At 43.9% G+C, this 72,089-nt stretch overlaps 2 protein-coding genes and 1 long non-coding RNA gene across 5 annotated transcripts in view; all 3 read left to right on the top strand.

The window, feature by feature from the left end:
• LOC148111982 (uncharacterized) overlaps positions 1 to 3,815 on the top strand; it is a 7,224-nt gene extending 3,409 nt beyond the window's left edge. For all 3 annotated transcript variants that reach the window (XR_015730091.1, XR_015730090.1, XR_015730089.1), the window contains one exon: positions 1 to 3,815. This exon is cut by the window's left edge and continues 132 nt beyond it. This is a non-coding gene — a long non-coding RNA (uncharacterized LOC148111982).
• Positions 3,816 to 28,153: 24,338 nt separating this feature from the next.
• LOC148111981 (vomeronasal type-2 receptor 26-like) lies at positions 28,154 to 57,463 on the top strand. The gene is made up of 5 exons (XM_087879420.1): positions 28,154 to 28,380; positions 28,825 to 29,113; positions 38,019 to 38,813; positions 48,884 to 49,096; positions 57,284 to 57,463. The coding sequence occupies exons 1-5, from the start codon at positions 28,154 to 28,156 to the stop codon at positions 57,461 to 57,463; spliced, it is 1,704 nt and encodes a 567-aa protein (XP_087735546.1).
• Positions 57,464 to 58,081: 618 nt separating this feature from the next.
• On the top strand, positions 58,082 to 59,044 carry LOC148111980 (vomeronasal type-2 receptor 26-like). Its single transcript, XM_087879419.1, has one exon. The coding sequence runs from the start codon at positions 58,082 to 58,084 to the stop codon at positions 58,988 to 58,990; it is 909 nt and encodes a 302-aa protein (XP_087735545.1). The 3' UTR covers positions 58,991 to 59,044.
• The last annotated feature ends 13,045 nt before the right edge of the window (positions 59,045 to 72,089 follow it).

Here is a 72,089-nt window from a genome sequence, read left to right as displayed (position 1 = left end):
GAACAGCTGGCCTCCAGAAGTTGTGGATGTTTCAAGATTGGAGGTTTTTAAGAAGAGACTGGACAGTCACTTGTCTGAAATGGTATATGGTCTCCTGCTTGAACAGGGGGCTGGACTAGAAGACCTCCGAAGTTCCTTCTACTCTATTCTGATTGATTGGTTGATTGATTGATTGATTGATCTACATGACTGGCACTATTTGTGTAATGAGTTCCCACCATAATTATCCACAGCACCACGTTATGGACCAGTGACACCTTCTCAGTGATCCTCAAAGGAGGCCGATAAACAATGAATTTCAAAGTCTTTCAGAAGGTGGACCTGAAACAATTCATCAAGTTTCAAAGAACTCTGATGTTCCTAGAAAGGTAAACTTAGCAGCACATATCCAAACTAAAAAGCAGAAGAGATATTTGCTCTGCTGTTAGTAAAGCTTGCCCAGTCTGCCACCCCCTCCTCCCATCTCTTTCCCAGCCCCTCCTTCCAAGTCTTTTTGATTTACCTCCGTTTAGATAAGAAATTGTGCAGGTTAAAAATAAAAAACCCATGTGAGCTTCAATCTGTCTTTTAACTTCCACCTTCATGAAAAGGTTCTGCATGGATCCAGTTCCACAAAGCCTCCCATTTTCCTCAGTGTGACCCACCTTCCTGAGTGGAGAAGGTCCCCTCCGGACAAGGAAGGCAGTCATAGCAGCAAACTGGCTCTCCTTCTCGAGCCCTCTTGACAAATCCAGGATGACAACTTTCCACACATTTGGAGTGAGGCAGAGACTGAGCAGAAAAACAAGGAATGCCAAAGAAAATATGTTAGGATCTCCATCCATGGAAAATGGGGGGAGAAATAGACATTAGACAAGTAGATTCTGGTCTTCACTGAGGTAAATATGAAACCTCTGACTACTTCTAAACAGATGCAGGAGGTAAAACAACTGGCAGGTTCTTCATGTAGTTCCTCCCTTTTGAGTTTGCAATTTAACATTACAATAAAGTACTTTTTTATTTAATGTAGTCTAGAGGGATGGAATTGATTTTTTTTTAAGTATGATGATATAGTCTTATTAAAACTGATAACGTTTACTGTAAAAGATTCAGGAAATTTTATTCTATTAGGTTTTTTAATATGAAATTAAACTGTGATGAAGAAAGAAACCTCTGACCAGTAAGATCTTCAAAGATTTTCCTAAAACATGGCAAAGCCACTCCACTTAGGTCCCGTCTCTTGAAGAGCTTCCATGAGATGACACCACCTGGCATAGGAGGCCAACCACCCTGGAGACTCTAGGCTTTGCCCACTTGAAATGGGACCTCAAGCTTTGGAAAACAGAGAAAAGACACCAACATTTCTCCCACCTTATTGAGTAACTTTAGCTGTGAAAGAGCAACTTGGTTGATAGTAAGTCTCTGTCTTTTAAAATACGCCAGAGTCTCTCCCCTGGGATCCTCCTTGGGCAGAACCAAGAAGCCATGAATGCCCAGATCTGCTGTTATCTCTCCATTTTGGTCCAAGTACAGTTTCCTCTCAGAAATATTCCAAAATTCATTCTTCTTCAGAAAGGGATGAAACTAGAATGGGAACATCCAGGAATTTGAAAAACAGAGAATTTTGTTTTTTATCCCACATTGAATCTTTCTTCTACAATTGTCTAATCTCCAAATATGCTTAATTAGGATACAAATACTGTCATTATCTTCAGAAGTGAATGAAAAAGTTTGAGAAAGATTTGTCAATCATATACTGACAAAATATAGAGATAATTGACAAAATTTGTCAATTATAAGGAACATTCTAGAGCAGATGACAAATAAAATGATCAGAGAGAAAAGAAGTTGATTCATAAACTCTTTGAAAACAGGAGGTTGATTCCCAGAAAGCATGGGTTGATCAAGAAGAAAGTTGTCAGGCTAATCTTCTCCCTGGTCATCCTGATGGAAAACACCTCCAGATGTGCTAATTCTAATTAATTGTAATGCAACATTAACAAAATATTGAATATCTCAAAGGACAAATCTCCCACCAACTTTTTTCTCAGCTTGAAGAGTTAGCCAGGATCCTTTCTGAGTTTCTTTCTCTCCCTTTATGCAGCTGCAGGATTCTCCCCTCTTCTCTGATCCTTCCCTAGGCAGCCTCTCTTCCCCTCATCCCAAAAGTCATTCTCACACATCATTGCACTTCCTAAATAGATTATGGGAACTCTGGTGACATCACTGGATCTCAGGAAAGGACTCTGTAAGGTCCGGCCTCATCTCGTCATTCAGGAAAGTACAGACTCTTGAAACTTGGCCTTTCAAAAGGAAGCTTTTATTGGGAAGGAGTGGTGGAAGGACGGAATCAAAGGAGGCTCTGGGGGCCCTCAGGCAATACAGTTAGAATAAAGGAAAATAGAAACCCTCCCAACAGTCCAGTGGGGATTCAGCCAATCCGCAGGTGTGAAGATGTTATTGTACCTGCGGCTCTGAGAAAGTGATAAGGGAACTTTCCCAGGGTCATCTTCCAACACATGGCCCCCCCTCCCCTTACGCTCCCCAAAAGGTGAGAAAATGCCAGGCCGCTTAGGCACCAGGCTAAAGGTTATAAATCAATGGGCTGCAGGATACAAGAAACATGGGAGGAAAGGGGTAGAAGGTAAAGTATAAATGTAATCCGGGGTCCCCTCCTTCCCCCAAAGAAAGGCAGATTCACGCATCTGACAGACTCACAAACAATTGTGTGATGTGATTAGAAACCTGAGGGACGGATGGTATAACTAAATGGATAAAAACTGTCTTCAGAATGATACCCAAATACTTTAATTTTTAATCCTTTTTAATTTTTCCTATGAGACCTGAAGGTTATGAATATCAATTTACCATTAGTCATCAATTTTTTTTATGTTGTCATTATATGATAATTAATACGATCATAGAATAAGCTAATTTGATCTGATTTAAAGAATATCAAGCTTTTCAATTTATAAGCCTTATTTGAAACTTCATTTAAAAAGTTTGATAAAATAACAATGGTTATTTTATCAAATCAATTTAAAGACGATAATCAGAAGCAAGCAACAATTGTTGAATCGGATGGACTGGAACTGAATTTCCTGCTGGCATCCCTGAAGGAGGAGTCTGGTTTGAAGGCAGGCTGCTTGGAGATGGCTGGAGAGGCCATGGACCCTGAAGACTCAAAGTGGGCAGAACGGATGACTGAAGAAATGGATTCTTTCAAGAAGATTGAGGGAAATTGGGGAATGAATTTGTCATATTTAACTGGAAAACAAGTCTTAAGAGTCTTTGTGTCTCAATTTACAGGAGGTCCTGTGACTTTTGGGAATGGAAAGCAGTTGTTGGGAAAGATCCTAATTAAAATTTTAAGGAAATGCATTATTATTAAGAATCAAACAATGACGTTTAACCCTGGACAGATTCTGGATGGATCAGAGATAATAATTGTGGTGGTCTGGGGTAGATAAGAAGCTCCTGTAAATTTTCTGTGAGTTAATTATAATAGCAGATAATAGACCATTTTGAAGTTTTGAAATTTAACTTTATTGTTGGATTGCCTGTTAACTACGTTTTTTTTATATATAGCAGATAGATGACAAGTCAAGTTGTTGCAAATAGATGTGTAGTTTATAATCGTGGGCCTATTTTGCAAGGGGGAGAAACTATTATTGCTGTATTGTATTCAACTGGGGGGACAATATGCAAGTTTTTCTGTTTTTAATGCACAATTTTTGAAAAATGTTTTCTCTAGTTTTGTTTTGTCTTTGTAATAGTTTTATTTTCCTAAACTTGTATTTTACCTTTTTGAATAAAATAAAATTTAATAAGAGGAATATCAAGTTTCCAGAAACAATATTTATGATTAGGACACAGAGAAGGGTGTATGAGTAAAAAGCAATAGAAAAATATCTGAGTTTTAGCAACTAGGACTTGACTAACAACAGAGTCTCATATAAGAACATAAATGATGGACTGGAAGAAAGATGAGGGATATCAAACTTCATATGTATGTTTGTGAAAATGATCTCAAAATCATAGTTAACTGGAAACCGAATCTGAGTCAGCAGGGAGATGTTCATGGAAAGAAGGCAAATGCAGCCATAAGAATCTCAGGAAGTGAATATTGTGGTTTGGGGAGACCCCAACTCAAGGACCAGGTCCCCTTGCAGGCACCACGCTTGGAGGAGAATTTGTACAAAATCTACGTGTGAACTTCAGGGAAGGAGAAATAAGTCAAGGAAGAGATCAAAGGAGCTGCTCTTAGCCTTGAGGAAAGAGAACAAGGAGAAGAGCTGAAGATCAGGAGGAGTCTGGGAGCCCCTTTTCCAACTGACACAATCTCTCGGTTGGAGAAGGGAGGATGCAGCCCTCTTCCAATCACTGACACAGGTTACACACGAGCGTAAGATCTGCTCACTATTATTCCAGAGTGTCAGTCATGCAAATATGCATTCAGTTACAAGAGAGGAGATTTTAGCTGAATGAAAGAAAAAAATATGATAAAAGTTTGAGTTGTTTTAGAGCTGAGCCAGTGAAGCAGAGTTCAGTCTCCTCTTCATGGATTGTCTGAGTGCAAAGACGGAGCAATCATCAGTCAGAGAAGCTTTAACTGGGATTCCTGCAGAGAGGAGGGGTTGGGCTAGATGGTCTCAGGGTCTCCTCCAAATTTATAAAGGTTGTCATGCCACAACATGTATCTATTGTGCTGTTGTTGCTTTAGCCCCACCTAGTGGCCGGGGGCAGATAAGCCTAACTGTATGGTCTGAAGCCAGACTCCCTTTTCTCTCAGCCTTTGGAGGAGACGGAAGCAGCCGGTTTGACCGAGACACATGGTCATCCGGAGGCCTCCGTCCCTCACACGGAGCATCGCTGGAGAGGTTCCAGCTGCTTCTTTGTTGGCTGTTAGTTAATGCTGCCTATCTCCTATTTATATTTGATTCTCACTCTCTGCATTTCCTCAGTTTCTCCGTGCCCTTTTCTCCCAATGAAACACCCAGATCCACCCCAGGCTCCCTTTCACTGGAGGAGAAGAGGGGGGTTTAGCTGCCTCTTGAGCTGCACACAGACCCACCTGCAGTGGGGATGGAACAAAGGGGAAATTCCACCATGCTCATCACAAACCCACAAATACAGGAATTCATTTCAAAAAGAACACAGCATTTTCAAATGAGCAGAGTTTAATATCAAAATGCCATGGTATCTACTCTTTGGAACCATTATTCCCTGAGTAATTGAATTGGCCAGATCTGTTGAGTTGGTTCCCCTCCTTCTCCTCTGGATTCCTCTGTAGGAAGTTAGCACCCACCCCTTTCCTGGAAGAGTGAAATATTTTAGGAAATATGAAAAGGGCAGAATATTATATTTCCCTCGGATAAGCATGTTTTGAAGCAGCTCCCACCTTCCTGCCCCCACCCTTTGTCAATGGGCCATTAAGGCCTGGGCCAGTCTATTCTACATAACAAAGATCTGCCTCCTTCAGGCAGAGCCATAGTAGGAATTGCCAAAGATCCAACAAAGATAGGATTAGCCCTCTACACAATAGCAGCAGAAACTCACCACATGTGACCTGGGAAGCACATCTGACCATCAGCCAGCAAGGCCCCCGCCCCCTGGGAGTCTGACAACCAATCAGGATACTCTTTCTGGGCCCCAAGAAATGCAGAGCCAGAGAGAGCATAAAAACCCGAGGATCTACTGTATCTGCCCTTTTTCTGTTCAGGAGCTCAAGCCATGTGATCCTGTCCACCATTAAACCATCTTTCCAAGCAGTCTCCATGTCTCCAGTGTCTTTTTCCCCACTTGGAGCAGAACCTAGAAGGATGTTTCTTCCAACACCTCCTCCAAAGGATCTCAGATTAATGGATCCATATCGGGACCCCCATACCTGCCACGGCTGCAGCCTTGAAGACCCCAAACTCTTTTCTCCCTCCTTCCTTCTCCTCGATCTGGAGGAATAAGCGGCATTCAAGGCCTGGGCCAGAGTCTTCATGAAACTGTAATATTGATACTCATTTGGGGCCCTTTTCCTGTTCCTTTTCTTCTGGGTCTCCAGGGGGGCTTTCTGGGTGCATCTTCTGCGGCTTTTGACAGAAAAGACGTTCTTTGAAAGAGAACAGAGAAAATAATGATCTTGAAACTTTTCTTCCACAAAGAAATGGGGTTCAAAGGCAGAATCTTTTGGCCTTATTTTTGGCAGATATGCAAAGTTCAAAATACTATGGATGTATTTGAGAAGTCTGCGCTTCTTTAGTATATACCATAGAAAAGTTGTGAGGATCCAGACTTTCCCTTCAATGGGTCCTGGTAGACGCATAAATGTTAAATGAAAAGGAAGAATTCTCTCCCAAATGGACACATATTCTATGAAGTGAACAAAGACGTTGACTTGTCTCCACTTAGAGAGGGAATCCCTGAGGGATGCTGTATATCCAGTTGTTGAGAACAGTTGTGATATAACCACACAAATTCCACTCCTGACAAGCACAGGAGGGAAAGTCCTCATGAAATTCTCTCCCTTCTCTGTGTCTGAAGTAAAGAGGCCAATCAGGGTCCATCTGAAATGGAGGAGCAGGTGGACAATTGCTGGGTACTGGATTCCTTCTTTGGGATTCATCTGGTGGAAAAAGGGGAATTGACTTTTATCACTCAGAGCCTCTGAAGCAATTTCAAGATTCATCTAAAAAAGCAATGAAGAATGCTGTGTTACATTTGGGATCAGATCAAGTCCAAAATATTAGATTTTAATAAATCGAACCTGGTTCTCATGAATATCTTAGAATAGTTTGTTAATCAGACATTGTTTAAAATATTAAAGACAGAATATTAGCAAGATTGTATCATAATAATGGTGAATAATAAGCAAATTGAAAAACAATAAAAATGTAAATCATATTACTGTATCACCCCTACAATTGATCACAATTAGATTAACACGTGCAAATGCCAACTGGAGTATTCTATTCCAATAAAGGAACTATTATAATTTTCGAGGAGTGCTGCATGTTTTTTTGATTCTATATCCCAGATTTTTTCTGGAGGAAATTTGTTAACTTCTTTCTCCAGTTATACAAGAAACAGGCAGACCTCAAAGCCTAATAAGATTTGTCAGTTGCATAATCCAAGTTTGGTCTTTAATTGAAGTTTTGTCTCTTCCAACAGCCACAATTTTCAGAGTCTGTCAGTTTTCATAGACTAAATTTTATGCCAATGCCCATATTTTCTGATTTTAGACAAAGCAGAAAGGGTGTAAATTCCCAAATCAGCTCCGAGGGCAGCAGCTGGAGTCCTTTTGTCCACCGCAAGATCCTCCTCAGAGGCTGAGATTGGGTTGGTTCTGCTGGTGGTTTCTCTCTGAAGCCCCAAACATCAGATTGATGTAAGAACATGGGGGAAAACTGGGCCTCAGATACTTTAATAGTTTGGGGCTGAGGAAGCTGGAGAGCTAAAAGGTTTTCATTTAAGCACCACTTTCACTCCTGCCCTTTCTCTAACTGAGCTCCTTGGATGATGAGGGAGCCAAGATTCAGTCTCAGAGAAAACTAACCCAGGTAAGGAAATATGTTATTTGCTCTACTGGATTACCCTCAAATAGGCATTTATGGCTATGATGTTGTTTTCCAAAGACGGTCACTTTTGAACTTGATTTATTAATTATCAGATAATTATTATGACAAAACAATCCAAGTCTTCTTCACAGGGCATAAATCCAAAGTGTAAGTATGATACTATCACATTATCAGTGTAAATCAGTGTATTCCAATAGGAATTTAACATGCTAAACATGTGTACCTATAACAGAACTTATAACAAAATAAAAGGGTTGGAAGGGACCTTGGAGGTCTTCTAGTCCAACCCCCTCAAGCAGGAGATCCTATAGACATATAGACTGGGTGAAACCAGGCTTAATAGCAGTAACTGTGAGAGGGATCCTGGAGTCTTAGTGGACAACCAATTAAATATGAGTGAAGAGTGTGCAACGGCAGCCAAAAAAGCCAATGCAATCCTAAATTGCATTAAGAGAGGGATACAATCAAGTTCAAGAGAGGTACTAATACCACTCTATAATGGTAATTTGGTACCCTTTTTAATTGTTGGTACAGCCAAAATTAGGGAAATTATTTACTTCATTGCCACAATGTAAGAAAAGAGATGTTGGTTTATATATTAGAGATACAATTTCAGCGGAGCAAATATATACAGATGATGAGGGAAGAATTTTGATGGTGGAAATAATAGATAATAATATGAAAATACTTTTAATATTATTACTATTTAATAATATATGCTCCAAATGACAATCAAGAAGATTTTTATAGAAAATTACATATGAAAATAATTGAATTGGACTATGATAATATTTGCATGATGGGAGACTTCAATGGTATAGTAGATGAGAAATTAGATTATAATACACAGAAGGCAATAAAGCAAAGTAGAAAGACTCTTCCGAAATCTTTTTTCAAAATGACAGAGGAAATAATTTTAAAATTTAATTTAATTTAATTTAATTAATTAAATTTATATGCCGCCCCTCTCCAAAGAATCAGATGCATGGAGAGAAAGAAACACAAAAATTAGACAATATACTTTTTATTCCAATAGACATTCATCATGGTCTAGAATAGATATGATTTGGATGACAATGGAATTGACTTCTAATATAGAAGAAATTGAAATAGAAGCAAATACCTGGGCAGATCACAATCCAATGACAGTGAAATGGAAAGGACAAAGGAGAAGGTCTAGATGGACTCTAAATAACTCAGTACTAAAAGAAAAAGACTTTGTACAAAAAATGGAGAAAGAATTTTTTAAAGAGAATAGAAAATAGGATATATCAATGCAAAATCTTTGGGATACAATGAAAGCTTATGCTAGAGGTTTGATAATAGACTATACAAGGAAAAGGAATATTAAGAAAAGACAAGCTTATAAAACATTATAGGACAATTACAAGAAACTGGAAAAAGAATTACAGAAATCTCCACAAAAAAGGGATATTAAAATAAAAATGGATACAATTAAGCATAAAATGGGATTGATAGAAAAAGAAGATTTAGCACAAAAAATTAGAAGTACTAAACAGAATTATTTTGAAGATGCTAACAAACCAGGTAGATGGCTAGCATATAAACTGAAAAATAACACAGCTAGTGGATGACCAAGGACAAATTAGATTTGGGAATAAAGAGAAGAAAAAAATTATACAAGATTATTATAGAAAACTGTACGAACAAGAGGTTATAGATGAGGAAAATGTTAAAAGATATTTACAGAAGGCAAATCTACCCCAGATTTCCAAGGATACCGAAATGATGCTAGAAAGAAATATAACAATGATGGAATTAACTGAAGCACTTAAAAAACAAAAGAATGGGAAGGCACCAGGCCTGGATGGACTTCAAGCGGAATATTATAAGACATTACAGGAATCGTTGAATCTCCCATTGTTAGAAGTCATGAATGAAGTTATGTCAAAGATGAAAATTCCCAAGACATCGTCAGAAGCATATATTACACTTGTTCCAAAGGAGGATACCGACCCACAACAAATCAAGAATTATAGGCCTATATCCCTGCTAAATTCAGCCTATAATATCTTCGCTTCAATATTGGCAGAAAGACTGAAAAGATATTTAAATAATTTTATACACTCTGATCAAAATGGATTCCTGCCAAAAAGACAGATTAGAGACAATATGAAGATAATTCTGAACACTTTGAAATATTATGAGGCACACCCTGAAAAGCAAATGGCTTTGATATTTCTAGATGCACAGAGAGCCTTTGATAACGTGAATTGGTGATTTATGTTATTACAACTGGAACAGATGGGCTTTGGTAGAAAATTTATTTATTCAAGCTATAGAAGCCATGTACCATAAACAAACAGCAAGAGTAATGATAAATGGAGAATTGACAGAGCCTATTGAAATAAAAAAAGGAACGAGACAAGGTTGTCCACTGTCACCTCTGTTGTTTGTGCTAACATTAGAAGTGCTAAACAGGAATATTAGAGAAGGAAAAGATATAAAAGGAATAAAAATTCAACAGGAAGAATACAAATTGCAAGCATTTGCAGTGACCTGGTTTTTATTCTTGAAGATCCATTAGAATCAATAATTATATTGGTAGACAAGATAAGAGAATTTGGAAAAGTAGCAGGTTTGAAAATAAATAAAGACAAAACAAAGATTTTGACAAAAACATGTTAATAAAACAAAAAGAAGAGGGCTAAAAACATTGGGCACAACATAAATTTAAACGAATGGGGTACAATTTGGAACAGTAATCTTAAAATGACTAGGGCAGTAGCTTACAAGGAAAATCAATATAAGATGTTACATAGGTGGCACCTAGCCCCTGCCAGGATTGCCAAAATCTACCCTAATATGAGCCCCAAGTGCTGGAAATGTGACCACCATCAAGGCACCTTCTACCACTGTTGGTGGACATGCCCCAAAGCCAAAATTTTTTGGAGAACAATTTGGAAATGGATCTCGGAAACGATAGAAGAAAATATTAATATTATTATATATTATATATATTATATTATATATTATTATTAATATAAAAATATTAAAATATTAATTTTGAACCAGAAATTTTTCCTGAGAATCCTGAAAAAAGAATATGAGAAGAAAAAGAGGTATCTAATCATACACATAACAGCAGCGGCAAGAATAACCGAATGCATAGCATGAGGGGCACAAGGAATAATCAATAATGACTAAATAGAATTGAGCATTACCATTTGTACTATCTTTTAAATTATAACCAATGCAAAGATGCAATATTATGTAAATAATATGTAAATAATGCAAATATATGTGTTAACACCACGGAACCGAAAAACGTTGAATTGTACTATTATATATTACAATAAAAGACCAATTAAAAAAACAAAAACAAAAAGAACTGGCGGAAGTATCGAAGATGCAGGTCACCAATAAGGTTAAGTATTTGGGGATACACTTGACAGCAAGATGTAGTACTCTTAAGGAGAATAACTATAATAAACTTAAACAACAGATAGTGACAGATTTGGCAAAATGGGAAAATTTACAACTATCATTAATAGGGAGAATATCAACCATTAAGATGAATATACTGCCTAGAATTCTATCCTTGTTCCAGACAATTCCAATTAGGTTGGGAAAAGATTATTTTGAAGATTTGAACAAAATAGTTTTAAAATACATTTGGCAGGGTAAAAAGGCGAGGATAAAATTAAAATTGTTGCAAGACGCTAGAATAAGAGGAGGTTTTGGTTTGCCCAATTGGGAACTATATTATCAAGCGACAAATTTGATGTGGATTAAAGAATGGATAATGTTAAGAAATATTAAATTATTGACTTTAGAAGGACATGACTTGTTGTTGGGATGGCATGCTTTTTTATGGTATAAGGAACAAAAACACAGGGGTACTTTAGAAGACACTACATACGAGAGGCTCTGTTATTAAACTGGGAGAAGATTAAAAAACAACATTATTTAAAAATTCCAGTCTGGTTATCAACAATTGAAGCATTCTCATACTCAATAACATTTAGAAAGGAACAAATTGTTAGATATAGTGAATTATTGAATGAAAAGAGTGAACTTAAATCGAAGCAAGAATTAGAAGAACAAGGTATAAAGATGAACTGGTTTTCATATATGCAAATACGTTCTAGATATGATAAAGATTCTAAGACAGAAGGCTTTTATAATAATTTGACTAATTTGGATAAAATTTTAACAGGTACAGATGACAATGTAATTAAAAAATTGTACGGATATTTATTAGAGGTTAAATTGGAGGAAGAACAAGTCAAAGAAACAATGATAGCATGGGGGAAAAATTTTGGACATGGAATTGACTTAGGGAAATGGCAAAAACTGTGGTTGCAAAATTATCAAATGACAATGTCAACAGCATAAAAGAAAATTTGTATAAGATGTTTTACAGGTGGCATCTACCCCCTACGAGGATAGCCAGGATGTTCAAGGACAAATCTGAAAAATGTTGGAAATGTCATCAGATACCAGGTTCATATTACCATATGTGGTGGACTTGTGCGGAAGCTAAAAGATACTGGACTAAAATCCACACATGGTTGGAAAAAATGACAAAAAAACACATAGACTTTAAACCAGAGATCTTTTTATTGGGGATTGTACTTGAAATATACAATAGAGAATTGAAATATTTGATTGTGAATTGTGTTTGCTAAAAATTGAAAAAATGAGAAAATACCAATGCAAGAGGAAGTTATTAAGAAAATCATGGAAAGTGCTGAAATGAGCAAATTGACATTTGAAATTAGAGAACAAGAAGATAAACAATATTACAAGATATGGGATCTGTTTTATCAATGGCTAGATAAAAAAACATGGAAATGAAATATGATTGAGACATAATATAAGAATTGTAGAAATATATAATATACAATATAATGATGTATGATTATTGGACTCATCTAGGAAGAGGAAATGACTATTATAATATAAAATAACTTAAATTTGAAAATATTTTCTACGAAGAAATAGCCATTGTTAAATAAATGATTAATGAGGATAATAATACAAAGATACATATTAGATTGATAATATGAGAAATTAGATAATAAATAAGCTATGAAGATGGTGAAGATGCACAAAAGACTTGTTACCAACCGACACACTGATGATTGATGATGGATGTTTTATGTTTTGTTTAAAAATAAATAAAAAATAAAAAACCCCAAATGGATGCCTTTTATTTGTCTGAAGTTTATGATATGGAAAATTTGCTTTCTACATGTTTAATCCCTGTATGTAGTAATTCAAAACTTTATTAATTTGAGTGAGTATTTGTTCGAAGGGAACTTTGACTATAAGAATAAAGCTCGTTGGGGGGAAGCTGTATATTATTCACCCCCTAACGCAACTGATTTGTTTCAGGTCTTGAAAATGTAACTTTGTTGCTTTAACATTTTAGATGAGTGAAGAAACATTCAGCATCAACTTAAAATTTTGTATAATTTGGCCTATCATTTGTCCTATTTTAATTGGAGGATGCTGTTTTGTTCAGTGTATTTCTTTCTTTTGTAATATATGTATAACTTCAAGGATATTCCTCTCCTGATAATAACCCATTTTTCTGGCCCTCGTGAGAGGATGGCTTCACAAACAAGATAAAAAAGAGTGAGATGTAGGGATGGAAGAATTAATTTGGCCAGAATGCAGCAAACTGCTTCCGTTTCTGGTGTCATGTATCTTCTTCCTGGATGATCTCAAGGCTCTGGCTCTGGTCTGTGTTATCTGACCTTCCTTCTGAGTGGGGGAACAGGGAGGAGGATTTTCCAATTAGAACGCTGTTGCTGTCCTGCCTTTTATCTGCCTGTGTAAAACTGTATAAAAAAATAAAGCTCTCTGCAAGAGCAGGAGAGACATCTTTGATCAGAGCAAATGCTTGGCCTCTGATTTTCTATAGCCACATATTGCTGGCTCATATTTAAGTGATTGTCCACTAGGACTCCAAGATCCCTTTCACAGTTACTGCTATGGAGACAGGTTTCACCTAATCTGTAATGTATATTTGGGTTTTCTAGCCTAAGTGTAAAACATCACTTTTCTCTACAATGAAATTCACTTAATTAAATAGGCCCAGGATTCAAGTCTATCTCGATCTATCTGGATCTTGAGCCTATTTTGATGTTGGCTATTCCTGCCACTTTACTGTTGTCTTCAAATTTGATGATTTCCCCATTTCTCCCCTCATCCAAATCATTCATGAAGATGTTGAAGAGAACTGGGCCTAAAATGGAACCTTGGGGTCCCCCACTGCTTGTTTCCCTCCATGCAGACGTAGTTCCATTGAGGACCACAGGCTGACTCCATCTGCGGCTGATGCTGTCTATCCCACATATTTTCAGCTTTAAGAGAAATAGGTTGTGGTTTACTTTGTCAAAGCCTTTCTGAAATCCAAGTACTGTATACTACATGCACTGCATTTCACTGGTCCACTAATTTAGTCAGTTTTGTCAAAAAATGAAATAATATTTATTTATGATCTGGTTTTTTTCTCCTTCATTACTCCTAGTAAGTCATTCTTATCTAGACTGAAGAACAAGGGTTCAAATATGCATCTTTCCCTTCCCCCTTGTAAGCATGGATCCTTCTTCTCATGGTTCCATTGAGCCCAAACCTCCCTCTCAAACAAGGGCTTGGATCAGGGCCAACAGGCTGAGCTCCATTTTGAGGGCAAAACATTTTCTCCATCATATTTCCCTATTTGTTGAGTCAAATGCTGCACTAACATCTAGTTTTACTTGGCTGATATAGATGAGATATTTCAAGACAAATTTGTTGCCAATATTAGATTGTTAACTTGTGCAATATTCCTTATAAAATCTATATAGTATTTAATTCTACCTAAAACCTTCTGGTTCTTCGGCAAGGAATGCATTTTTCTCAAGTGTAACTAAGAGGATCATGGCATAAATTTTAGTCACAATATCTGTTAGTTTATTTGGCCTATAATTGCTAGAGTAATTTTTATTCTACATTTTAGATGGATAAAATGCTACTATTGGCAACTTCAATCCGACTGGATAGGGCAGGCATCATTTATCTGTGAAAATGAAGATGCTAATAGAGGCCCCAACAACCAGGGATATTTTTTGATCAGTTAAATAGTTGGTAGAATGTCTTCTCCGGGGAATGTATTGCTTGCATTTAAGGCCTTTTATGATCAATCACAACATGAACATAATGGGGTAAAATATTGACATTTTTGCTAATATGGAGAAAAGTAGCTCTTGAATTCCATGGAGAAGACATGATTGCATCTATTGCTCACCCACCACCACCCACCCCTCACTTTACCAGAGGGAGAAAAATACACACAAACCTGTGGGACTTTGCAGGTGCCTCCTAATGTTGACATCTGGATGGAGATGGCCCTTTCAGCTCCATCAAGAAGAGCCAGAAGGTTGTCCATCCTTCCACAGCCGTAGTTGGGGACATTGGCTTCTCCAGTGGAGAGCATGTCCATCAAGGCATCTGAAGTGTGGAAAGTGCTCAAATAGTTGTCGTGGATGTTGTAGCCCAGTGTGAGGTTGTGCAGGAGCTGGGAATTCTTGTTGAACGTTTGAATGTTGAAAATGAATCGTAAGCCATATGAAAAATCATAATAATTCCTATGGTAAAAACATGTTATTATAATCAAAAGCAACAATAAATACTGTTTTTAATACATAATCCTCCACAAGCCTACTGAGTCTTAAGTCAACATTGATCCAAAAGCAATGATCAGTTACACAAATATAGAAATGGGCTGAGGTATGGCAACTACAACTGATTCCACCACTACTTTAAATAAAACTCATTAGCCAAGTGATAATTTAAGGATTGAACTGAAGGAGGAAAATAATCTGCAGCCTTTTCAGCTTTTTTTCAGACCCCTTTTTGAGTCGCTTTCACAAAATCAGACCAAAGAGAGAAGCCATGGAAATCAAAATCATTCAGGAAATTAGACATATTCCCCAATATAGGAATAAATGAAAAATATAAAACAGAAAAGAAGGAGAGGGTTAAAATGGAGGGAGTGCAACTCCATCACCCTGAATGACTTACGGATCATGGAAAACAAACTGAAGAGAAGGAGCCACGTTGAAAAGCAACTTTATATGCACGATTTCATTTCCAGTGATGACTAAACCAATGAGATGATCTCCTGGGCTATAAAAACTCTGTGGTTGTTTTCCATCCTCCAGTTTGAAACTCAGCGGGCATTTCCTTCTCAGCTTCCCAGAGACTGGATGGGATAAAATCAGCATCAGAGGCAGAAGCAGGAGGTCCATAATTCATGGTGTGAATCAATGAATCCCTTTCCTGTTTCTAAAGAAGATTTAGAAGAATCAAAGGACTCTCACAAGGTGGAATATGATCCAGTTGCTTTCCTGATTCAAACACAGAAAAACACTCGGCTTCATCTGGAAAGGAGAGAGACGTACATTCAAGAGCACAGACCCTGCCTGTCCCAAAACTCCATATTTCTCTGTCCAAAGTCTCCCCTGGAGGATTCAACCAAAGAGCAGAGCTGAAACTTTTATCATAATTCTCCCTCTCAGGAGGGATCCCTGGATAATTCAGCTAGTTCTTGGATTCAAAGGTTGTTGGGAAATTCTCTGGAGGGAAATGAAAGGGAAATAATCCTCATGTGATTCATAATAACAGGGGTAGAGATGGAATTAAGTCGGTCATCTAGAATTCAGAGTTTTGGGAGCTCCATGCAGGCAATACATGGCACCTGTGGCTGAAATAACAAATAAATCTGATATTTGTTTGCATAGTGATGAAAGACAAAACTCCAGGGGCCAGTTAATACTGGAGCCTTCCACAGATCTGAAATAGCTGCCAGCTGAGTTGGAACCAAAATTTACTTTATTTTGAAAGCTAATGCTCAAGGGCATCGCACAAAAGGGCTGATGCAATAGTGCAGCCAGGCTCTAAGAACAAAACCAACTTTAGTGAAAAACTAGTTTTTCGAACTTTGCAGAGTTAAAAAAAATCAGAGAGAGAGAGAAAGAGAGAGAGAGAGAGGGGGGGGGGAGGGACGTTAGAAAAAAACCAAGTGAAAAGAAATGGAGAAATCAAGGCTGCCTCTCATCCCATGTGGGGAGGGGAGGGAGGGAAGGGGAGCTCAGGACCCTCATGTTGCAGAAGGAAAGCTGATCTTCAAAATCCAACCTCCATCTTCAGAGACCTGGGAATGCAGAAGCCCATGTCCCATGTTCCCCTGCCACCCTTTCCCATGCAGAGGCCAGGCAAGGGGGCTCTTGCAGGGATGCCAGACAGGCCTCTGCCCGGCTGAGTGGGGATCCCCTCTTGGGAGAAGGAAGATGGGGAGCCTCATGGTGGGGGAGGGAAGCAGATCTGCAAAATCTCCCTCCAGGTTCCACCTTCTGAGTCCTGGAAACGGGGGAGATCATATCCCATGTTGCTCAGCCACCTCTTTCAATGCATGGGGCACTCAGGGGAAAGCAAAGCCCAGACCCACAGAGAAAGCCCAGGATGGCCAGGAAGGAGGAGGGGATCTGGGGCATTCCTGGGAAGAGACTAACCTGGTTTATGGGTCCCAGGGTTGAATATTGGGGGGATGCAGCCCCTGGGGATTCTCCAACCTCTCTTGGGCTCCGTGTCTTTCCAGGAGAGGCTCCTGTGGGGAGAAGCCATGCAGGGCTGGGTCTTCCAAGGGGGATCCCACATTGCCCAGGAGGAAAAGGGTGTCGGCCTCACCCTGGAGGGGACCCTCCGTGACTCTGAGGAAGGTGAGGGTCCCCTGTGGCCCCTCCAGAGCCCCCATCTGAGGAGACCCTCTTCATTGCAGCCTTTTCTCGGGAAGGGGCTTAAGCCCCCCTCCCTCTGCAATTCTGGGAGCTTTTGCCTCTTTTTCATCCCCCCAAAGCTCTGAATTTTGCTCTTTATTTGACCCCCCCGCCCCTTTGGCTTGGCTTCTTCAGCCTCTTCTCCATCTGTAATTTTATTTATTTATTTTATTTCAAATTTATATATCGCCCTTCTCCCTGGGGACTCAGGGTGGTGTACAACCAAGTTAAAACACATAATACATACATTAAGAACAGTTAAAAGGAATATCTCAATTGGCCCAAAATTTAAAAAGACAAATGAATTTAAAATCATTTAAAAGGATTTGTTAGCCCAGCCCGGCTTGTTGGAAAAGGAAAGTTTTAAGGACACGGCGGAAGGCACGGAGGTCTTGGATTTTCCTTATCTCTGGGGGCAGCTGATTCCAGAGGGTGGGAGCCCCCACAGAGAAGGCCCTCCCCCTGGGGGTCGCCAGCCTGCATTGCTTGGCTGATGGCATCCTGAGGAGGCCTCTCTGTGGGAGCGCACGGGTCGATGGGAGGTCATCAGTGGCAGAAGGCGGTCTCGAAGATAACTAGGTCCTATGCCATGGAGCGCTTTAAAGGTGGTAACCAACACCTTGAAGTGCACCTGGAAGACCACTGGGAGCCAGCGCAGCTCGCACAGGAGCGGTGTTATGCGGGAGCACCATGCAGCTCCCATAATTACCTGCACGGCCACATTCTGGACCAGTTGGAGCCTCCGGGTGCTCCTCAAGGGGAGCCCCATGTAGAGAGCGTTGCAGTAGTCCAGGCGAGAGGTGACGAGGGCATGAGTGACTGTGCACTCGGAATCCCGATCAAGAAAGGGCCGCAACTGGCGAATCAGGCGAACCTGACAAAAGGTTCGCCTGATGATTGCCTCTCCTTCCAACTTAAGAAAGTAAAGACTCTTGAAACGTGATAGTTCAAAAGCATCCTTTTATTAAGCAGAAGTGATAGCAACCCAGGTAAGGAAATAGCTGAATACCCTTAGCCTCCCGGAGAGGAAAGCGGCCCCAGCCGCCCCTGCTCCCCTCCCCTGGGCCTCCATCTCTGGCTCCCTCCCCTCTGGGCCCCTCCAAGCTCCAGGGAGACATGGCAGAGACCCTCTGGGAAAAAAAGAAGCCCCTTCCCAGGCCTCTGCCTGGCCTTCCACCCAGAGCCCCCCAGGACCTCCTAGCCAGGCCCTGAGAGGAGAACCTGGGATGGGGACCCTCCTCTTCCTTCAGATCAGCCCCCTCCCCAATTTTCCCTTCTGGGCAAAGGGGGACGTCTCCCTCTTCCTCATCCAGAGAAGAGACACAATCTGTGAACAATGGATCCCAAGGAACCAGGGACTCAGATGTCCCAAGAGAAGCTTCAAAGCACTCGGAGGCTTTTTAGGGAAGGGGGCTTCACCCCACAGCCTCAGAGATGGGAATGTCAGAGGGGTCCCCCTTTTCAAAATCAGCTCCGATTTATGAAGTTCTGATATAAAAGAAAAGCCCAAAGAGGCCCCACTCTTCACCTTAGGCAGAATCCAAGGGGACTGATTGCTTCCTCGGCCTTAGAAGAAAGGCAGCACAAGAGTTAAGGGTCACCAACCTAGAGTGGCACCAAACTCCATACTTTGGGTGACCTTCTCCAGCAGACTCTGGGGACAAGAGACCCAGTTGAAGGACAGCAGAGATCAATTCCCTTGTTATTGGACTATCTTTCTCCAGCATCCCTTTCCTGACACGTCCTGACAGGAAGGACCACAACCACTACAGGAATTGACCCCAGGAGTGTAGTTGTGGCTTTTCACAAACAACTTTTGCTCCATCCTGTCCTCTGCACATGGAGCCCCGAAGAAGCTCAGGATCCCAAGAGGAGAAGTTGCTTCTCATTCTAATTATGACCATCTGGCCTTTTGAGTTCTCTATGGCTTTGATAGAGACATCAGATTGAAGCCATAAGCAAAGGATCTTGTATCAGAAAAGGATAAATTTGTTAGATCAAGCTCTGTGGGGACAAGTTTTGGGACAGGAAGGATCTGTGTTCTTGATTGTACCTTTTTCTCCTTTCCAGGTGAAGCTGAGCATTTCTCTGTTTATGTCTTATTATTATATTTAATAATTAGCAATTTTATGATGTTTGTGTGTCTATATTTTTCTTGACTGTACACCGCCTTGAGTCCTACGGGAGAAAGGCGGTATAGAAATATAAGAAATAAATAAAATAAATAAATGTCAGGAAAGTCGCTGGCATTTCCATCTTCTGAGAGTGCTTTGAATTCTCCCAACTGTTCCTGCTGTGGGTGTTAGAAACAGGAAGAGGATTAATAAAGCTCCATGAATTATGGACCTCCTGCTTCTGCTTCTGATGCTGCTTTTGTCCCATCCAGTCTCTGGAAAGCTTAGAAGGAAATGCCGGCTGAGTTTGGAGCACCAGGATGGAGAACAACCATGGAGCTTTTACAGGCCAGGAGACTATCTCGTTGGTATAGTCGTAACTGAAAAAATAATGTTGCTTCAAACATTGCCTTTTGACAGTCCTCCTTCTATACCTTCTCATTCGTAAGTTATTCAGAGTGATGAAATTGCATTCCCTCCATTTTCAGTTCTATCACTCTCCTTCTTCTTTGTCTTATTTCACTTACTTCTATATTATAGGACTTCTCCAATTTTTTGAAAGATTTTGATTTCCATAGCTTGCCTCTTTTTTCTTATTTTGTAGAAGACACTTAGACCCAAAGATGGGGTTTAAAAATCCAGATTATTTTCCTTTTCACTACTCAATTCATCACTTGAATTCATTTTGTTTAAAGGAGGGACTGAAACAGTTGTAGTTGCCTCTGCCCAGCCCATTCCCAGATTTCTATAACCGATTATTGGTTTTGGATCAATATTATCAGCTTAAGGCTCAGTAGGCTTGCGGAGACAAAAAGGAATAAATTCTTTTTTAAAAGTTTGTTATTACTGTTTATGAGAATAACATGAACATTTCTTTTCAGTACTTTTTTTTATGGCTTTTTAAACACCCTACCATTAATTTATGCTGTTCAACTGGTCAACAAGAATTCCCAGCTCCTTCACAACCTCACACTGGGCTGCAACATCCATGACAACTATTCAAACACTTTCCGCACTTCAGATGCCTTGCTGGACATGCTCTCCACTGGAGAAGCCAATGTCCCCAACTACGGCTGTGGAAGGAGAGAGAACCTTCTGGCTCTTTTTGATGGCGCTCAGAAGGACATCTCCAGCCAGATGTCAACATTAGCAGACACCTACAAAGTCTCACAGGTTTGTGTGTGTTTTTCTCTCTCTGGTAAGGTGAATGGTGGGTGAGCAACAGATGCAGCCGTATCTTCTCCACGGAATTCAAGAGTTGCTTTTCTCCATATTAGCAGACATGTCAATTATGGGTTTTTTTTTAATTATGCGCATGTTCACATTCCTCATAAAAGGCCTGAAAATGAATAAGGTCCCTGAAGAGGATCTTCTCCCAGCTATTCAACTATTCAAAAAAATATCCCTAGTTGTGGGTGAATTATTGGCATGTCCATTTTCACATAGAAATAACATGTGCCATATCCAGTTGGATTGTTAAGTTGGCAATAGTAGTGTGTATGTGTGTGTGTGTCTTTGTGTGTCTCTGTGTGTGTATATCTATATATAATGGAATAAAAAGGACTAGCAATTACAGTCCAGTTAGTCAAATAGATATTGTGGCTGAAATATATTGCTTGTTCCTCTTAAGTAAATTTGAGATTGGGTAGAACAAAAGTGCATTCTTTGCAGAAGAACAAAAAGGTTTTAAATAGAGGAAAATGTTTCATAAAGTTGTATAATAATTAATCAATAAATTAATAATCTAATATTGACAATAGATTTGTTTTGAAATATCTAATTACGTAATATGTCAGTCAGATAAACCAGGGTTTGCTGGGTGTGTAGATGTTAGTGCAGCATTTGACCCAGAGAGCAGAGAAATATGATGGAGGAAATTGATTGCCCTCAAAATGGAGCTCAGCCGGTTGGCCCTGATCCAAGCCCTTGTTTGAGAGGGAGGTTGGGGCTTTATGGAGCCATGAGAAGAAGGATCGATAGTTACCCAGGGGTAACACAGAAGGGGGCGTATTGCAAACCTTGTGATTCAGTCTGGATATTAATGCCTTACCAGGACTAAGAAAGGATTCTAATGCATCTAAATTATTTATTTATTTATTTATTTATTTATTTATTTATTTATTTATTTATTTATTTATTTATTTATTTATTTATTTATTTATTATATTTCTATACCGCCTTTCTCCCATAGGACTCAAGGCGGTGTACAGTCAAGAAAAATATAGACACACAAACATCATAAAATTGCTAATTAAAATTATTACTTAGTTTGGTCAATTAAATAAAACCCAGAATTAGATAACATTTAAAAAATCATTCACATGTTCGTATGTTTAGCCCCGCCTGTTGGAACATCAGGGTCTTGAGGGCACGGCGGAAAGCACGGAGATCAGGGATATTCCGTATCTCCGGGGGCAGTTCATTCCAAAGGGTTGGAGCCCCCACAGAGAAGGCCCTCCCCCTGGGAGTCACCAGTCGACATAATTTGACTGACGGTACCCTGAGTAGTCCCTCCCTGTGAGAACGAACTGGTCGGTGGGAGGCTATTGGTGGCAAAAGAAGGTCTCGTAGGTACCCAGGTCCTAAGCCATGGAGCGCTTTAAAGGTGATAACTAACACCTTGAATCGCACCTGGAAGACCACTGGGAGCCAGTGCAGCTCGCGTAGGAGAGGTGTTACATGGGCGTAATGAGCTGTGCCCATAATCACCCGCGCGGCTACGTTCTGGACCAGTTGGAGCCTCCGGGTGCTTTTCAAGGGGAGCCCCATGTAGAGAGCATTACAGTAGTCCATACGGGAGGTAACTAGGGCATGAGTGACCGTGCGCAAGGCGTTCCGATCCAGAAAGGGACGCAACTGGTGGATCAGGCGAACCTGATAAAAGGCACCCTGGCCACGGCCATCAAATGATCTTCTAAAGATAACCGTGAATCCAGGAGGACACCCAAGTTGCGGGCCCTCTCTGTGGGGAGCAAGATCTCATCCCCTATTGTCAGTGATGGTACCAGCTGACTATACCGGGACGCCGGAAGCCACAGCCACTCGGTCTTGGAGGGATTGAGTCTGAGCTTGTTTCTCCCCATCCAGATCCGCACGGCCTCCAGGCAACAGGACATCACAGCAAGGGCATCATTGGGGTGGTCTGGGGTGGAGATGTATAGCTGTGTGTCATCAGCATACTGATGAACACTGACCCCAAAACCACGGATGATCTCACCTAGCGGTTTTACATAAATGTTGAACAGAAGGGGTGAGAGGACTGACCCTTGCGGCACCCCACAAATAAGGTGCCTCGAGGTCGACCTCTGCCCCCCTGCCAACACAAACTGTGAACGGTCAGAGAGGAAGGAGGAGAATCACCGAAGCACGGTGCCCCCTATTCCTAACTCCTCCAGCCGGTGCAGTAAGATACCATGGTCGATGGTATCAAAAGCCGCTGAGAGATCTAATAGGACCAGGATAGAGGAGCAACCTCTGTCCCGAGCCCTCCAGAGATCATCCACCAATGCGACCAATGCCATTTCTGTGCTGTATCATGACCTGAAGCCCGACTGGAACAGATCCAGATAGACAACTTCATCCAGGTATCAGGGTAGTTGTCGCGCCACCACACTCTCAACAACCTTCGCAACAAAGCGAAGATTGGAGACTGGACGATAATTTGATAATGTAGCCGGGTCCAGGGAAGGCTTCTTGAGGAGGGGCTTCACAACCGCCTCTTTCAAGGTGGCGGGAAAGACACCCTCACTCAGAGAAGCATTTATAATCCCCTGGAGCCAGCCTCGTGTAACCTCCCGGGAGGCCGGTACCAACCAGGAGGGACACGGGTCCAATAAACATGTGGCAGCGTTAAGCTTGCCCAGAATCCTGTCCACGTCCTCAGGAGCCACAGAGTCAAACTCTTCTCAGATAACGCTCTCAAGACCTGCCCCCGTCTCCTCCCCTGGATCTACCCAATCGGAGTCCAGGCCTTCCCGAATCTGAGCGACTTTATCATGCAGGAATTGTACAAAATCCTCAGCTCGACCCTTTAAGGGATCTTCCCGTACCCCCACCTGAAGTAGGGAGCGGGTCACCCTAAACAGCGCAGTTGGGCAGTTCTCTGCAGATGCAATAAGAGCGGAGAAGTAGCTAGACTTCACCGCTCTCATCGCCACTACGTAGGTCTTAATATAAGATCTCACCTGTGTTCGGTCAGATTCAGATCGGCTTGTCCTCCAATCACTCTCCAGGCGTCTTTTCTGACGCTTCATCTCTCTCAGCTCCTCGGAAAACCAAGGAGCTAGACGAGATTGGTATCGGGTCAGAGGCCGCAAAGGCATGACGCGGTCCAAGGCCCCAGTAGCCGCCCTGTCCCAGGCGACCACCAGGTCCTCAGTCGAGTCGTGAGCCAGAGTCTCAGGAAATGGCCCAAGCTCCATCAGGAACCTTTTGGGGTCCATCAGGCGCCTGGGACGGAACCATTTGGTTGGTTCCGTCTCCCTGCGGTGGGTGGAAGTGACTTGAAAGTCCATGTGAAGGAGAGAATGATCAGACCATGACAAGGGCTTGATGTCTATATCCCCTATTCTTAGATCATTCAGCCACTGATCAGAGACAAAAATCAAATTTTTAAATTTTTTAATTCATGATTTTACAAATTGGGTGTTTTAATCTGTGTTTCGGCCGAAATATTTAATAATTTTAAGGGATTTTTTAATATTTGTATTATCTGTATTTTATCTTGGCTGTTCACCGCCCTGAGTCCTTCAGGAGTAGGGCGGTATAGAAATTTGATTAATGAAATAATGAAATGAGTGAGGAGGGGGGACTGAAGGGACAGGCGGGTCCATCCTGACAGGGAAGAACAGAGGAGGGCCCATATCCCACGTCCACCACTTGGAAGTTCTCCCACTCAACTCAGATTCCTCTCTCAGGGCCTGCAGGCCAGATCCTGGGTGGCTCCGGGTTCAAGCTGTGGTTTTTCAATGCCAGGTTGATGTGCCATTTGACTCTGTTCTCCTCCAGGATGTTCCCAGCCATGTCTTACCGAAGCCGGGTTCTGCCCAGAGGGGAGGAAGCCCCTTCTCGGTCAGGAATGAGCCCACCCCAATGCCTGACTTTGTCCCAGGGGAGGCCCCAGAGGAGGGGAGGGGGGGGCTGTTGTCATCCAGAGTTTCTTATGGGCTTTGAGGAGGCTCCACATGGACCTCTGGTTTGTCTCAGGGGGGCTGCGAGGACCCCGGCCTGGTCAAGTATGTGGTGTGAACGTGGTCCTTGCGAGAAGAAAAGTGTCCCCGATACAGGTAGTCCTTGACTTCCAACCACATTGAGCCCAAAATTTCTACTGTTAAATGAGACAATGGTGAGTTTTGCCCCATTTTATGACCTTTCTTGCCACAGTCGTTAAATGAATCACCACAGTTCTTAAATTAGTAGCCCGGTTGTTAAGTGGATCTGGTTTCCCCATTGACTTTGCTCATGAGACGGTCGCAAAAGGGGATCACGTGACCCTGGGACACAGACATAACGGTCATAAACATGAATCAGTGGCCAAACATCTGGATTCTGATCACATGACCCTGGGGATGCTGCAAAGGTCGTAACTGTGGAAAACGGTCATAACTCACATTTTTCAGTGCTGTTGTAACTTTGGTCGCTAAATGAACTGTCATAAGTCGAGGACTCCCTGTGTATCCTCTTGTTCAGCTTCTCTCCAATGAATTAAGATCCTTCGGAGTTCCCATAATCCACCGACTCCTCGGCCAACAGGTTCAGCCTCAGGAAACAAACCATGGTTAAAAGTTGCAAATGTGAACGTGGCCATTGGGGAAGGGACCGGGTTAAGTGGGCTGCCTGGATCTCACCAGAGTCAGTTGGGTGTGGTGGTTGTTAAATCCCAGAGGACCCTGAGTTCTAGTCCTGCCTCGGGCACCAAGCCAGCTAGGAGACTCTGGGCCAGCCACTCTCTCAGAGCCCTGGGAAAGAGGCAATGGCAACCACTTCTGAGCAACCTTGCTGAGATCTGGGGGGCTCTCTGACCACCTCCACACCCGGCTGGCTGAGGCTGAGGGGCCTCCCTGCGCCTGGCTTCCTCCTTGCCGGTCGAGCAGCCTCCAACGGGGTGAATGTGGACAGAGTTTTGCAGGTGGCTGTGATGTGAGGAGGGGGCACACAGGGCCAAGGGGTCTTTAGGAGGTCCTCCCCCCTTCTTAGTGAGGGAGGGGTGCTGGGGGAGAGGGAGGCAGGGGGAGCCCCCCACCCCATCTGGTCTGGGCAGCTCAGGTGCTGTCAGAAAGCTCTCCTCTGAGGGAGGGGCCCTCCTTGGGATTGGCTGGGAGGGAGAGGGACTCTGACATCACAGGTGAGGACAGGTGGCCCTCCCAGGTGAGCCCTGGGCACCTGCAGGCCAGGTGGGGCTGGTGGGGTCTAGTGGGGAAATGCAGTCAGCTGCCAATTTCCCCCTGGGGCAGCCAGGTGCTTCTTCCTCCTTATCTGGGAAGTGGGGCAGCCCATAGGGAGGGGGGTCCCTCTGGCATTTCAGGGAAGGGCTGAGGTGGGGGAAATGGGGAGGGGGAGGTCGAAGTCTGGTTTGCTAGCTTTGGATCTGGCAGGTGGGTGTTGTTCCCCCAGGGGCCAGAGGTTGTGTGAAGAGGAACCAGCTTGGTCCTGGCCAGAATAGCCGGCTGAGGCAGGAGCAGAGTTTCTTGGGAGATTAAACTGGGCTTTCGAGGCCTCTTGGGGGATCAGGATTGGATCTGGCCCTCCTCAGCCAAGCCCAGCACTGCCCTGACCCCTTCCGTCCCCTTTGCAGGACCCCACAGCGGAGCCCTTTCAGGAGTGACCTCTGAATGTCTCACCAGGTGGTTGATTAACTGAGCTGAGTGACCAAAGGCCTTTAACCATCATGGGAGGGTGTGGCCTCCTTAACCTGGATTGGGAAGGAACCCTCTTTCCTGGGCTGACTTGAGTGGGCCACAGCTCATGTGAAGGGCATCCAGATGTTCCCAGGCCTTCCAGGACAGCTGGGTGCACCTGAGCTGGGCATTGCCCACAGTCAGTCCTGAATCTTGTCTGGGGGCGCAAAGGAGTTGGGTTCTAGAGGGAACCAATCTCAAAGCGGCCTCCTTCTCCCTTCCATCCCCAAAGGAGCCTCTGAGGACCAGGGGTCTCGTCCTTGGTCGCCCATGAAGCCCCTGAAAATATGGACTGAGATTTTGAAATAGGTGGACTCCGTTTCACACATTTGGGTGCCTGGGAACCTTCCCCCATCCTGTGTCCATGTGTGAAGCAGGTCATCACGCTAACCTGGCATCTGATTGATGCATTCTGCCGTGGCCCATTATGCCAACGCAGCAGTTCTCCTTCATGAACCTGGATTAAGGGTGTTGTATGAACTCCCCTAGATTCACCCCCAACCAGCGATGGGATGATGGCCAACGCAGTCAGGCCAGACTGCAGACAGGATGGAAAACGTTTTATAGGATCTGCTTTTGGCTTTGGGGTTTTCCGCAATCCACTGCAATACATTGTTTAGCACATCGTCTGAACCAATTCCAGGTTTGGCATTCAGGCAATAGAGTTGGGCTAATGGGAGAGAGACAGAAATGAATCCTTGTGGCTGGAGGGGGTCCGTGATTTGCCACAATGTCCGGACAAAGCTTGGCAGAGGCTTGCAGAGATCTCTCCATGGGTGTTCAGAGGATCAACTGGTGACTTCGATGCTCTTTCTCCTGCTTGGAGCCTCACAGATGTTTTTGAATGCTGGCTTCCAGTATTCCCAGTTAGGCCAGGCCTAAGAATACTGGAGTTGCTGGGTGTTTATGAAGCCAAATTTAAAAGGGGAATGTGGTTATTACCCTCACTGGGTTGGCTTCTCCTGTCCAGCCTTGGGAGAAATAATGGACGCTGCTTGTTTTAAAGAGTCTTTTTCCAAGTCCAAGGTCCAGGTTTCCCATAATCCTCAGCCACAGCTATGCAGTTAGCAGAGACAATTAGATTTTTTTTAACTCTGCAAAGTTCGAAAAACTAGTTTTTCATTAAAGTTGATTTTGTTCTTGTAGTCTGGCCACACTATTGCATCAGCCCTTTTCTGCGATGCCCTTGAGCATTAGCTTTCAAAATAAAGTAAATTTTGGTTCCAACTCAGCTGGCAGCTATTTCAGATCTGTGACATGCTCCAGCATTAACTGGCCCCTGGAGTTTTGTCTTTCATCACTATTCAAACAAATATCAGATTTCTTTCTTTCTTCAGCCACAGGTGCTGTGTATTCCCTCTGGGGCCATTTTCAAGCATGGAGCTCCCAAACCTCTCAATTCTAGATGACCGATTTAATTCCATCTCTGCCCCTGTTATTATGAATCACATGAGGATTATTTCCCTTTCATTTCCCTCCAGAGAATTTCCCAACAATCTTTGACTGCAAGAACTACTTGAATTATCCAGGGATCCCTTCTGAGAGGGAGAATTATGATAAAAGTTTTAGCTCTACTGTTGGGCCAAATCCTTCAGGGGAGACTTTGGGCAGAGAAATATGGAGTTTGGGGACAGGCAGAGTCTGTGCTCTTGAATGTACGTCTCTCTCCTTTCCAGGTGAAGCTGAGTGTTTCTCTGTGTTGAGAAAAAGCAACTAGATCATATTCCACCTTGTGAGAGTCCTTTGAATTCTTCTAATTCTTCTTTAGAAACAGGAAAGGGATTTATTGATTCATGCCATGAATGATGGACCTCCTGCTTCTGCTTCTGCTGCTGCTTTTGTCTGATCCAGTCTCTGGGAAGCTGAGAATGAAATGCCCGCTGAGTTTGGAGAACCAGGATGGAAAACAACCACAGAGCTTTTACAGACCAGGAGATCATCTCATTGGTATAGTCCTCACTGGAAATGAAATATTGCATACAAAGTTGCTTTTCAACATGGCTCCTTCTCTTCAGTTTGTTTTCCATGATCCGTAAGTCATTCAGGGTGATGGAGTTGCACTCCCTCCATTCTAACCCTCTCCTTCTTTTCAATTTTTTATTTTTCATTTCTTCCTATATTGGGGGGTATGTCTAATTTCCTGAATAATTTTGATTTCCATGGCTTCTCTCTTTGGTCTGATTTTGTGAAAGAGACTCAAAAAGGGGTCTGAAAAAAAGCTGAAAGGCCTGCAGATTATTTTCCTCCTTCAGTTCAATCCTTAAATTATCACTTGGCTAATGAGTTTTATTTAAAGTAGTGGTGGAATCAGTTGTAGTTGTCCTATCACGGCCCATTTCCATATTTTTTTTAACTGATCTTTGCTTTTGGATCGATGTTGGTTTAAAGCTCAATAGGCTTCTGGAAGATTATATATATTATATATAACAAAAGTATTTGTTGTGGCTGTTGATTATAATAATTCTTTTTTCAATAGGACTTCTTACGATTTTTTATATGGCTTACAATACATTTTCACTATTCAAACGTTCAACAAGAATTCCCATCTCTTGCACAATCTCACACTTGGCTACAACATCCATGAGAACCATATGAGCCCTTTCCGCACTTCAGATGCCTTGCTGGACATTCTCTCCACTGGAGAAGCCAATGTCCCCAACTACGGCTGTGGGAGGAAGGACAATCTTCTGACCCTTATTGATGGAGCTAGAAGGGGCATCTCCATCCAGATGTCAACATTAGGAGGCACCTACAAAATCCCACAGGTTTGTGTGTGTGTTTCTCCTTCTGGTAAAGTGAGGGGTGGGTGGTGGTGGATGAGCAATAGACGCAATCATGTCTTCTCCATGGAATTCAAGAGCTGCTTTTCTCCATATTAGCAAAAATGTCAATGTTTTACCCCATTATGTTCATGTTGAGATTAATCATAAAAGGCCTGCAATGCAAGCAATACATTCCCTGGAGAAGATATTCTACCAACTATTTAACTGATCAAAAAATATCCCTAGTTGTTGGGGCCTCTATTGGCATCTTCATTTTCACAGATAAATAATGCCTGCCCTATCCAATTGGATTGAAGTTGGCAATAGTAGCATTTTATCTATCTAAAATGTGGAATAAAAATTACTCTAGCAATTATAGATCAAACAGACTAGCAGATATTGTGGCTAAAATTTATGCCATGATCCTCTTAATTAAACTTGAGAAAAATGCATTCTTTGCAGAAGAACCAGAATGTTTTAGGTAGAGTTAAAAGCTATATGGATTTTATAAGAAATAATGGATAAGATAATAATCTAATATTGGTAACAAATTTGTCCTGAAATATCTAATCTATATCAGTGAGGTAAAACAAGGTTTGCTGCTTTCTAGATGTTAGTGCAGCATTTGACTCAATAAACAGAGAAATATGATGGAGAAAATGGATTGCCCTCAAAATGGAGCTCAGCCTGTTGGCCCTGATCCAAGCCCTTGTTTGAGAGGGAGGTTTGGGCTCAATGGAGCCATGAGAAGAAGGATCTATGCTTACCAAGGGGGAAGGGAAAGAGGCATATTTGAACCCTTGTTATTTAATATAGATATGAAATGACTTACTAGGACTAATGCAGGATCAAAAAACAGATCATAAATAAATATTATTTCATTCTTTGACAAAAATGACTAAATTAGTGGACCAATGAAATGCAGTGCATGTAGTATACAGTACTTGGATTTCAGAAAGGCTTTGACAAAGTAAACTACAACCTATTTCTTGGGAAGCTGAAAATATGTGGGATAGACAGCATCACCCCCAGATGGAGTCAGCCTGTGGTCCTCAATGGAACTACGTCTGCATGGAGGGAAACAAGCAGTGGGGGACCCCAAGGTTCCATTTTAGCCCCAGTTCTCTTCAATGTCTTCATGAATAATTTGGATGAGGGGAGAAATGGGGAAATCAACAAATTCGAAGACAACACTAAAGTGGCAGGAATAGCCAACACCCCAGAAGATAGGCTGAAGATCCAGATGGATCTAGGTAGACTTGAATAAACTATAATTCATTGTAGAGAAAAGTAAGGTTTTATACTTAGGCTAGAAAAACCAGTTTCCATCCATTATTCCTTGTCTGGCCTTTGTCCGCCCTTTGTGTGCTTTGGAAAACAGCTTGACCCCCTCCTCTCTGTGGCAGCCCCTCAAATATTGGAAGACTGCTATCATGTCTCCCCTGGTCCTTCTCTTCACTAGACCAGCTCTCGGCTCCCCTAGGACTGTGTCCACGCTCAAAGAACACGCTTGAAGCTAAGCTGGTGTATCTTCATTTAATCGTGGCAATCAGCGCTTACAGAAACCGGAATGCAAAGCTAGCAAAACAAAGACGCAGCTTTCACGCCCTTTCAAGCGAGTCCTTATATAGCTCCTTCCAGATTATCTTCAGCTGGAAGGTCTCGTACTTCCTCATTTCCTTCGGACGTACTGGGATGCCGTCACTTTTCTAGAGTGTTCTCAGAGTAGTAAGCTAATCCCACGCGACCCTATAAGGCACCCGTGCACATAAACGCCTACTCGGAAGCCTATTCCACCACCATCACCCATGTGGCTCAACCCCCCCCCTTCCAGCCGGGTATCCATGTTCTGCCGGTGCATGGACATGATGTCGAGTGCTTCTTGACGCTCGACAGGCGGCTCCCCCTACCAGGCGTCCGTCTAAGAGGAGGAGACAAAAAGAGATGATATTAATGGTCAGGTAAGGGATGTGGTTTCTGGGGGTTTGCTTTGTGGAACTTTCTCAGTAATCTAGGGGCGTTTATGTCTTTTTCAGGTACCCAGGATGCTTCACTATCAGGATACCCTGTCCAGCGGACTAAATAGTATAACTGGCCTCTACGTAGTTTGGAATCGATGATGTCTTGTATTTCATAGTGGGCACCGGTTACCGGGCCAGGAGGTGGTTTTGGTGTTGCAGTGGGTGCAGTGGCCGGTTTTAACAAGCTAGAGTGGAATACCGGATGGGTCTTCCCCAATAAGGGGGGTAGTTTTAGCATGAATGTTACGGGGTTAATTACCCTAATGATAGGAAATGGGCCTATATATTTGGGTCCTAGTTTTTTACTTGGTAATCGTAGCTTTAAGTATTTTGTTGACAAATAAACCAGGTCTCCGATCTGAAAAGATGGACATGTAGCCCTCCTTTTGTCTGCCTGGTGCTTGTATTCATCGGCGGCCCGTGTCAAAGCGGTTTTTACGTGAGGCCACACAGCATTCACGTTAGTAGCCCAGTCATTGGGAGTCATAGGTTTTTGGAGGGAAAGGTCTAACTCCGGGATAGCAGGGAAGTCCCTCCCCATGACTACCCGGAACGGAGTAAATCCGGTACTCCGATGTACTGCGTTATTGTATGCCGTTTCAGCAAATAGAAGGTAATCAACCCAATCGTTTTGTTGGTAGGTAACGTAGGAGCGTAAGTATCGTTCTATCATGGCATTCGTGCGTTCAGCAACACCGTTCGTACTAGGGTGATAGGCTGAACTAAGGCCCTGGGTGGATCCTATATCACGGAGAAACCCTCTCCAGAATCGGGCGGTGAATTGTACCCCTCTGTCTGATATTATCCTCTTAGGCACTCCATGCAAACAGTAAATATGTTGTAGGAATAAACGTACCAGGCGTCGGGCAGAGGGTAAGCCTTTACATGGAATAAAGTGGGCTTGCTTTGAGAAAAGATCGACTACTGTCCAAATAACGGTATAACCTCTGCTACTGGGAAGGTCTACAATGAAATCCATGGCTATTTCCTCCCATGGTCTGTTTGGTTCGGCTACGGTTTGTAATAAGCCCAGTGGCTTCCCTGGTTGTGGCTTGGATACCGCGCATGTGTGGCATCCCCGGACGTATTGGTCAATGTCTTTTCTCATTTTAGGCCACCAGAATTGTCTGCGCGTCAGATGTAGGGTTTTAAGGAACCCGAAGTGTCCGGCGGTTTTCCTATCATGGCACTGGAGTAACACTCGTTGTCTCAATGTTGCTGGAATATAGGGTTTATCTCCCCACCACGCTAGGCCATCACGGTGGGTCAGGGATGCTGCATTGTTTTGTGCCCATGCGTCCGTCCGAATGGCTTTCCGTAAAAGCGTGAGCCAATCCTCGGTCTGCGGGGCTGTCAATACATACGCTTTTAGGGGTGAGATTACTGCTTGTAAACCCTCATCTCGTTTACTGTGATATTGCGGCATCCGTGACAACGCATCTGCTAAAAACATTCCTCTAGCTGGCTTATACACGAGGGCAAAACGGAACCGCTGAAAATATTGTGCCCATCTCACCTGTTTTGGGGACAGTTTCCGAGGTGTTTGGAGGGCCTGTAGATTCTTGTGATCCGTCCAGACCTCGAACAGTATGGGATTGCCCTCCAGCAGGTGCCGCCATGTCTGTAACGCCCATTTTACGGCATAGGCCTCTTTCTCTCACACTGCCCAGTTCCTTTCTGCGGTTGTAAATTTTCGGGAGGTGTATGCACAAGGCCTTAACATACCGTTCGCATCTTTCTGCATTAGAATAGCTCCTACTGCCACGTCACTAGCATCCGCTTGTATTACGAACGGTTGTGACGTGTTAGGGTGTATCAATACGGGTTCAGTGGCAAAAGCCCGTTTAAGATTTTCAAAGGCCTGTTGGCATTCAGATGACCATTGTAGTTTGTATCCTGGCCTAGGTTTTTTCCCAGGGGCCACCACACCTTTTGTTCGCAATAGCTCCGTTAATGGTAACGCTGTTTTTGCAAAGGACGGAATGAAATGTCGATAAAAGTTTGCAAAACCTAAAAAACTTTGCAGTTGTTTACGGGTTTGCGGAGCTTTCCACTCTAAGACCGCAGCTACTTTCTTCGGGTCCATCTGGATACCAGTACGACTAATTCGAAAACCTAGATAATCGATCTCCTCCTGGTGGAACTCACATTTTGAGAGTTTTACAAAAAGATGTGCGTCCAGCAACTTGGTCAGGACCTGTCTAACCAGCTGGACGTGTTCTTCCATTGTATCAGAGTAGATCAAAATGTCGTCCAGATAGACTAAGACGCCCCGATATAGGTGTTCATGTAAAATACCGTTTATAAGCTGCATAAACACCGCTGGTGCCCCTTGTAGACCGAAAGGCATCACCAGGAACTGGTAGCTGCCGAGGGGAGTGTTAAATGTGGTTTTCCACTCGTCTCCCTGACGTATCCGTACCCGATAATAGGCTTCGCGGAGGTCCAATTTCGTGAAGATTTTCCCTGACGCCAGGGTAGCCAACAAATCAGTTATCAGCGGCAGGGGGTACAACGGTTCTACGCAGACAGCATTCAATCCCCGGTAGTCAACACATAAACGTAAGCCGCCATCCTTCTTACCCCGAAAGAGGACGGGTGCCGCTAAATGCGAACGACTGGGACGAATAAATCCCCGGGCCAGGTTTTTATCTATATACGTTCGCAATTCCTTCAGTTCCTGTGGTGTCATCGAGTACATACGGGGTTTTGGCAACCGGGCTCCGGGAAGTATTTCGATACCACAATCCGTATCCCGATGGGGGGGCAGGATGTCACATTCTTCCTCGCTAAATACTCGGGCGAGGTCATTATATGCTTGGGGGTATGTACCTTGCCTTGTTGTTTCTTGCTGGAGAGCCACCCTCTCTGTTGTACATGGCAGTCTGAGCCTACGATAACCCCCCTCCCACCATATGTGTGGTTCCCACCTGTCCAACCACGCGAGCCCAAGAATGATGGGTTCAATCATCTGGGTTACTACAATGAACCGGATCATTTCCTGATGGGCTCCTATTTGCAGGAATACGGGTTCTGTAACACTGGCGGTAGGTGTGCCTCCCAGGATGGACCCATCCATCTGCTCGAATTTAATGGGGGTACGAAGAGTCAGGATCCTAAGGCCCAAGCCCTCAGCTACCGACTGCCACATAAGGCATCGAGTACAGCCTGTATCAATTAAGGCTTTTTGTTCACACACCTTCTTAGTGATAGGATGTCTAAGGGTCACTGGTATCAGGAAGGGGTGTACAGGGTCACTTACCATAGGATCCTGCAACTCATCTCCGTTGTCGCTTTCTTCGGATGCGTCGGGGACACGAGCCGTCCCTGGCATGGTATTACTGGACCGGATTGTCGGTTCTAACGAGGGCGTCTGTGTGGCCGCCCTAGAGCGTTCTGGTGTTCGTAGGGATCGGTCACGTGGCGTGGTAGTCGGAATGGATGGCCGGGGAGTTGACAGTCGCGGGGCTGCGACGGGGCAGTCCGCAGCTCTATGACCCTCTTGGTTGCATCGAAAGCACCGGAACGGGCGTCTGTTCACCTCGGTAGCGGTCGGCCCGTATGCCGGGGTTCCTCTAAACGCCCCGCGGTCACTGGATCTGCCACCTGGACCACGACGGGACTGGAACGGTGGTGTGTTCCGAGGCCTGAATTCTCGTAAACCAACGTCTAGGCTCACCGCTGCCTTGTACCATTCGGACAATCATGGGCCTAGACCCCGGTATACACAGGCCTGTTTTATTTCTCTATCTAGCCCTGCCTGGAATTGGTGGATAAGTAATCGCTCTGGCCACGAATGGAGTTTTCCTGCCAGATTACGGAACTCCTTGACATAATCCTTGGCAGGGCGACCACGCTGTCGTAGGTTGACCAATTCACCTTCGATGACCTGGGTCCGAGTTTCATCCTTGAACCTATTGCGTAATGCTTCAAGGAACAGGCCCAGATCCGTTAACTCGCGGGCATGTTCACTATGTAAATCGGCGACCCATTCAGCTGCCTCCCCCGTTAGCACTGCTGTGACCGCCACGACCATGGACCACTGCGAAGGATATAATCTGCCATAAAGGTCCATATGGCTTATTACCTGACTCAGGAACAGTGCCACCTTTCCTGCAGTTCCATCAAATGCAGCCTGCACAGGCGGTAATCCCCAGGGATGTTGCTGGAGGGGGGGTGCCCAGGGACCGTGGCCCCATGCCGGTAGCGGGTCTCTGTAACGCTGTTGTGGTGGCCTATCTCCTGTGCCGGGTAGCTGTCGAGGGGCGTCTCTCACGGGATCTATTCTCCTCTCTCTCCCGGGCTGTGTAGCGGCACCAGGAGTTGCATGGCTGCCCTCGCCCCCACCGTATGAAGGGACAGCCTGTCTCCGCTCTCCACTCACCCAGCGTTGTTCACGCCCCTCCAACTTCAGCTTCGGGCTGGCAAGGCGGAATTTGCTGTCAGAACTCCCACCCGCCGTACCACCTCCCGACCAGGAGGTGGCGCCCTCCATGCTGGGCGCCCATGGCTGCCAGGAGGGCGCGTCGCGAAAGCTCGCCTCGCCAAAACGGTCGCGTAGGATCTCTAGGGTGGAAGGCCCCGGGCCAGTGGAGTGGCTCCATTCCCCTTCCTCGTCTTCCAGCCATCGCCGTTCCCTCCAATCCCGGAACTGGGAACCGGCATAGGGCGGGGTTTGAAGACGCATCCCACCTGTCTCTGGGCCGGGCGTCTCCCGGGCATTGCGTTCGCGTTCCTTTCGTTCACTAGGGGCGCCTTCGACCCCGGGCTCATGCTGTTTCGGCCGCACCACCGGCGGGCTGGCCGCCCCATCCATCCCGGCGTCAGCCTCCTCCTCCGCTTCGTCCACGGTCTCCGCTGTATCCTCCGGCAGCACGTCGGCCGCTACGCCCTCTGCCATCCCGTTTCTTCCTTTACGGGGGGGGCGGCTCCAAAACGGCTTGTGAAAAGGGAGAGCTGCGTCTTCCTCTCGGCTCCCCTAGGACTGTGTCCACGCTCAAAGAACACGCTTGAAGCTAAGCTGGTGTATCTTCATTTAATCGTGGCAATCAGCGCTTACAGAAACCGGAATGCAAAGCTAGCAAAACAAAGACGCAGCTGTCACGCCCTTTCAAGCGAGTCCTTATATAGCTCCTTCCAGATTATCTTCAGCTGGAAGGTCTCGTACTTCCTCATTTCCTTCGGACGTACTGGGATGCCGTCACTTTTCTAGAGTGTTCTCAGAGTAGTAAGCTAATCCCATGCGACCCTATAAGGCACCCGTGCACATAAACGCCTACTCGGAAGCCTATTCCACCACCATCACCCATGTGGCTCAACCCCCCCCCTTCCAGCCGGGTATCCATGTTCTGCCGGTGCATGGACATGATGTCGAGTGCTTCTTGATGCTCGACACCAGCCATGCCCAGTTCCTGCAACCGTTCATCGTATGTTTTAGCCTCCAGTCCTCTAATCCTCTTGGTTGCTCTTCTCTGCACTTTTTCTGGAGTCTCAACATCTTTTTTATAGTGTGGTGACCAAAACTGGATGCAGTATTCTAGGTGTGGTCTAACTAAGGCTTTATAGGGTGGTATTAGTTCCTCTCTTGATCTTGATTGTATCCCTCCATTAATGCGATTTAGGATTGCATTGGCTTTTTTGTCTGCCGCTGCACACTCCTGACTCATATTTAACTGGTTGTCCACTAAGACTCCAGGATCCCTCTCACAGTTACTGCTATTATGCCTGGTTTACTGCTTGAACGGGGTTGGACTAGAAGACCTCCAAGGTCCCTTCCGACCCTTTTATTTTGTTATAGGTTCTGTTATAGGTACACATGTTTAGCCTGCTAAATTCCTATAGGAATACACTGATTTATACAGATAATGTGATATTATCATACTTAGACGTTGGATTGTATAGACTTGGATTGTTTTGTCTTAATAATTATCTGATAATTTATAAAGCAAGTTCAAAAGTTATGGTCTTTGTGAAATGACATCATAGCCATAGATGGTCAGCCATTAGAGCAAGTAACACCTTTCCTTACCTGGGGTTGTTTTCTCTGAGCCTGAATCTTGGCTCCCTCATCATCCAAGGAGCTCAGTTAGAGAAAGGGCAGGAGTGAAAGTGGGGCTTAAATGAAAACCTCATAGCTCTCCAGCTTCCTCAGCCCCAATTATTAAAATATTTGAGACCCAGTTTTCCCCCATGTTCTTACATCAATCTGATGTTTGGGGCTCCAGAGAGAAACCACCAGCAGAACCAACCCAATCTCAGCCTCTGAGGAGGATCTTGGGGTGGGTAGAAGGACTCCAGCTGCTGCCCTCAGAGATTATTTGGGAATTTACACCATTTCTGCTTTGTCTGAATTCAGAAAATATGGGCATTGGCATAAAATGTAATCTATAGAAACTGACAGACTCTGAAAATTGTGGCTGTTGGAAGAGAAAAAACTTCAATTAAAGACCAAACTTGGATTATGTAACTGACAAATCTTATTAGGCTTTGAGGTCTGCCTGTTTCTTGTATAACTGGAGAAAGAAGTTAAAAAATTTCCTCCAGAAAGAATCTGGGATATAGAAGCAAAAAAAGGTGCAGCTATCCTTGAAAATTATAATAGGCCCTTTATTGGAATAGAATACTGCAGTTGGCATTTCCACATGTTAATCTAATTGTGATCAATTGTAGGGGTGATACAGTAATATGATTTACATTTTTATTTGCTTATTATTTTCCAATATTATGATACAATCTTGCTAATATTCTGTGTTTAATATCTTAAACCATGTCAGATTAATAAACTATTCTAATACATTCATGAGAACCAGGTTGGATTTATTAAAATCTAATATTTTGGACTTTATCTGACCCTCAATGTAACACAGCATTCTTCATTGCTTTTTCAGATCAGTCATGAAATTGCTTCAGAGGCGCTGAGTGATAAAAGTCAATTCCCCTTTTTCCACCTGATGCTCCCCAAAGAAGGAATCCTGTACCCAGCAATTGTCCAGCTGCTCCTCCATTTCAGATGGACCCTGATTGGCCTCTTTGCTTCAGACACAGAAAATGGAGAGAATTTCATGAGGATTTTTCCTCCTGTGCTTGTCAGGAGTGGAATTTGTGTTGTTATATCACAACTGTTCTCAACAACTGGATACACAGCATCCCTCAGGGATTCCCTCTCTAAGTGGAGACAAGTCAATGTCTTTGTTCATTTCATGGAATATGTGTCCATTTGGGGCAGAATTCTTCCTTTCCATTTAACACTTAGGCGTCTGCCAGGACCCATTGAAGGAAAAGTCTGGATCCTCACAAATTTTGTAGGGTTTAAAATAAACAAATGCAGACTTCTCAAATACATCCATAGTATTTGGAACTTTAGTTATCTGCTAAAAGAAAGGCCAATGGATTCTGCCTTTGAACCCCATTTCTTTGTGGAAGAAAAGTTTCAAGATCCTTATTTCCGCTGTTCTCTTTCAAAGAACGTCTTTTCTGTCAAAAGCCGCAGAAGATGCACCCAGAAAGCCCCACTGGATACCCAGGAGAAAAGGGACCCAGAAAGGCTCCCAAATTACTACCATGATTACAGTCTCATTCAGACTCTGGCCCAGGCCTTGAATGCCGCTTATTCCTCCAGATCCAGGAGGAGAAGGAAGGAGGGAGAAAAGAGTTTGGGGTCTCCAAGGCTGCAGCCATGGCAGGTATGGTGGTCCCGATATGGATCCATTAATCTTAGATCCTTTGGAGAAGGAATCCAGAAGAGAAGGAGGGGAACCAACTCAACAGATCTGGCCAATTCAGTTACTCAGGGAATAATAGTTCCAAAGAGTAGATATCATGGCATTTTGATATTAAACTCTGCTCATTTGAAAATGCTGCATTCTTTTTTAAAATGAATTCCTGTATTTGTGGGTTTGTGATGAGCATGGTGGAATTTCCCCTTTGTTCCGTCCCCACTGCAGGTGGGTCTGTGTGCAGCTCAAGAGGCAGCTAAACCCCCCTCTTCTCCTCCAGTGAAAGGGAGCCTGGGGTGGATCTGGGTGTTTCATTGGGAGAAAAGGGCACGGAGAAACTGAGGAAATGCAAAGAGTGAGAATCAAATATAAATAGGAGATAGGCAGCATTAACTAACAGCCAACAAAGAAGCAGCTGGAACCTCTCCAGGGATGCTCCGTGTGAGGGACGGAGGCCTCTGGATGACCATGTGTCTCGGTCAAACCGGCTGCTTCCGTCTCCTCCAAAGGCTGAGAGAAAAGGGAGTCTGGCTTCAGACCATACAGTTAGGCTTATCTGCCCCCGGCCACTCTGTGGGGCTAGAGCAACAACTGCACAATAGTTACATGTTGTGGCATGACAACCTTCATAAATTTGGAGGAGACCCTGAGACCATCTAGCCCAACCCCTCCTCTCTGCAGGAATCCCAGTTAAAGCTTCTCTGACTGATGGCTGCTCAGCCTTTGCATTCAGACAATCCATGAAGAGGAGACTGAACTTCTCTGCTTTACTGGCTCAGCTCTAAAACAGCAAATTCTCCTCCAAGCGTGGTGCCTGCAAGGGGAGCTGGTCCTTGAGTTGGGGTCTCCCCAAACCACAACATTCACTTCCTAAGATTCTTATGGCTGCATTTACCTTCTTTCCATGAACATCTCTCTGCTGACTCTGATTCTGTTCCCAGTTACTGTATATACTCGAGTATAAGCCGACCCGAATATAAGCCGAGGCACCGAATTTCACCACAAAAAACTAGGGAAACTTATTGACTCGAGTGTAAGCCTAGGGTGGGAAATGCAGCAGCTACTGGTAAATTTCAAAATAAAAATAGAAACCAATAAAATTACATTAATTGAGGCATCAGTAGGTTAAATGCTTTTGAATATTTATTTCAAAGAAAAACTGTGAACTAGCTCTGTAAGAGGGTCAACAAAAACAATATGGTATCAACATATGGTATTAAAAGTACTGTAGATGAGTTGGGTAGCTATATAAATTTATTGAATAAATACAATGGGAAAGGTCTTTAGGGATTCCAGAATTTACATGGCACTAATTGGATTTTTGATCTCCCTTTTATTTTAAGACATAATAGACTAGTTTTACACTATAACTAAATTACACAAGAGAATGTAGTATATATGCCAAAAATAATTCAATAACAATTTAATCTGATACTTTGGGTTAAGTGATGTAGGGCTTGATCTAATTTCAGGCAAGTTCAAGCCTCTGTTAAGAGATACCTGCATTCTCTCTCTCTCTCCCTTCCTTTTTCTTTTTCTTTTTCTTTCTTTGTCTCTTTCTTTCTTCTCTCTCTTTCTTTCTCCCTCTCTTTCTCCTTTCTCCCTTCCTGTGAAGAACCCCAGAAGGTCTTTGGTAGGAGGAAGAAAAGCCAGGCGTTTTGAAACGTTTTGTAGCTTAGCCTGAGCAAGGATAGCTAGTGCAGGCACTTGCAATAAGCTCTTGTTGGAAGAAACATCCTTCTGGGTTCTGCTCCAAGTGGGGAAACAGACACTGGAGACATGGAGACTGCTTGGAAAGATGGTTTAATGGTGGACGGGATCACATGGCTTGAGTTCCTGAACAGAAAAAGGGCAGATACAGTGAATCCTCTGGTTTTTATGCTCTCTCTGGCTCTGCATTTCTTGGGGCCCCGAAAGAGTATTCTGATTGGTTGTCAGACTCCCAGGGGATGGGGGTCTTAGCTAGCCTTGCTGGCTGATGGTCACATGTGCTTCCCAGGTCACATGTGGTGAGTTTCGGTTGCTAGGTGGGGCCCATTGTGTTAGTTTCTGTTGCTATTGTGTTGCAAATGTCCTTTGACAAAGGATTGGGTTTCTGCCTCTGGCCCATTAACAAAGGGTGGGGGGCAGGAAGGTGGGAGCTGCTTTGTCTGTAAAATATGCTTCTCCATTTCTCATCCAGGGAAATATAATATTCTGCCTTTTTCATATTTCCTAAAATATTTCATTCTTCTAGGAAAGGGGTGGGTGCTAACCTCCTACACTCTCAACTCAAGCTCAGTGCATGTGGGGATCCCCAAACAGTGAGGATGAAGCGTGAGTAAAAGGATTTACCTTTCCCTCCCTCCCCACCCTCTCTCTTTCTTTCTCCCTCCCTTTCTCCTTCTCATCTGGCATTCTTAGAGCTCCACTATTGATTAGCTTAGCCTGAGCAAGGATAGCTAGCAGCCAATTACAATAAGCTCTCAACTCAAGCTCAGTGCACCTGGGGAGCTCCCTAAACCAGAGGTCTTCAAACTTGGCAGCTTTAAGACTTGTGGACTTCAACTCCCAGAATTCTCCAGCCAGCTGCTGTACATGTAGCTGGCTGGAGAATTCTGAGAGTTGAAGTCCACAAGTCTTAAAGCTGCCAAGTTTGAAGCCCCCCCACCCCCCGGCAGCCCGTTTTTGCTTCCAGGGGGCTGCAGGGAGTCTTCCTATGCACCCCCCTCCTGCCCCATTTTGCCCTTAGCAAGCCTCCCTGCAGCCCCTGGGAGCCAAAACGGGTTGCAGGAAAAAAGGCATTTTCTCCTCACTCGAGTATAAGCCGAGGGGGGCTTTTTCCAGCTTAAAAATGTGCTGAAAAACTCGGCTTATACTCAAGTATATACGGTAACTACGATTCTGAGATCATTTTCACAAACATAAATATTAAGTTTGGTATCCCTCATCTTTCTTCCAGTCCATCATTCATGTATGACTATTGTTAGTCAAGTCCTAGTTGCTAAAAATCAGATATTTTTCTACTGCTTTTTACATATGCACCCTTCTGTGTGTGCTAATGGTAAATATTATTTCTGGAAACTTGATATTCCTCTCATTAAATTTTATTTTATTCAAAAAGGTAAAATGCAAACTTCAAAAAATAAAACTATTACAAAGACAAAACAAAATTAGCTGAAACATTTTTTAAAAAAATTGTGCACTAAAAACAGATAAAACCACATACGCATATATTGTTCCCCAGTTGAATACTGACAGATGTACATTTCTCCCCCTTGCAAAATAGGCCCACAGTTATAAACTTCTACCGATATATTTGCAACCACTTGACTTGTCATCTGTCTGCTGTATATAAAAAATGTAGTTAACAGGCAATAAAAAATAAATAAATTTCAAAACTTCAAAACTGTCTGTTATCTACTATTATATTTAACTCTCAAAAAATTTGCAGGGGCTTATTATGTACCACAAACCAGCACAATCATTATCTCTGATCCATCCTGAATCTGTTCATGATTCAATATCTTTGTTTGATTCTTAATAATAATTTATTTCCTTAAAAATTTAATTAGGATCTTTCCCAGCAACTGCTTTCCATTCCCCAAAGTCATAGGACCTCCTGTAAATTGAAACACAAGGACTGTTAAGATTTATTTTCCAGTTAAATATGACAAGTCCATTCCCTCAAACTTCCTGAAAGAATCCATTTCTTCAGTCATCCGTTCTGCCCACTTTGAGTCTTCAGGGTCCATGGCTCTCCAGCCATCTCCAAGCAGCCTGCCTTCAAACCAGACTCCTCCTTCAGGGATGCCAGCAGCAAATTAACTTCCAGTCCATCCATCCAATTCATCCGATTCAACAATTGTAGCTTGCTTCTGATTATCATCTTTAAGTTGATTTAAAACCATTGTTATTTTATCAAAATTTTAAATGAAGTTTCAAATAAGGTTTTTAAGTAGAAAAACTTTATATTTTTTAAATTAAATCACATCAAATTAGCTTACTCTAGGATCTACAACTTAGATCAAATCTTGCGTGAAGGGGATTTATCAACCTGACTGTATTAACGATAACATAGAAAAATATGTGTCCAATAGCAAAAAGTTATCCCTAACCTTCAATCTCTGGCCCATTAATTAAAGTATATAAAGGTTCCCCCTATGCTCTTGTATGGAGCAGAAGTTTGGGATTTCTACTCAACCACAGTACTAGAACAAACACAGTCCCAGCACCTGAGCTGTATTGTGGGGGTAGATCTAAGGACATCTGCTGCAGCAGTTAGAGCTGAATTGGGAATGTATACAATTCATCCACTATCCAAGATCAAAGCATTTAACCACTGGCACAAAGTCAATGAAATGAAATGGAGTTATGCTTACTAGAGCAGATAAACTCACAATCACAAACCTCTTGGATCACTAAACTGGTTAATTTTGGAAGCAGCTGTGGCCTTCCTGTCTCTTGCGTAACAGGAGAACAATTCAAAAAAACAGCTGCCCAAAGAATTAAGGATATAGAAACACAAAATGACATGGTTATTCTTAGTAAGGTGGGTAAGTTGAAATGGCTGAGCAAATACAAACCTACTTTTCAACTAGACAATTGTTTAAAGTTACAACTGCCAAAACATCTTAGGGAGAGATTTACGTCAGCGAGATTCAAACAGCTGGACACAATGGTCAGATATGGGAGATTCCACTCTAGACCTTGTAATGGAGGTCTCTGCATTTGCAGAGTGGCAGAGGCAGAAGACCTGGCTCACATCCCATTTGATTGCTGCCTGCATAAGAGGGTGAGAGGCAGGTACCTTGGTCCATATACCAAATGAAGGACCCATCGGGAATCCCATATCAAAACGACTCACCTTATCTGCAGCCAGAATTTGAAAACAACATTTAATGCAGCTCAGTACTTGAGCAAAATGGCTCGGTTGAGATTGGCATATCTGGGACTGATGGGGTAGACTGAAAGGGTGATATTGAAATATAATTTTATCATATTTTATTTATCCATAGATTATTTTTTTTATTGAAAAAGTTTTCAAATACAAATTCCCCCCCCCTTTTTTCCCCTCTCCCTCCCCCTCCCTAACCCCCCCTCCCCACCCATCCCCCCCTGTGACTTCTTCATAACAAAAAAAAAACCTAATTCATAACAGATTACTTACTCCCTCCTCTAGATATTGACCTTTACTTACTAAAAATATTATTAATATTATAACATCCCCCTTTATCCATACATTTCAGAAAAGAGAAAAGAAAGGAAAAAAAAAGACATTATACTATGACATTATAGAATAACTTCTCTACTTTAAAACTATACAATAAGTCCTACTTTAACATTTAATCTTCTATATATATTACTATAACATTTCAAAGTGGCCTTCCCCATAAAATCTAGTTTAACATTTATTCCACTCTATCCATTTCCTCCACTCCCCTAAATATATCACTTAAAAATCCCTTTTCTTAGACTAATCAATCTACTAACTAGCTTATTCACCCACTATCATGCAAAATTACCATACACAACATTTCTTAATATCTTTGATTCACTGCCCACACTACTTAAAAATATATGTCTATATTTTCCATTATATCTAAATAAAAAAAAAGAAAAGACAATGACTTTAAATTTATAATCCATATAGTATCTTCTTTGAGGTCTTTCCACTGGATTGGTAGAACCAACATCCATAATCGGGTAACATAGCTTGCTGGTGCAACAGTTTATTCAGGATCTTCAATCATATCTGCCCCCATCAGTAGTAAATATCTTCTTATATGTATAAAAGTAAAAACAACCACCCGAGTGACGTTATAATTATATTCCATATAGTAATAATTGTGGGTTTCATCAGGATTATTAATTCCCATCATCATAGTGGGTAACAACCCGATCTTCTGCATGCCCCAGCATAATTCTCTTGCCTTGTGATTCAAGATAATATAATATGTTTATCAACACAAAAAGAAATTCCAAAATGGATAATTCAAATCCATCAGTTTAAGGCTCGTTTCACGTCCCCAAATTACGGCCATGCAGAGATCTGCCACAATCCTCAGGATGATATTAACCAATACGTCGCCTCTTCTGTATTTACACATAATCATTCATATTTTAAAGTCACTGGCTTCACTGTTGCCTGATTTAGAAATTTCTATTTTTATGCCACCTATTTCTTTTTTTCTTTTCGTGGGTTTGGTTTCCATCCTGGTTTCCTTTCTACAAATTGTGTATCATCTGGTCGGTTTTTATTCTGCTTTGTAGATTGGTCTTGTTGGTTTTGTTTTTGTATCTCATGTTTCTTTTTTATCCCTTGTATATCCCCTAATTGGTTTCCATGCTTATCCTTGCCTTGATAAGTCATCACATTAAGGTTAGATGCCACTTCTCTCAAATTTGTAGATAGTCCAGCTGGGGTATCCAATAAATCCAAAGGCAATTCATCTGGTACAGTCTCTGTAATTCGATATTTTACCTTTATTTCCGGCTCCTTCTGCTTATCCTGTATTATACCTGAAGATGTTAAGTTCATTTTCAACCTATTTTGATAAAATTCTTCCGCTCTTTCAACAGTATTTAGCTGATATCTTTCTCCTTGGTATCTAAATATAATACCAACTGGGGCGTCCCACCTGAATGGGATATTTCTCTTTTTTAACTCATTCACCAGAAAACCAAATTTCTTCCTTTCCATCAATATCTTAGGTGGGAGTTCCTTGTAAATCCAAATCTTTCTTCCATACAATTGCAAATTAGAATTGAAGGAATTTTGCACGATATTATTCCTAATTTCTTTATCTGTAAAATAAATCACATCTCTAGGCAATTGCCTTTGCTTGGCAATCCAGGAGTTGATTCGATAAACTCTGTCAATCCGACAAAACACTTCGTCAGGTTGAACCTTTAGAATCCCAGCTAGAAATTCAGAAGATATTTTCCTTAAATCATCTCTATTATTTTCCTGCAAACCTCTTAATCTTATCGCATATTCTGTGAAATTATATTGTACCATTAAAATCTCTTTTTCAATCTTCTGTTGCAGATTTTCTGCATTACCATACTTTTGATCAGCATCCATTTTAGGTTTTTCTTCTAAGCTATTATCCTGAGTGTTTGTCAAATCATTTTCAATTTTTTGAATTCTATTGTCCAATTTATCTTGAATTTCTTCCATTTTAGACTCTAGTACATTAGTATTTGTGTCCAACTGTATCATAAATTCTGTAAAACCATTAGCCACTTTTGAGAGTTTTTTCTCCAAAAAATCAAACTTAGATTTCACCAATTCTTTAATTTCCTGCTTAAATTTTTCAAGTTGCTGATTCACAATCTCCTCCCTTCTTTCAATCTCCTCTATAAAAAATTCTATTATATTAAAATCAGGTTTCTGAGACTGAAGAGTTAAGACTTGTTCCTTTAAGTTGTTGGTGGGGGAATCCCCCCCCCTTCTTGTTTATCTGACTTTATGAGTCTCAGTGCCATGTTTCCGCCCAGGCAGGCTTTGTTTAAAAAAAGCAAGAAAGAAAGAGAAAAAAAAAGACTTCTTTCCAATCAACAACAATATCAGGTCTCCAAGGGAAAAAAAAGAGAAAAAGACACAGGAGCGAAGTTTTGTCTACAAATGTAGCCAGTGGTATTTATTCCGCTACATTGTAGTAATAGAAAACGGAAGGACTTTCCCTTTCAGCCTCTCCTCCAGCCGACGCCATTTTAAAAGGCTTTTTTTTCCTCTTTCTTTTCCTCCTCTCTCCTAAGTAATTTTTTTAAAAAATCAGTAAAATACTTGCGGTTCAGTATTACAGGTCCAGCTCACATTTTCTTTGAGTAGTCTGTTAAATTTGCAGGCTTGCTTTTGACGCCTGGCTCTGCATCAGCAGAGGTCTCCCAAAGCCCGGAGCAGCGGCTGGGGATACGGGGCATCTCATCCGCTCCGTCCCAAAAGTAAAGGAAAAACTTTTGGGACTCCGCAGAGAGTTCTACCCACCCCTGCCGGCTCTATCTCCGTTTCCTCATGGAAACGGAGTTTTTTCGAGCCGCCATTCCGTTGTGTAGGCGGCTCTGACAGGCGATGGAAGCTGACGATCCCAAAGGAACGTCTGGCAGCGACAAACAGCAAACTGGAAGTCACCTATCCATAGATTATTGTATTCTATTCCAATCTCATTTCAAATTGTATTTTATCGGATTTTAGTAATAATTTGTGTTTGGAACTCTGCACTTTGATTTGGCCCATGGACTAATCAATCAAGTAAACAAACATAATCTTTAGGTGTTGTAGGAGAAATTTAAAAAGATTAAAAATTATTTGAATATCAGTTTGAAGGCAGTTTTTATCCACTTAGTTATCATACCATCCACCCCTCAGTTTTCTAATCACATCACACAATTGTTTGTGAGTCCGTTACTGAAATCCAGTGATATCACCAGAGTTCCCATAATCTATTTAGGAAGTGCAATGAAGTGTGAGAATGACTTTTGGGATGAGGAGAAGAGAAGCTGCCTAGGGAAGGATCAGAGAAGAGGGGAGAATCCAGGGGTGAAATTCACTTACCTTCCCTACCGGTTCGCAAATGTGTGCGCACTACCACAGAGCCCTCATCAGAGCCTCCCCCAGACTCCAGGACTGGCCCATGTCCCTCCCCAACCTCCTCACTGTCCGAATCTGCTGCCAGCTCCACTGGCCACTGGTGGGCCACAACAGCTATACGGATTCTTCCTTCGGCTTCTGTCAATCCTGTCTCCAGGCGCAGGAGTGCATTTGAGACACAACGTGGCATCTGGAGAATTGATCTGGTGAATTTGGATTGAACTACTTCTAATGATGTAAAACATGAAGCTGACGGTCCGAGCAACGTCCCATAAAGGAGCTGTGCTAGCGACTTGGGCACAAAAAGCTTAAGAGCAGCAGGGACATAGTAGCCTCCCTTTGTGCGGAAACAATGAAGAATGGTGCTGGCTGATCTTTGGCCCAGGGCAGCTGCATCTCTCTTGAACCCTTGGCCTGAATGGCCACCCCCAGGGATTTGAAGGGGCTTCCCTGCTCTATTTTGTGGCCATTTAGATGCCATGAATCAAGTTTTGGCCTTTTTGATCTTTGTTTTCTCATCATTTATGCCCAGTTGATTGTAATTGCAGTGCTGGAGAAGGGCTCGCAAGGCTCTTTTAAGGCCCTCTGGTGTCCTGGAGAGGATCACAGGGGCATCTGCATAGAGCAGGAGGGCGATGCTTCGGTCACCTATTTTTTTGGGGGGGGGATGATTTGGTTTGTTTAGCCATTTTACCATGCCGGTTATTTAAAAGTTGAAAAGCAGGGGGGCCAAAATGCCCCCGTTTAACCCCCTTTTGAGTTCTAACTGACTTCGAGAGGGATCCCTGCATATCACACCTCACCTTGAGGGATGTTTTAGTATGCAGGGCAGGTAAGAGATGAAGAAGCCTGTGGTCAATTGAGGCAGCTTCCAGCTTCTCCCATAACTTAGTCCTGGGAACCGTATCAAAGGCTGCCTTGAGATCTATAAAGCAGGCGTAGAATGATGCAGGTCTATTTGATATGTATTTTTCCATCAGTTGATGAAAAACTAAGCACTGATCGGTAGTGCCTCTCCCCTCTCTAAACCCAGCTGGCTCTTCAGCGATCAAATTCTCCAGAGCCAGCCACTCTCCATCTGGAGGTGTTTTCCATCAGGATGACCAGGGAGAAGATTAGCCTGACAACTTTCTTCTTGATCAACCCATGCTTTCTGGGAATCAACCTCTTGTTTTCAAAGAGTTTATGAATCATCTTTTTCTTCTCTATTCATTTTATTTGTCATCTGCTGTAGAAGGTTCCCTATAATTGACCAATTGTATCAATGATATTTTCTCTATGGTTTGTCAGTATATGATGGACAAATTTTTCTCAAAGTTTCTCATTCACTTATGAAGATAATGATAATATTTGTATCCTAATTAAGCATATTTGGAGATTAGACAATTGTAGAAGAAAGATTCAATGTGGGATAAAAAACAAAGTTTTCTACTTTTCAAATTCCTGGATGTTCCCATTCTAGTTTCATCCCTTTTTGGAGAAGAATGAATTTTGGAATATTTCTGATAAAAAACTGTACTTGGACCAAAATGGAGAGATAACAGGAGATCTGGGCTTTCGTGGCTTCTTGGTTCTCCCCAAGGAGGATGTCATGGAAGTGACTCTGGCATATTTTGAAAGGCAGAGACTTTCTATCAAACAAGATGCTCTTTCACAGCTAAAGTTGCTCAATAAGGTGGGAGAAATTTTGGTGTCTTTTCTCTGTTTTCCAAAGCCTGAGGTCTCATTTCAAGTGGGCAAAGCAGGAGTGAAATGCTACCAGTTTGCTCTGGTTTGGGCAAACTGGTAGTAAAAAATACTTTTAAAAGGTTAGAAAAAGGTTCCAACGATCGCACGGCACAGTTGTGATCATTGGAACCTTTTTTTACTTTTTTATTTTTACTTTTTTTTATTTAAAAAGTTTTAATAATCAATACAACAATTTTCTCCCCCCCTCCCCCCTCCTACCCCCCCTCTCCCTCCAACCCCCCTCCCCCCAACCAACTACCCCCCGGACTTCCCAGAGCAAAAACAGGGTATAACATGACAAACATAAGCTAAAATAAGCTAACTTTCTATGGTCTCCAAACTCCCTCTTGGTCTTTAACTCCCCTACAACTAACTAATCATATTTCAAAAAGAATATATAGATTTAATTCGTAAGCTATTTGAAACTTTTTAGTCCGATATTTGTTTTGAATATAGTCAATCCATCTTCTCCATTCCAATATATATCTTTCATTTGAATAGTCCTTCAAATACGCTGAAATTTTGGCCATCTCTGCTAGATTCACTACTTTTAATGTCCGTTCTTCAATAGTAGGCAGGTCTTCCTTCTTCCAGTACTGCGCCACCAAGAGTCTGGCTGCAGTTATTAAGTTCAGAATCAACTTAGTCTCTATAACAGTACAATCTGTAATTATGCCTAACAAAAAGAACTGTGGCGTAAATTTTATCTTCTTTTTAAGATTTTTTTTTTTTAATTTGATTTATATGCCGCCCTTCTCCGAAGACTCAGGGCGGCTTACAATGTGCTCAGCAATAGCCTTCATCCTTTTGTATATTTATACAAAGTCAGCTTATTGCCCCCACAAACTGGGTCCTCAATTTACCTACCTTAGTAAGGCTGGAAGGCTGAGTCAACCTTGAGCCTTGGCGAGATTCGAACCCTGCAGTAATTGCAGGCAGCTGGTCTTAATAACCAGCTTAATAACAGAGTGCCTTAAACCCCTGTACTAATCCACCATATTTTTATCCAAAATGCCTTAATTTTTTTACATGTCCACCATATATGATAATACGTGGTGTCATCACATTCACATCTCCAACACTTAGGTTGCACACTTGGATACATACAAGCTAGCTTTTTAGGATCCAAATGCCATTTATAAAACATTTTATAGAAATTCTCTCTTAAATTTTGGGCTTGTGTGAACTTCACATTTCTAACCCATATTTTTTCCCATGTTTCCATCATTATTGATTCTTTATTTTTATTTTTATTTTATTTTGAATTTGTATACCGCCCTTCTCCCTGAGGACTCAGGGCGGTGAACAGCCAAGTAAAAACATCAAATACAAATATTAAAATACAGTTAAAATATACATATATAAATTTGGCCCCATTGATTAAAAACAATAAACAAAACACTTAAAAACACTTAAAAAAAATTAGGCCAGCCCGGCTTGCTGGAAAAGGAAGGTTTTAAGGGCACGGCGGAAGGCACCGAGGTCTTGGATTCTCCTTATCTCTGGAGGCAATTGATTCCAGAGGGTAGGTGCCCCCACAGAGAAGGCGCTCCCCCTGGGGGTCACCAGCCTGCACTGTTTGGCTGATGGCACCCCGAGGAGGCCCTCTCTGTGGGAGCGCACGGGTCGATGGGAGGTCGTCGGTGGCAGCAGGCGGTCTCGAAGATAGCTAGGCCCTATGCCATGGAGCGCTTTAAAGGTGATAACCAACACCTTGAAGCGCACCCGGAAGACCACTGGGAGCCAGTGCAGCTCGCGCAGGAGCGGTGTTACATGGGAGCGCCAGGCTGCTCCCGTCACTACCCGCGCTGCTGCATTCTGGACCAGTTGGAGCCTCCAGGTGCTCCTCAAGGGGAGCCCCATGTAGAGAGCGTTGCAGTAGTCAAGGCGAGAGGTAACGAGGGCATGAGTGTCTGTGCACAGGGAATCCCGATCAAGAAAGGGCCGCAACTGGCGGATCAGGCGAACCTGACAAAAGGTCCCCCTGGTTACAGCCGTCAGATGTTCCTCCAAGGACAGCTGCCTATCCAGGAGGACTCCCAGATTGCGAGCCCTCTCTGTGGGGGCCAACGACTCGCCCCCAATAGTCAGTGATGGAGTCAACTGACTATATCGGGATGCCGGGAGCCACAGCCACTCAGTCTTGGAAGGGTTGAGCCTGAGCCTGTTCCTCCCCATCCAGATCCGCACAGCCTCCAGGCACTGGGACATCACTTCAAGGGCATCGTTGGGGTGGCCTGGGGTGTCATCAGCGTACTGGTGGTATCTCACCCCAAAGCCACGGATGATCTCGCCCAGGGGCTTCACATAAATGTTGAACAGGAGGGGCGAGAGGACCGACCCCTGAGGCACTCCACATATAAGAGGCCTTGAGGTCGACCTCTGCCCCCCTGCCAACACGAACTGCGACCGGTCGGAGAGAAAGGAGGAGAACCACCGTAATACGGTGCCCCCCATCCCCAACTCTTCCAACCGGTACAGCATGATACCATGGTCAATGGTATCAAAAGCCGCTGAGAGGTCTAACAGGACCAGAACAGAGGAACAACCCCTGTCCCGAGCCCTCCAGAGATCATCAACCAACGCGACCAATGCCGTTTCCGTGCTGTGTCCAGGCCTGAAACCCGACTGGAACGGATCTAGATAGGATGTTTCCTCCAAGAATTGTGGAAACTGTCGCGCGACCACACTCTCAACAACCTTCACCAGGAAGCGAAGGTTGGAGACAGGACGATAGTTGGCCAATATTGCCGGATCCAGGGACGGCTTCTTGAGGAGAGGACTCACCACCGCCTCTTTCAAGGTGGCGGGGAAGTGACCCTCACTCAACGAAGCGTTGATAACACCCTGGAGCCAGCCTCGTGTAACCTCCCGGGAGGCCAGTACCAACCAGGAGGGACACGGGTCCAGTAAACATGTGGCCGCACTAAGTCTCCCCAAAATCCTGTCCACATCATCCGGAGTCACAGCATCAAACTCCTCCCAGGTAACATTCTCAAGACTATTCCTCGTCACCCTGCCCTGATCTACCCAGTCAGAGTCCAAATCCCCCCGGATCTGAGCGATTTTGTCATACAGGTATTGTCCGAAATCCTCCGCCCTGCCTTCCAAGGGATCCTCCCGCGCTCCCGGATAGAGCAGGGAGCGGGTTACCCTGAACAGGGCGGCCGGACGATTCCCTGATGACGCAATAGAGGCGGAAAAGTAGTTAAACTTTGCCGTCTTTATCGCCACTAGGTAGGTCTTAATATGCGACCTTACCAGTGTTCGGTCAGATTCAGCGAGACTGGCCCTCCAACCGCTCTCTAGGCGTCTTTTCCGGCGTTTCATCTCCCTCAGCTCCTCGGTGAACCAAGGAGCCGCGAGGGATCGACACCGGGTCAGAGGCCGCAAAGGCACGACTCGATCCAAGGCCCCACCAGCCGCCCGATCCCAGGCAGCTACCAGGTCCTCGGCCGAGTCGTGTGCCAGATCTTCAGGAATTGGCCCAAGCTCCATCTGGAACCTATCAGGATCCATCAGGCGCCTGGGGCGGATCCATCTAATTGGGTCCGCCTCCCTGCGGCGGGGTGTAGCGGTTCGAAGGTCCAGACGAAGGAGTGAGTGATCTGACCATGACAAGGGTTTCATATCTATATCCCCTATAATAAGACCACTCAACCACTGGCCAGAGACAAAAATCAGGTCCAGCATGTCCCCCCCTGTGAGTGGGGCCATGAACTAACTGGGTCAGGTCCATGGCCGTCATGGAAGCCATGAACTCCCGAGCCATCTCTGACGTTTCACCAACGGACGGCAGATTGAAATCACCCATGACCATAAGCCTGGGTGTATCAACTGCCACCGTGGCTATCACGTCGAGTAGCTCAGGCAGGGCCGTTGCCACGCGGCAGGGAGCCAGGTACGTAAGCAGCAAGCCCATCTGAACCCCATGACCCCATCTCACAAAGAGGGACTCACATCCGGCAATCTGTGGCACAGTGGTCTCCCTCGGACCCAGACCTTCGTTAATAATAACCGCCACCCCCCCGCCCCTCCCCTGGGCCCTCGGCTGATGGAATGCTCTGAAGCCTGGTGGACACATCTCAACCAGAGGGACCCCTCCCTCCGGGCCCAACCAGGTCTCCGTAATACCCGCCAGGTCCGCTCCCCCCTCTTGAATAAGATTGTAAATGAGGGGGGCCTTATTTACCACGGACCTGGCGTTGCACAGCATCAGCCGGAGGCCCAGGTCCTGAGTATCTGAGCCACCTAGTATCTGAGGGGAGCCTTGAGGACCGGGGCATGCAATCGCTCTCAAGTAGCGAGTGCGCACCCCTGGCACAAGATAAGGTCCTCTGCTCCCGCCATATCTGCCCTCCCATCCACCGTGCTGATGACATCCCCAATCCCTCGTCCTGTGCCCTCCAGACCGTTACCCTGTGCCAGGCTGGGCCCTGACCTAGGTGGATTACCCCCCCATCCCCTTTGGTCACCTTCCCAGTTCCCCTTAAAAGATTATTAAAAACCTTAATTAAAAAACCCCTCAATCCCCGCTTTAAAACATGCCACCTCTCGGGGCTCCAAAGCCCGTCCTTAAGGTAGGCCTTCGATAGAGTGGAAGGCCATCGCCGCGAGAGGGGGGCATCTCGCAGCGCAAGCAAATCTGCCGAGGTATAAACCATACAAGTATGATGAGATGGAAAAGGGGAACCTTGGATGTCAGCAAAATTTAAAGATAGTCATTGAGGTGAGAGATGGCAAAAGAGGCTGGCCAGGATGAAGCTGGGGCCCCTTCACTCTCTCACAGTGATGGGGCGACCAGATCAGATGGTTGCAGTGCAGGCGGATGGCCACAGCCATTCTCTCACCGCGACTGGATGTAAAAGGCCAACAATAGTCACTCTCTCCCTGCAGATGGAGCAGCAGTCCTTGACCTAGACTCTCAGCTTCTCCCTCCAGCCTGCAATCTCTCCTCCCCCGAGCCAAGGCCTAAAGGTGGAAATCGGGCGGCAGGAATAAACTAGCCAGCAGCAGAAGGAGATAGAGAACAAACATAAAAATCCAGGAGGGTGATAATAAAGTCCCAGAGTCAGTAGTGATGGAAAAATGGGCCGACCTAATAGAGAGTCCAGGTAGCAACGGGGGGGAGGCCATTTTCATAGGGGGGGGGGGCGAATCCAAGGGGGAAACCAGATGGTAATTGGAAATCCCCCTCTATCACTCCCCAACTCCCTTCGATGTTCCGGGCCAAATCACCCCCAATAGTCCTGCCCGTTTTCTCCGAGCAAATTCTGCCACGATCTTCCCAGGTCTCGGTCCATGTAGGGGGGTTTTCAGGTGCAGCTGACCGCTGGGCCATACACCCCGAGCCTCAAATCTAGGCTAAATAACTGTTTGAAGCGGCCAACAGGCCTCCGAGCCTCTGGGTGCCGGGTCCATCGCCTTCCCGCACCCCCCCTCCCCCGGCAGCCCAGCTTTTTTTTTTCGGCCACCGTCAAATCGAAGGGAGGCTTGGGTCGCTATAGATGATTCCCTCGGCTCCCTCAGTTCTCCATCCGGCTCAGTTAGACTCCCCAGACCACCTTAACTCCTTCACCTCCTACAGTCAGTCCGTAGGATGAAATGCCCGATCTCCGGGGCTCCGCAGCTGTGGAGTCATCGTGGAGGCCGCAATCGCCGCCGCCGCCCTCCTTACAGCGCTCCGATTACGTCTCCTCGCTGTAGCTCTGCCATCCCAGGGCCAATCCCGATAAGGGATGGCACATCCGAACCGTCAGACCATCGGCATGCTGAACGTGGGGCCCAAGATCACTAAAACAGCCTCCGACGTTTCCAAAGTTCTCCTTTTCCCCATCAACCTCAACAGCGAGCCCCTCGGAGGTCCGCCATCTTACGCATGCGCAGGGAAAATTCTTCAACATTTTGTGCCTACTTTATCATACAATCCTTAACTAACTCGGTTTCTGAATCTATTTCTACCAATGCATTATACAACCTTTTTATATGCATTTGACTTTGATCTCTAATCTGTTTTATCAAAGTCTCCTCATTTTGCAGGAAACCAATTTTCTGATCTTCTCTCCATCTAGCTTGCAATTGTACATATTGAAACCATGTTCAAATTGTCCTTTCTTCTCTTAGCTGATTCAAAGATTTTAATTGTCATATACCTCTTTCCTTGTTAAGAAGCTCTTTATATGTAATCACATCCTGCCTATGCTCTACACTTATATTCTCTATCGCGTGTCTGGGTATTGCCCACAATGGTAACTTCTCGTTTAATTTATATTTATACTTTTTCCAGACACGCAATAGAGCATTCCTTAATATATGACTTTTAAAAGTCTTGTCCACTTTCTAATCATATAATAAGTAAGCATGCCACCCGTAGACCAAATCATATCCCTCAATATTCAATATTCTTTCTTCTGTTAAATTCATCCAATCACTCATTGCTGATAAAACAGCCGCCTCATAATATAATCTTAAATTAGGCATTTTGAGACCTCCTCTTTCACGTACATCCTGCATTATTTTTTGTTTTATTCTCGGTCTCTTCCCTGTCCAAACAAAATTATTAATACCCTTCTGCCATATCTTCAAATTCTCATCTTTTTTAAGTATTGGTATCATTTGAAAAAGAAACAAAAACTTAGGCAAAACATTCATTTTTACTGCTGCTATTCTTCTTAACAAGGATAATTGTAATTTTTTCCAATTTTCCATCTCTCTCTGTATTTTTTGCCACAATGGATCATAATTATAATTAAATAATTTCGCATTTTTTTTTTTTAAATTTGATTTATATGCCGCCCTTCTCCGGAGACTCAGGGCGGCTTACAATGCATTAAGCAATAGCCTTCATACTTTTGTATATTTATACAAAGTCAGCTTATTGCCCCCACAAACTGGGTCCTCATTTAACCTACCTTAGAAAGGATGGAAGGCTGAGTCAACCTTGAGCCTGGTGAGATTCGAACCTGCAGAAATTGCAGGCAGCTGTGTTAATAACAGGGTGCATTAAACCACTGTACTACCAAGCCTCTTTGATGTCATAATATAGACCCCTAAATACTTAACTTTTTTTACAATTTCAAATCCTGTTAATCTTTCTAATTCTTCTTTTTGATTCATAGTCATATTTTTGGTTATTATCTTCGTTTTCCCTGCATTTATCTTGAATCCAGATACTTGTCCATATTGATTAATTATATCCATTAAACCTGCAACCGACTGTAATGGTTGGGTTAAAGTAACAACCAAATCATCTGCGAATGCTCGTAATCTATAGTCATACTGCCTAATCTTAATTCCACTTATTTTGTCCGACCCACGTATCTTACTTAACAAAAATTCCAAAGTCAAGATAAACAATAATGTAGACAAAGGGCATCCTTGTCTTGTTCCTTTTTCTATATTAAACGTATCTGTTAAACTACCATTAATTATTATTTTTTTACTTTTCTAAAGCATTTTTTTACTACCTACAGGTATTCGCCGGTAGTAAAAAAAAAAAGCTTTAAAAAAGAAAAAAAAGTTGGCCAAGCCCACCCAGTCACATGACCCACCAAGCCACGCCCACCAAGTCACGCCCACAGAACCGTTAACAACGAATTTTACATTTCACCACTGGGGCTAAGCCTAGGGTCTCCATGGTGGTTGGCCTCCCATGCCAGGTGGTCTCATCTCATGGAAGCTCTTCAAGAGATGGGACCTAAGTGGCTTTGCCATGTTTTATGGAAACCTTTCAAGATCTTACTGGTCAGAGGTTTCTTTCTTCATCACAGTTTTATTCTACATTAAAAAATCTAATGGAATAAAAGCTTCCTAAATCTTTTACAATAAACTTTGTTCTCAGTTTTAATAATAATACATCATCATACATAAATCTTTTTTCAATTCCATCCCTCTAGATTACATTAAATAGAAAAGTCCTTTATTGCAGTGTTAAATTCCAAAAGCAAAAGGGAGGAACTACATGAAGAATCTGCCAGTTGTTTTACCTCCTGCATCTGTTTAGAAGTAGTCAGAGGTTTCATATTTACCCCAATGAAGACCAGAGGCTACTTATCTCCATCCATTTCTCCCTCCATTTTCCATGGACGGAGAGTCCTAATCTCTTTTCTTTGGCATTCCTTGTTTTTCTCCTCAGTCCCTGCCTCAGTCCAAATGTGTGGAAAGTTGTCATCCTGGATTTGTCAAGAGGGCTCGAGAAGGAGAGCCAGTTTGCTGCTATGACTGCGTTCCTTGTCCGGAGGGGACCTTCTCCATGCAGGAAGGTGGGTCACACCAGAGGAAAATGGGAGGCTTTCTGGAACTGGATCCAAATTAAAAAACAGATTGAAGCTCGCCTGGTTTTTTATTTTTAACCTGCACAATTTCTTATCTAAATGGAAGTAAAATGAAAAAGACTTAGAAGGAGGGGCTGGGAAGAGATGGGAGGAGGAGGAGGCAGACTGGGCAAGCTTTACTAACAGCAGAAGAAATATCTTTTCTGCTTTTTAGTTTGGATATGTGTTGCTAAGTTTACCTTTCTAGGAACATCTGAGTTCTTTGAAACTTGATGAATTGTTTTAGGTCCACCTTCTGAAAGACCTTGTAATCCACTGTATATTGGATCCTCCTTTGGGGATCACTGAGAAGGTGTCACTGGTCTATAATGTTGTGCTGTGGATAGTTATGGGAGGAACTCATTAGACAAATAATCTGCCTGTCATATAGATCAATCAATCAGAAAAGAGCTGGAAGGAACCTTGGAGGTCTTTTAGTCCTACCCCCTGATCAAGCAGGAGACCTTATGCCATTTCAAAGGAGTGACTGTTTAATGAAATTGTTAAGAAATACTTCTTGGAAAATGCCTGGGGTATCAGCTGTTATCCAAAGAAGGTATTTTCTGTAAGATAAAAGGACAGAATATTAAAGAAATATTGCTTTTTTTGCTTTCTCAGATATGGAAAAATGCACCAAGTGTCCAGATGATAAATACCCAAATAAGGACCAAGTTCAGTGTATCCCCAAAGTCGTAACCTTCCTGTCTTATGAAGAACATCTGGGCATCATCCTGGTCTCTTTTGCTCTACTCCTCTTCCTAAACTCAGGCCTTGTTTTAATCATCTTTATTAGATACCGAGAAACTCCCATTGTCAAAGCCAACAACCGGGACCTCTCCTACATCCTCCTGGTCTCCCTCCTGCTTTCCTTCTTGTCTTCTTCTCTCTTCATTGGTCAACCAAGAAAAGCCACCTGCCTTCTCCGACAAACGGTCTTCAGCATCATCTTCTCAGTTGCGGTTTCTTCTCTCTTGGCCAAAACCATCACGGTGGTGTTGGCCTTCCTGGCCACAAAACCAGGAAACCGAGTGAAGAGATGGTTGGGGAAGAGCTTGGCCAACTCCATCATCCTTTGTTGTTCTGCAGTCCAAATTATCATCTGCTCCATCTGGCTGGGAGTTTCTCCCCCCTTCCCTGACTCTGACCTCCACTCCCAGCCTGGAGAGATCATCCTGCAATGCAACGAAGGGGCTGTTGTCATGTTCTACGTCACCCTCAGCTACATGGGCTTCCTGGCTGCCATCTGCTTCACGGTGGCTTTCCTGGCCAGGAACCTGCCTGGGGCCTTCAACGAAGCCAAGCTGATCACCTTCAGCATGCTGGTCTTCTGCAGTGTCTGGGTGACTTTTGTGCCCACCTACCTGAGCACCAAAGGGAAATCCATGGTGGCTGTGCAGGTCTTCTCCATCCTGGCCTCCAGTGCTGGTCTGCTGGGCTGCATCTTCATCCCCAAGTGCTACATTATCCTTCTGAGGCCAGACCTCAACACAAAGGAGCAACTCACAGCCAGAACAAATATAAAAACATGAGATATAACACCATTATGATAGTGGAATAATTATTAAAGTTTATTTTATTTGAAAGGAGACATTAATTATTTCCATTTATATAGTATGCAGGAAAAAAAATCATATCTATATGTTTCAAAATGGGAAATTGTTGAATGACTGGAATTCTTCTAGCTCTCTTACCTTTCAGCAAAATAAAGAGAACTCTGTAAGAGTCATTCAGAGAAATTTTCTGTTCAGCAACAACTATTGAATGTGACACCTTATAAAAAATAATTAGGGCACTTGTTCCTACAGCTAAGTGTGTGAGAGAGAGAGAGAGGAGGAAAGAGGTAAGGAGGAAGCTGTGGGAACCAGCCTGGTTCCCTGATCCTCTCCGTGAAAATGCCGGAATGATGTGAAATGCCATGTTTGACTGGCTCTCAGCTGAAGAGGGAAATCTTCATCTCTCTTATATAATTCTTTCTTGATTTCCTCATAAAAAAGTCCTTTGCAGAAAATGTTCAGCAGAACAGCTGTCTGGGATTTCAGTTTGGGGTTTTTATCTTGGTGTATACTTCACACCAAAATAAAAATAAATAAAGTAAATAAAAGAATCAAGTGTATAAAGAAATTTCCACTGTGTTTTTAACTTTCCTCCACCAGAGAAATAAAATAGCAGTTTTCAGGCCCTTTAATTTTCCACTCTACAATTTCTACCTAAAGCTTTTTCTCTGCTCGTCTTCCAAGCTTGTCTTGTCTGTGAAGGGCTGGAGAAGATGCCCAGAGAAAGGGGACCCGGAGACTCTCCCCAGGAGGAGGTTGAGGGGATCCTGTCTAAAGGCAGCCGCATCACTGACCAGGTCACAAACCTTCAATGCTGCATAATATTCATCCAGGTCCAAGAAGGGGGTGAATGGGGAGGGGACTTCCTGATTTCTAGGGAGAGGCACCCATGGAAGCTGTTCTGCTCTCCAACCACACAGATTGCTGATCAATTGGGAATCAATGTTTAGTTCTCAGAATGGCTCCTAATTGTGAATAATTTGCAAATTCCATTTTAAGGAGATAAGAAAAACTCTGATGGATCAGACCAAGATCAGTGTAAGATTCACAGTGACCACACAAATCCCTCTGGTTCTCCCACAAGCAGAAGGCAGAGAGATTTATGGCTTTGCCCACCATGGAACTGGTCTTTTCCCACAATTTCACTTTCCTCCATCAAACCACACAATATTGGACACTCGGCCATCTCACAGTCTAGGAATCCCCAATTCTGGCATCCCACATTAATCTGAGAAAATATTTTCCATGTTTCACACCCGCAATCAGAAAGCACTAAGGCGGGACTGGAACTCAAGAGCCTCCTGGGGATTGGCCCAAAGTCACTTAGGGAGATTTCATGCCTGTGGGAAGATTAGAACTCAGAGCCTCCTGGACCTTGGCCCAAACTCCCCCAACTGGCTTTCCTGCCTAAGGCAGAGCTAGAACTCCCAATCTCCCAGTGATTGTCTCAAAGGCGCCCATTTGGCTTTTATTTTAGAGCTGGTTTGAAAACTTTAGTGAGGGGAGAAAAGTCCCTCGGCTGGCTTTGCTTCTCTGCACCCTCCCCGGGCGCTCCTGCCCCCCCTTCTCCCCCCCCAGCACCCAAGGCTCCTCCTGCCCCTGCGCCTCCCTTCTCCCCACAGACGCTGCGAGGCGGGCGGGCGAGGCGGGCGCTGCGGAGGGGGCGGCGGCGGGGAAGCCGCGCTTGGGGGGAGCGGATCGGCCCCCACGGGGCTCCCTGGAAGGTTTCGCCCCCTCCGAGGTGGCGGCCGTCGGGCGGGGAGGGGGGGAGGGCGGCCGGCTCCCCGCAGAGGCCGGAGGGGCGAAGTCGGAGGCTCCTGGAAGGAGGAATCGCCCCTTTGAGCTGCACCCAGATGAGGGGCTCCCCTCGTCCCTCCCGCCCCCCCCCCCTCAGTCCCCTCTCCGCTCTCCGTCTGATCCGGCGCTCCTGCTGGCAGCCGCTGCCCAGAAGCCCCGGAGGTCCCCCCCCCCAGGACTGAGAAGCCCCTTCCTGCCTCCGCCAAGGGCTGCGCTGAGGCCCCCCCAGACCCCCCCAAGACCCGCATCCTCTGTTGGTGGGGAAGCTGCGGGGGCGATGGGGAAGCTCAGCCCGTCTTTGCTCCCTAAACTCCAGGCGGCAACACCTGGGCCAGGCGAGGGGAGAGGAGAGGGGGGCCCTCCAGGTGCAGAACCTCCCCCGTTACTCAGAGACGGAGGCGCTGAGCGGAGGAGGTGGGGGGGGTGGATGAAGCCGTTAAAGGGAAGCGGGGGGGGGAGAAAATTGGGGGGGGGTCGGTTGATTGGCGGCTCAGCGTGGTGCGTCCTCCGCGGGTGGGAGGCTGGAGGGGCGACGGCAGGCGAAGGCTCCTCTCCAAAGGGCGGGGAGGGGGTCGGGGAGCGCGGCGCAAAGGCTTCAAAGGCAGCGGAGGGGCTGGGGGGCTGCTGTGCCTCAACCTACTCAACCTAGTAGACACACGGATGGATGGACAGCAAAGCGCCTCCTCACCCCCCTCTTGCCTTGCCCAAAGACAGAGCCGTGGCGGCCGCCCCTTGCGTGTCCCCCTCCCTTTGCACCCGGGGACAGTGGGGACAAGGACACCAGCCCCCCCCACGAAAGTCCTCTCCTTGTAGGGTGTGTGTGGTTCCTTCTGTGCCAATGTCTTTAAACCTTTCTGCCCCAAGCAGGCTGGGCAGGTCCTTCTCCAGGATTGTTCGTGGCCCCTGAACGCCTTGAATTTCACAGGGGAAAATCCTCTTCCCGGGACTGGGATGCTCTTTCCTTGATCATGGGGCTGCCTTCTTTATAGCTGCCCAGGAGACTCTGGAGATCCACCATCTATCTCCACACTACACGGCTCTTCCCCAATCTGTACGGTGATGTGCATTTTTTTCCTCTATGGGCATCAGAATGCCCTATTATTCTGTGCTCAAAGGCTCTCTTCGGGAGGAAATTTGTACAGGCCATTGAAACTATTTATTCTAGAAATTCAGAATTTCTAGCTGGGATTCTAAAGGTTCAACCTGACGAAGTGTTTTGTAGGATTGACAGAGTTTATCGAATCAACTCCTGGATTGCCAAGCAAAGGCAATTGCCTAGAGACGTGGTGATTTATTTTACAGATAAGGAAATTAGGAATAATATCGTGCAAAATTCCTTCAATTCTAATTTGCAATTGTATGGAAGAAAGATTTGGATTTACAAGGAACTCCCACCTAAGATATTGATGGAAAGGAAGAAATTTGGTTTTCTGGTGAATGAGTTAAAAAAGAGAAATATCCCATTCAGGTGGGACGCCCCAGTTGGTATTATATTTAGATACCAAGGAGAAAGATATCAGCTAAATACTGTTGAAAGAGCGGAAGAATTTTATCAAAATAGGTTGAAAATGAACTTAACATCTTCAGGTATAATACAGGATAAGCAGAAGGAGCTGGAAATAAAGGTAAAATATCGAATTACAGAGACTGTACCAGATGAATTGCCTTTGGATTTATTGGATACCCCAGCTGGACTATCTACAAATTTGAGAGAAGTGGCATCTAACCTTAATGTGATGACTTATCAAGGCAAGGATAAGCATGGAAACCAATTAGGGGATATACAAGGGATAAAAAAGAAACATGAGATACAAAAACAAAACCTACAAGACCAATCTACAAAGCAGAATAAAAACCGACCAGATGCTACACAATTTGTAGAAAGGAAACCAGGATGGAAACCAAACCCACAAAAAGAAAAGAAAAAAAGAAATAGGTGGCATAAAAATAGAAATTTCTAAATCAGGCAACAGTGAAGCCAGTGACTTTAAAATATGAATGATTATGTGTAAACACAGAAGAGGCGACGTATTGGTTAATATCATCCTGAGGATTGTGGCAGATCTCTGCATGGCCGTAATCTGGGGACGTGAAACGAGCCTTAAACTGATGGATTTGAACTATCCGTTTTGGAATTTCTTTTTGTGTTGATAAACATATTATATTATCTTGAATCACAAGGCAAGAGAATTATGCTGGGGCATGCAGAAGATCGGGTTGTTACCCACTACGATGATGGGAATTAATAATCCTGATGAAACCCACAATTATTACTATATGGAATATAATTATAATGTCACTCGGGTGGTTGTTTTTACTTTTATACATATAAGAAGATATTTACTACTGATGGGGGCAGATATGATTGAAGATCCTGAATAAACTGTTGCACCAGCAAGCTATGTTACCCGATTATGGATGTTGGTTCTACCAATCCAGTGGAAAGACCTCAAAGAAGATACTATATGGATTATAAATTTAAAGTCATTGTCTTTTCTTTTTTTTTATTTAGATATAATGGAAAATATAGACATATATTTTTAAGTAGTGTGGGCAGTGAATCAAAGATATTAAGAAATGTTGTGTATGGTAATTTTGCATGATAGTGGGTGAATAAGCCAGTTAGTAGATTGATTAGTCTAAGAAAAGGGATTTTTAAGTGATATATTTAGGGGAGTGGAGGAAATGGATAGAGTGGAATAAATGTTAAACTAGATTTTATGGGGAAGGCCGCTTTGAAATGTTATAGTAACATATATAGAAGATTAAATGTTAAAGTAGGACTTATCATATAGTTTTAAAGTGGAGAAGTTATTCTATAATGTCATAGTATAATGTCTTTTTTTTTTCCTTTCTTTTCTCTTTTCTGAAATGTATGGATAAAGGGGGATGTTATAATATTAATAATATTTTTAGTAAGTAAGGGTCAATATCTAGAGGAGGGAGTAAGTAATCTGTTATGAATTAGGTTTTTTTTTTGTTATGAAGAAGTCACGGGGGGGATGGGTGGGGAGGGGGGTTAGGGAGGGGGAGGGAGAGGGGGAAAAAAGGGGGGAAAATTTGTATTTGAAAACTTTTTCAATAAAAAAAAAAAGAAACTATCTATTCTAAACAAACGGCAAAAGTAATTGTAAGGTCCCAAAATACACTTGAGTCACCAGAATGCCAAAGAGAGAGACTCAAGACAAGGCTTGCAAAAAAAGCAGATTTTATTTATGGCCAAAACCAAAATACTGGGTGGAACTATATCCAGAACATACAGATACAATGCATGCGAGGAGATAGCCACACCTTGGGGAAGGTATGGCGTCCTTTTATACCCTCAGAGACGTCAGCTTAGTACCCAACTCTGGCCTCCCAATCCAGGCCCCTGCATTCCTTGTTGCCCTGCAAGGGGGAATAGAGACTTCCCAATTAGTCATCTTGAGCATTTCTTTGTTTATTCAATTGGCCACTTAGGCCCCCTGGCCCTGGAAAGTAGGAGTCTATCCAGATCAACATAAATTAGGACTGAGATAGTACCATGCTCTTAGATGGCACAAGAAAAAAAAACAGGGAGAAGATTGATATGGGTTCAGGTCAAATGGCAGGGACATGTTTGACAAATACCAGATACATTACAGGCCTAATAACAGAATATGTTTGTTACAGGAGATACAAATATAAAGGCATAATATATGTGATACAAATACAAAGGCATATGTGTATTACAAGAACCTAATGGTTACAGAATCTAGTATACCAGTATATCATATCCTAGCATTATTTATTATATCCTTATTATTGTTTCCCTTCATTATCCTAACCTATCCTTCTATTCTGTTCTCTTCATCCCATCCCATTCCTTTTCTTTCCATTCTCCTTTCTTCCTCCTCCTCCATTTCTCCTCTCCTATCATATTCACTAGTGAATAAAGAGATTTTAAGCTTTATTATTAATTCAAGCTACCTCTCAGGTCTCAAAATTTTTTCTAAGAGCCGTAACCATTAGAGGAGAGCGCTGTGGTCCCTCTCAGCCGGGGCTTCCGGTGGCCAGCTGTTCGTGATGTTCTTTTCCCTATGTTTTTCTGTAGCTATGCTTGCATTTTGGTCTGTGACCGTAAATAAATTTATTATTATTAATTCAAGCAAATTAAACCAAAATGCAAATGCACAACGTAAAAACATACACCCGAAGTAGGATGATACCCAGCCTCCCCCAAAACTTTCTTACTGAGGACAACCGAGAGACCCGAAGAGGGCGGCCAATTTCCAGGGGACCCAGCGCCAAGCTCCATCCAGAGGCTCCCAGGTCAAAGGCAACTTCGGGGCTTCCATCCCAGTCTGGACTCAGGACCTCCTGCCTGTTTGCAGGGCACCTCAATTGGGGGAGCCCAGCCTGGCTGCATGGAGACCCTGGTTGAGGCCCCCTCCCAAATGCCTGGGAGACGATGGAGAGGAGTTGATGCTTCTGTCCAGGCTCTCAGGGTTCTCTCTTCTCCCACCCCCCAGTTTCAAGTAGAAGGGAAAGGCAAGCAGGTGAGCTCAGAAAGAGCTCTAAACTTCTAAGAGACAGATTGTGATTTTTTCTCCACGCTAAGGAGATTCTAGAATCCAGCCTCCCCCACTCGGGCAACGGGGCAAGGCGAGAGGGGAGCACGGAGGCGCAGCTGCCTGGATGGTCTCTGGTGCTAAGCAGGGATGCTGAGGGTCTCCTCTGGATGGGCGACTACACCGATCGCTGCGGAAAAGCCAGCCAGCCAGCAGGAAAGCCTATTTCCCCCCAAGAAAAGCAGGTCCCCTCCTCAGAATCCCAGCTCCTCCTTCCCCTTCGCTCTGCCCCCCAGTTCCCAAACTCGCCCCTATTAGGACAACTCCACCACCCACCCGCTAGCCTAGCCAGATCGCTGCCTCGCCCTTCCCACAGGGGGCGCTCTTCCTCCCCATTGGCCAAAAGCCTTCAGCCCCACCGAGGCTCCCTCCACAGCCCCGGAGAGCTCCAGCCCCCCCCTCTCGCTCTTTGGACTCCCAGGCGCTGATATAGATTAGATAATTAGATACTTCGCTGATATAGATTAGATATTTCAAGACAAATTTGTTGCCAGATTGTTAACTTGTGCATTATTCCTTATAAAATCTATATAGTATTTAACTCTATCTAAAACCTTCTGGTTCTTCTGCAAGTTTAACTAACAAAATCATGGCATAAATTTTAGCCATAATATCTGTTAGTCTATTTGGTCTATAATTGCTAAAGTCCTTTTTAGATGGATAAAATGCTACTATTGCCAACTTCAATCTGACTGGATAGGGCAGGCATCATTTACGTGTGAAAATGAAGATGCCAATAGAGGCCCCAACAACCAGGGATATTTTTTGATCCGTTTGATAGTTGGTAGAATGTCTTCTCCAGGGAATGTATTGCTTGCATTTCAGGCCTTTTATGATTAATCTCAACATGAACATAATGGGGTAAAATATTGAGAATATGGAGAAAAGCAGCTCTTGGATTCCATGGAGAAGACATGATTGCATTTATTGCTCACCCATCACCACCCACCCCTCACTTTACCAGAGGGAGAAACACACACACAAACCTGTGGGACTTTGTAGGTGCCTCCTAATGTTGACATCTGGATGGAGATCTCTCTTTTAGCTGCATCAAGAAGAGCCAGAAGGTTCTCCTTCCTTCCACAGCCGTAGTTGGGGACATTGAATTCTCCAGTGGAGAGCATGTCCAGCAAGGCATCTGAAGTGTGGAAAGTGCTCAAATAGTTATCATGGATCTTGTAGCCAAGTGTGAGGTTGTGCAGGAGCTGGGAATTCTTGTTGAACGTTTGAATGTTGAAAATGAATCGTAAGCCATATGAAAAACCATAAACATTCCTATTGTTAAAACATGTTATTATAATCAAAAGCAACAATAAATACTGTTTTTAATATATAATCCTCTATTAGCCTACTGAGCCTTAAACCACCATTGATTCAAAAGCAATACACAAATATGGAAATGGGCTGAGGTACAGCAACTACAACTGATTCCACCACTACTTTAAATTTATTATTCAAGTGATAAATTAAGGATTGAAGTGAGAAAGGAAAATAATCTGCCCCACTTTCAGTTTTCTTAGGACCCATTTTTGGATTTGAGTCTCTTTCACAAAAATCAGACCACAGAGAGAAGCCATGGAAATCAAAATCATTCAGGAAATTGGACATATTCCCCAATATAGGAATAAATGAAAAATAAAAAAGAGAAAAGAATTAGAGTGTTAGAATGGAGGGACTGCAACCCCATCACCCTGAATGACTTACGAATCATGGAAAACAAACTGAAGAGAAGGAGCCACGTTGAAAAGCAACTTTGTATGTAATCTTTCCTTTCCACTGATGACTATACTGATTAGATGGTCTCCTGGTCTGTAGTATCTCCATGGTTTTCCATCCTGGTTCTCCAAACTGCATAGTTGAAAAAACACACACAGAGAGAGAAACACAGAGAGGTTAGAAAAAAAAGAAAACAAATGAAAAGGGATGGAGAAATCAAGGATGCCCCTCACCCCATGTGGGGAGGGGAGGGGAGGGGAGGGAGGAAAGGGGAGCTCAGGACTCTCGTGTTGCAGGTGGAAAGCTGATCTTCCATATCCAACTTCCATCTTCAGTAACCCAGGAATGCAGAAGCCCATATCCCATGTTCCCCTGCCGCCCTTTCCCATGCAGAGGCCAGGCAAGGGGGCTCTTGCAGGGATGCCAGGCAAGACTCTGCCCGGCTGAGTGGGGAGCCCCTCTTGGGAGAAGGAAATTGGGGAGCCTCGTGGTGGGGAAGGGAAACAGATTTGCCACAAAACCCACCAGGTTCCATCTTCTGTATTCTGGAAACGGGGGAGACCATATCCCATGTTGCTCAGCCACCTCTTTCCATGCATGGGGCACTCAGGGGGGAAAGCAAAGCTCAGACCCACGGAGAAAGCTCAGGATGGCCAGGAAGGAGGAGGGGATCTGGGGCATTCCTGGGAAGAGACTAACCTGGTTTATGGGTCCCAGGGTTGAATGTTTATTTATTTATGTATTAGTTCAATTTATATGCCGCCATTCTCCGGAGACTCAGGGTGGCTTACAATGTGTTAAGCAATAGCCTTCATACTTTTGTATATACCTGCTTGGTAGGGCTTTCGGCCCCCCCAAGGGGTGTTCTTTTTTATACAAAGTCAGCTTATTGCCCCCACAATGTGGGTCCTCATTTTACCTACCTCGAAAGGATGGAAGGCTGAGTCAACCTTGAGCCTGGTGAGATTCGAACTTGTAGTAATTGCAGGCAGCTGGAGCTACTTAACAGCACTTTAGTCTGCTGCACCATCAAGGCTCAATGTTGGGGGGACGCAGCCCCCGGGGTTTCTCCAGCCTCTCTTGGGCTCCGTGTCTTTCCAGGAGAGGCTCCTATGGGGGAGAAGCCATGCAGGGCTGTGTCTTCCGAGGGGGATCCGGGGTTGCCCTGGGTGAAAAGACAGCCAGCTTTACCCAGGAGGGGACCCTCTATGACTCTGAGGAAGATGGGGGTCCCCCATGGCCTCTCCAGAGCCCCCAGCTGAGGAGACCCTCTTCATTGCAGCCTTTTGTGGGGAAGGGGCTTAAGCCCCCCTCCCTCTGCAATTCTGGGAGCGTTTGCCTCTTTCTCATCCCCCCCCAAAGCTTTGAATTTTGTTCTTTATTTGACCCCACCCCCCTTTGGCTTGGCTTCTTCAGCTTCTTCTCCATCAGGCTGAGGGCAGGGAAGCTCCAAGGCAACTGTCTCTTCTCCCCATTTGATTGGCTACAAGGTTGTCATGACGAAGGGGGCAGGAAAAGAAGCAGCCACTAGGGAAAAAGAAAGGCGGGATTTTTGTCTTCCCTGAGGACTGGAGGATTTGGATGCGAAATCTGATTTTATTAGGAAATCCTGTTCAGATGAAGCCCAGAATCAGAAGGAGAGAAGATACGGAGGAAAGGAAGGAACGTTTAAAAGATATATTATAAATGAGAGAAAAATTAAAACTTTGAGAGAACAAGAATAGAAAGCAGAAACTAAAAACAGATTTAAAAAAAGATTAAACTCTGTAGGAAAAAGAATTCAGCTTTATAAAGAGTGACTCTTGAGATACATATTGCGATTAAAACCAAAAAATTATAAATTATAGGCAGATATTTCTCTCTCTGGGAACAATGAGAATATATAAGTGATGTCCCAGTGCCTGGAGGCCTTATGGATCTGGATGGGGAGAAACAGACTCAGGCTCAACCCATCCAAGACCGAGTGGCTGTGGTTTCCGACGTCCCGATATAGTCAGTTGGTGCCATCACTGACTATTGGGGGTGAGTCATTGGCCCCCACGGAGAGGGCTCGCAACTTGGGTGTCCTCCTGGACTCACGGCTGTCTTTAGAACAGCATTTGACAGCTGTGGCCGGGAGGACTTTTTATCAGGTTCGCCTGATTCGCCAGTTGCGTCCCTTTCTGGATCAGGACTCATTAAATAGGTCACTTATGCCCTCGTCACTTCCCGCTTGGACTACTGCAATGCTCTCTACATGGGGCTCTCCTTGAGGAGCACCTGGAGGCTCCAGCTGGTCCAGAATGCGGCCGCATGGGTGGTTATGGGAGCGACGTGGCGCTCGCATGTGTCTCCCCTCCTGCGCGAGCTGCACTGGCTCCCGGTAGTCTTCCGGGTGCATTTCAAGGTTTTGGTTACCACCTTTAAAGCACTCCATGGCTTAGGACCGGGGTATCTACGAGACCGCCTTCTGCCACCAGTAGCCTCTCACCGACCAGTACGCTCCCATAGAGAGAGGGGCTTCTCAGGATGCTGTTGGTCAAACAATGTTGACTGGCGGCCCCCAGGGGGAGAGCCTTCTCTGTGGGGGCACCTGCCATCTGGAACGAGCTTCCCCCAGAGATACGGAGGATCCCGGATCTGCGCACTTTCCGCCATGCCCTTTAAACATTTTTATTTCAGCAGGCTGGCCTGGCCTAACTTCCCTTTTAAATTGCTTTTAAGTTTGTCTTATAAATTGGGGTATTTTAAATTTGTTTTGGGCCAAAGCATTTAATGTATTTTAAATGGTTTTTTAACGTTTGTACTATATGTATTTTATCTTTTGGCTGTTCACCGCTCTGAGTCCTTTGGGAGTAGGGCGGTATATAAATTTAATAATAAATAATAATAATAATAATAATAATAATAATAATAATAATAATAATAATAATAATAATAATAATACAGTCATAAGTGGGAGGAGATGGGTGGTGGGAACGATGAGAAGATGAATAGTAGTGCAGACTTAGTAAATAGTTTGACAGTGTTGAGGGAATTATTTGTTGAGCAGAGTGATGGCATTCAGGAAAAAACTGTCCTTGTGTCTAGTTGTTCTGGTGTGCAGTGCTCTATAGCGTCGTTTTGAGGGTAGGAGTTGAAACAGTTTATGTCCAGGATAATAGGATAGGATAGGATAGGATAGGATAGGATAGGATAGGATAGGATAGGATAGGATAGCATAGCATAGCATAGCATAGGAATAGGAATAGGAATAGGAATAGGAATAGGAATAGGAATAGGAATAGGAATAGGAATAGGAATAGGAATAGGAATAGGAATAGAAGAGTGGCATCAAACTCCATAGGTCTGGTTAACCTTTCCCAGCAGTCTCTGGAGACAAGAGACCATGTTGAAGGACAACAGGAGTCAATGCCCTTGTTATTCAAGCTTTTCATTTTCAATTGAAGCTTACCATATTTTTCAGACTATAAGATGCACCGGAGTATAAAATGGACCAAGATTTTGAAGAGGTAAACAAGAAAATAAGTTTTTGGCCTCTGCATGTCCAGTTTTTGCCCTCCCTGGCCCCCAGGAGCATTCTGCAGCTCTCCGAAACCCTCTGTGTGCCCCGTTTTTGCAAAAAATGGGCCCATTTTTGCCCTCCCCACCCCCCAGGAACACTCTGCAGGCCTCCCAGACCCGCTGCGCATCCCGGTTTGCGAAAAATGGATCTGTTTTTTGCAAAAACGGGACACGCGGGGCGGGGTTTTGGGAGGCCAAAAATGGCTGTATTCGGTGTATAAGATGCACCAACATTTCCACCCTCTTTTAGGGTGAAAAAGTATGTTTTACACTCAAAAAGTACAGTAGTTTCTCTCTTTTTGAATCAGAAAAGTACCTGGATATTCCACCTTCTACTGAGCTCTTCCAGGCCAGGAGACCATCTCATGGGGAAAATCCTCAGTTTTAACAAGAATATTGCATACAACAATGACTTCCAACCAGGCTCCTCCTTGTCAGTTTTATTCCTGAGTCATTCCCTGTGCTGGAGTTTCCTTTCCTCTCTTTGCATTCCTAACACTTTCCTTCTTTCCTTTTTATTTCACTTACTCCTCTATTAACGGACCTGTCTAATTTCCTGAATGGTCTGGATTTCCAAAGCTTCTCTCTTTTTCTCTTATTTTGTGGAAGTCGCTGGAATCCAAAGATGGGACAGAATGAAAACCGTAACAACTCCAGATTATTTTCCTCTCTCCATCCAAACTTGAGTTCATCATTTGAATGCTAACTTTTGTTTAAAGTAGTGATTGAAACGGTTGTAGTGGCCCCTGCCCAGCCCAGCCCCATATTTTTATAATTGTTGATAGATATTACAATTCCTGATCATTATAGAAACTGGTTCTTTTTAGAATTGATAAATGTTTCTCACATTAAAAGAATCTTCTTCCTTTTATGATAGATCTATTTTAATGATTAAATTATTTTGAATCCCCTTTAGTGGCCAGGTAAAAATTACTACTTCTACAAATAATGGTGTGTTTGTGACTCTTAATATTTCATGTTTTTATATTTATCTTGGTTGTAAGATGCTCCTTTGTGTTGAGGTCTGGCCTCAGAAGGATAATGTAGCACTTGGGGATGAAGATGCAGCCCAGCAGACCAGCACTGGAGGCCAGGATGGAGAAGACCTGCACAGCCACCATGTATTTCCCTTTGGTGCTCAGGTAGGTGGGCACAAAAGTCATCCAGACACTGCAGAAGACCAGCATGCTGAAGGTGATCAGCTTGGCTTCGTTGAAGGCCCCAGGCAGGTTCCTGGCCAGGAAAGCCACCGTGAAGCAGATGGCAGCCAGGAAGCCCATGTAGCTGAGGGTGACATAGAACATGACAACGGCCCCTTCGTTGCATTGCAGGATTATCTCTCCAGGCTGGGAGTGGAGGTCAGAGTCAGGGAAGGGGGCAGAAACTCCCAGCCAGGTGGAGCAGATGATAATTTGGACAGAAGAACAAGA

Source organism: Pantherophis guttatus, chromosome 15 (assembly GCF_059756535.1).
Source record: "Pantherophis guttatus breed Tessera chromosome 15, ASM5975653v1, whole genome shotgun sequence".
NCBI classification, from domain to species: domain Eukaryota; kingdom Metazoa; phylum Chordata; class Lepidosauria; order Squamata; family Colubridae; genus Pantherophis; species Pantherophis guttatus.
Note: the sequence above shows the minus strand (reverse complement) of the source record. Positions and strands in the feature narration are given on the sequence as shown.

What these genes read in the sequence shown, in the direction of transcription:
- LOC148111981 (XM_087879420.1), top strand. Translation starts at nt 28,154, where the DNA reads ATGGACCTCCTGCTTCTGCTTCTGCTGCTGCTTTTGTCTGATCCAGTC. An exon ending in CAGTTTGTTTTCCATGATCC is followed by an intron (nt 28,381 to 28,824) that starts GTAAGTCATTCA and finishes TTTTTTCAATAG; the next exon opens with GACTTCTTACGATTTTTTAT. An exon ending in AGCTAAAGTTGCTCAATAAG is followed by an intron (nt 49,097 to 57,283) that starts GTGGGAGAAATT and finishes TTTTCTCCTCAG; the next exon opens with TCCCTGCCTCAGTCCAAATG.
- LOC148111980 (XM_087879419.1), top strand. Translation starts at nt 58,082, where the DNA reads ATGGAAAAATGCACCAAGTGTCCAGATGATAAATACCCAAATAAGGAC.